Source organism: Heteronotia binoei, chromosome 4 (assembly GCF_032191835.1).
Source record: "Heteronotia binoei isolate CCM8104 ecotype False Entrance Well chromosome 4, APGP_CSIRO_Hbin_v1, whole genome shotgun sequence".
Classification (NCBI taxonomy): Eukaryota; Metazoa; Chordata; class Lepidosauria; order Squamata; family Gekkonidae; genus Heteronotia; species Heteronotia binoei.
Window position 1 is genome coordinate 83059314 of NC_083226.1, and position 72089 is coordinate 83131402.

Below are 72089 nucleotides of genomic sequence, written 5' to 3' on the forward strand. Positions count from 1 at the left end.
AACCATAGAATGTGCAAGTCAGTGGCAAGGCAGCTATCGAAAGCTGAAATTCGATACCGCTGGACTACGACGGGCTCTCTAAAAGTACAACACAAAGGAAGATCCTGGTCTATCAAGAATGTGGACGCCAGCCAGCACCTCCTCCAAGTACTGGACCTGGACATCCCAATGGATATCAGCAAACCGACACAGAAGCGGAAAAGAGACCTCACCACAGAAAGGTCCAAAATCCTGCAAGATCCCAGTACCGAACTCTGTAACCGAGCACTGATTCAAGACTGCAAGTATAATGTGCAAAGTCTGACTTTCATACTATCTGAGATTGAGGTGATTTTTTTCCCCCGTGCTCTGTGCATTTTGTTTTCTTCATTCTTTATCTTGCATCCTAACTCCTACCCATTTGGGAGGGTGACAACTCTCTAGTCCCAGATGTGGGAGAAAGTGCGAGCAGGGAGCCAGGAAGGCTCCCTCCCATTAGAGAAACGGATACTATTTTTTGTTTGTGTGTTTCTTTTCTTTGGTACTCAATATTTTTCCCTATGTAAGTGGAGTTTTCGCATGGTCTCAAGTATTCATTTTTTCAAACTTGAACTGCATACTGTTAGCGTTATTGTGCAATTTAGAAAACTGTTTATGCTATTTATTACTGTTTGGGGGGAGGGAGGGGGAGGTTACTATGGGATGGTTGGTGAGTTTTGTAGCTGGGCTCAGATGTTACTGATTTTGGTAAGACGTTATTGTCAAAACCATTTATTTTATTATATAATTATTAAAAGATTCCTAGTAGATTCCTATTGAATAAGAACAAACTTCTCAAGTTTAACAAGTTGTCAATTTATTTAAAGATAAATATGGGCACATTGGGTAAGCCCCATTGCATTTTGAATTCTGTTTTCATAGTGAATAAACTAGCTATTACATGCTTTGAGTTTTTCTATCCCTTTCTTAGGAATATGTACACCCTGTTACAATATAGGTTTAACATTTACTGCTCTAAGCTATTTCAATATGTTTTTATGAACAGAAACCATCTGTCCTCCCTGCCTTTTCTGACCACTGTGTGGTCTGGCTCTGAAACAATTACTGAAGGGGTGAGACCCACCACAATGGACATTCGTACTTATACTGGCAGAACTTATAGTTACACACTCCTTGGAAGCCAAACTCCCAACAGAGCGGGTGGGGTTGAACCACCTGCCCTGCAGAGCTGCAAAAAGCAGAAGCTGTCATCAGACAATGCACCAAATGTCCACTATCTGGACAGTCATCCAAGTTTGGTCTCAATGGAGACATTACTTGCAGCCACTGCTATGGGTGAATTTGATCGCATTGCAGGAAAGGATACAAGGCTGCCCGCATCCTGAATTCCTCATTGTATTAGAGCCAAGCAGGGCCATTAAACATAGTGTATTCTTTATATATGACGTCCATTTACTGAATCAAGGAAGCACTCAACCAAGGCTGCAACCTTACTATTAAGTCAGCATAAACAAAAAATCTCAGAAGGCAATTAGCCCAAGTCCTATCCACTTTCCATTTTTTAAGCTTCTCTTTATTCTTGTCGTCTAAATCCCCTTGTCCTTTTCTCTAATTCCCAGTAAAGAAGGAGGAAATATCAACATATTTACCCTTACAACCCGGAGAGCCACTTTCAATAGGTACTAGCACAGATCCTGTTCCTGGATCATCAGGAGATGGCTCCACCCCATCAACAGCAGCTCCAGATCCAGCAGATACACCAGCACTACCTCCAGTCAACATGCCATCATGGATAGACAACCTCATTAAAACATCTGCCTGAAACTTGGCCTTAGATGTTTTCATGTTATCTATACTGCCCCCAGCCCCTATCTCAGAAGGCCTACGGGGGAGGGGCAAAACCCAATTCCTGCTCCAAAGCCCTGAGTCAATCTAAAGTAACAGTATTAACAACATCCTCCCCTTCATCCTCAGAAGAGGACAAGGGAGGGGCAGGACACTTTGGAGGAGGCTTAAGTGCAGGACTTTAGAATAGCCAGAACCCTTCTTCTTAGTCATCCCAGTAAATAATAACAATCTTGTAAAAAGGACTATCTAAAAGGTACCTAAAATGGCCACCAAAACACAGCTGTAAAGATCGCTGCCCTAAAGAGGCACCTATGTAAGAATAATTGACAAAAAGAGGCCAAAAATGGCCACCAGAGTAAAGACAGAAGTAGCCAACCTATCTGAGGTGCTATGAAATATTCCCTACTGAAGAACAGAAGAGAAGACTAAAATGGCCACCAAAAAGAAGCCTGTAATGGGAGCCCTGTCAGGGATAATGTAAACAGTTCACTTCCAACAGGGCTCAAACAGTAAAAGTCCACAGAACAAGCCCTGGAACTTCTAAAGGTACAGTGCCCACCCCTTTTAAGGGGGAAAAAGGACTGCCCTCCCATAACCCTTCAGAATGCCTGCTACCAACTAAAAAGGGGGGGGGAGTGGCAATAGGACAATATGGGGGGTGGTGGCAAGAAACAGAAACCTGGAAACAGATGGGAAGGAGTGAGGCACAGACTCTCTATTGAGTGTGTGTATGTATGTATGTATGTGTGTGTGTGTATAATTTATTTTATTTTTTATTTGATTTTATTTATATCCACCCTCCCCATTGAAGCAGGCTCAGGGAGGTTCACAGTATAAAACCACAACAAACAATTGAAATCCATACATATTATAAAATTACACATTCAATAATTAAAACAGTCAGAATAATTTGGTGCTAGTCTCTTTGATGTTGTATAATATCCACACACATGTATATATGTGTATACACACACACACACATATATGGTTGCCCTAAAGAGGCACCTATTTAAGAATAATTGACAAAAAGAGGACAAATATGGCCTCTATTTATTAATAATTGACAAAAAGAGGCCAAATATGGCCTCTTTCATTCAAGTTAAACAGGACTCCCCTGACACGTTCCTCCTCTTGCCTGGACAAGCCATCACCACTGTGATCCTCCTGGCTGTGCAAAATGCTTTCCCCATGCTTCCTTACACAGGAGCAAGGAGAAACCCAACATCTTCATCCTTAGCCAGACCGGGCCTCTGCCAAGCTCAAGGCAGCCTGCACAGCCAAGCTCTGACCCTGCCAATTGCCAGACGAAGACTGGCAAGTGCAGGGAAAGAGCTGGCTGCTTCAAAGCAAGTTCCACCCCACAGGCTGGTCCTGCACTGAGCGTTTAACCTCTCAGGGAGGCAAAGATGGCCCTCAGGCAAAGATGGCCCTCCAGCCACCAGCCAGCAGGACCAAATTACTCAGAAGAATGGTTGGTCTTATGCCTTTTAGATGACTGGAATCTTTAAATTATCAAGTTGCTAGGTATTTCCTAGCCCCAATAGGGATCTGTGGGTGGGTTGTAAATGATCGTGACTACTTTATCTCTATTTTATTTAAGCTTATGACCATGTGGTTTCTAATGTGTGTATTTGTGCTAACTGCCTATGCAATATTTTAGATTGGTTTAGTGTTTGTAAGAAATGCCTAATAAACTTTCTGTGATGTTGTTGTGATGATGATGACTTTTGGCAAGTAAGGATTGATCCTGTGTAACCTATCCAAGAAACTTTTACAAAATTGGAGTAGAGATGGTTCTGCTCTTTTCTCTCCCTCTTTTTGAAGCTGTCAGTATGTCATAGTATATGAGATATGAGTGGACAGGCCAAGCTAATGATTTTTACAGGCTACTAACATTGGTGCACATGATGTGAAGGGCTGGCGATCCAATGACCCCAAAATAGTTCTAGGCAAAAATAACGGTAATCAGAAACCTCCTTGTTTGGTGATGATCTGGGTGAAAAGTGTCATAAATAAATTCTCAGACTTTATAGAGCACTTAGGAATTTACCACTAGTGTGGTGTGGGGGGGGGGCGTTATTTGCTTGAAACTGTGGTGTTTTTGAGATTGACTAAGGGTATTTCAGTTTTTACAGAAACTACAAATTGCTGTTTTGCAGTGATGGTAAGTAACATAAAGGTCTTTGTATGTTTTGTTTATTTGTTCACTTGCTCCTCAGCAAGTGCTGTCAGTCTGCAAAAGGTCAAGGATTCAGTGCTTCAGATCCCCCATACAACTGTCCATCACCATTAATAAAAATCAAATAAATCTATCAAAAATGTTTGGAGTGTAATTGTATTAGAATCGGGGCAGCCTCTACGGCCGTTGCCCTGGGATATCCCTCTTCCTCCATTCAGCACCTTGGCCGTTGGCGGTCGCTGGCTTATAAATCTTATGTTCGCCCTTTGCTCCATTTTTAGCTTTGTTATTGGGAGTTGGGAAGTTATGGTATTTGATTGGATAAAAATATGGAGCAGAGGTCCATCAGTGGCTATTAGCCACAGTGTGTGTGAGTGTATTTTGGCCACTGTGTAATACAGAGTGTAGGACTGGATGGGCCATTGGCCTGATCCAACATGGTTTCTCTTATGTTCTTATGACCCTTTTTAATTGGAGATGCCAGGGATTGAACCTGGGACCTTCTGCTTACTAAGCAGATGCTCTACCATGGAGCCACCATCCCGTTTCTTGTGCTTTTTCGTGATCTTTTATTTTTAATATTGCATTGTCAAATCATACTATTCCCCAACCTTTCCATTTTAAACAAAATATTTCAAGAGTTTTAAAAAGTATGATTGTATTTTAAGATAAAATAATATCTTTAATTGTGTTTATGTCCTTTATAAAGTTTATATCTCTGCTACCTCACATTACATTTTATGACACACATGGCCCATCCCCACAAAGTCCCATTTGTGTCAGATCTGGCCCTCCTAACAAAATAGTTAGACGCCCCTGTACTAGAGCATCTTTATGAATTATAAAGAGTGGCAACAATGTTCGACATAGCAGTGGAACTACATACAGTTCCACAGACAGCCCTACTCTTTGGAATGCCTTTACAAAGTTTCAGTATTTTTTTCAAATAAGCAATGAATTTGGTTCTCTTTAAATATTTATGTTCTGCCTTTCTTTCCAGGGCCAGATCCGGGGAGGGGGGGAGCAGAGGGGGTGCTGGCCCAGGGTGCCAATGGAGGGGGGGGCGCTAAATTGGGTATGGAGTCCATTCTATTCTATAGGCCCATAAGATAGAATGGGCCCTTAAGGGGGCATAATTCTTTAATTTTGCCCTCCCTCAAAAACATGTAGATCTGGTCCAGTTTCTTTCACACCAAAGTGGGACCCAAGTCAGCTAACAACATTGTTTAAAACAATGGTATTAAAAAAAATTAAAGCCAGCAGAGTAAAATTAGATGTCTATAACTAAGAACATAAGAAGAGCCCTGCTGGATCAGACCAGTGGTCCATCTAGTCCAGCATTCTGTCTCACACAGTGGCCAATAAGTTCCTCTGGAAGCCCAGTAATGGACCTAGAGCCCTTCCCCTGATGTTGCCTTCTGGCACTGATATTCAAAGGCTGACTGCCTTTGAATGCAGAGGTTCCTTTTAGTCACCATGGCTAGTATCCACTGATAGTCTTATCCTCCATGAACTAAGTCCCTGAAAGCACAAATGGAGAACAAGATGACAGTGCTCACCAATCACCATTATTGGAGTAGTCCCTGGCAATCTCTGGGCTTTCTAAAACACCAGGAGAAAGGTGGAAAGCACTTTTAGTAGATGATTCTCAGCTCTCCTAGATTCCCAAATCCCCCCTCCCATTCATTTTGGTAGTTTTTTTAATGCACTTTCAGGTCACTTCTGGAGAGTTCCCACCAGAATTGGATCTAAGAACTGTATTTTTCCCCCTATGAAAAAGAACATGAAATTAACTAGGCTGCTGAATGCCTATGGGGATAATAGTATTACTAGACTCCAGCAAAAGACTGTCCATAAATAATGCCTCCTTGACCTTTCTTCCCTAGCTCCCAGGAAGCTACAGAGCAAGAGAGAGAGAGAGAAAACACATAGCATAGCAATACTCCATTCTTATAGATGCTCTGTATGGACTGGAAGTTACAACTTACTATAATAAATGTATATGGGAGTAAAAACTCTAAAATTGGACAGTATGTTCCATAAATGGAATTTCCTCCCTCTCAGGGTTATCCAAGTTTATGCTTATCTTTTCCCAGACAACTCAAGTGCTAAATAAAACATTGGGAGAAACAAAAAGTTGTCAGCATTAAAAATTGATAGGTGGTTATAAAATGAGTATTTTAAAGCATTAGCATATAGCAGAATGCTGAACTTGTAGAGCTAGAAAGAGCCCTAGTGAAAACGCTCACTATGGATTGTTGCAAAATAAAACCCCCAAAAAACATTGTGACCTGTTATTTTGTGAAGCAGATCCTGCAGCTCGTTTATCTTCGGGAGTGCTATTAATAATAATGTGGCAGTAGACAAACCTCACACTGCATGCAGGAGCTGGATTCACAAGACCAATTGAAGTCTGCTTCCATTATCTTGTTATTCAGACTTAAAGGGAATGAAAACAGCATGAAACATTACCATTCTTGTAGCATCTTTTACTGTTTAGACAAGCCCAGACCAGCCCAGTTGCCATACAAGATACTACCCAGCCCAGATTAAATACTTTTAAGATAGAAATCCTACTGATTTCAGAGGGAAGCATATGTTGAACTCAACTAAATAGGACTTTAAAGCAGAACAAAGTAGGAGTCAAGTTTCACCCTTTAAGATCAACAAAGTTTTATTCAGAATGTAAGCTTTCGTGTGCTCTGAGCACACTTCATCAGACAAGGAATCAGGTACAGTGTTGAAGGTAGTTGGACTATGCCATAGTGCAGGGGTGGGGAACGTCCATCCCGAGGGTCACTTGGTCTGGTCCCCAGGGATTGCTGGGTCAAGCTGAGCCACGTGGCAGCCTCCTTGGGGCCTGGCTGGCTGGCAGGGATTGTGGGGCCCAGCTGCACTGCAGCCTCCCTGGGGCAAGCCAGCCAGGATCGCTACGGGATCTGGAAAAGTCACTGTCGCAGTTCAGGTAAGTTTCTCCCCCATTTCTTTATTTCCCTTTCTTTCTATTTATTCCCCACATTTCTTTGCTTCCCTTAATTCCCTCTTCTTCCCCCATTGCTTTATTTCCCTTTCTTCCCCCTTTCTTTATTTTCCTTTATTACCTTTTCTTTCCTCCATTTATTTCCCTTTATTTCCCCCATTTCTTTATTTTCTTTATTACTCTTTCTTCCCATTTCTTCTCCACGTTTCCCTTTATTCTCCTTTCTTCCCCCCATTTCTCTATTTCTTTCTCTCCCTCCCTCCCTTTCACTCTCTTTCTTTCTCTGTGGAGACTGAATGGTGGGCATTGTGAAGGACTGCTGCTGGGGTATGTGGGTGCTCTTAATGGTCTGGGAGCAGCTGCAGTTTTCACATGAAATGAGGGAGGGAGGGGTGGCAGGGGTGCCAGCTGCGACCAGTTCAATTTGCACTTGATTATCCCAGATCGTGTGGCCTGATATGCTAATGAATGTGTGGCCTAATATGCTAATATTAGGGGATGTGGTCTAATATGCTAATGAGTTCCTGCTGTGCTTTTTCTACAAAAAAAAGCCCTGGACCTAAGCATTTGCCTAGGGTGGCAGTCTGTGTGTGCCAAATTTGTCTCTCCCCACATGACTTCAAATAGAAAAACAATTATTTGCATTTGCTGGCCTGAATCCTTCTTCATCAGTGGAGCACTGTTTTTTAAGTGGATAATTTTGTATGGCCTGTGAATGATGTTATATATATCCACATGGCCCCTGGCAGAAACAAGGTTCCCTACCCCTGCCATTGTGTATAGCCACACTGAATGGAACTATGATAGGGTCTCCAGTTCCCCACTAGCCACCAGTGGGGGATGTGGAGGAGGGTTGCCAGATTCAAGTTAGGAAACTCCTGGAGATTTGGAGATGGAGCCTGAGGAGGACAGGGTAACAATGCCATAGATTCCACCCTCCAGAGCATCCATTTCTCTGTGGGGAAATTTCTCTGTAGTTTGGAGATGTGCTGTAATTCCAAGGAATCCCCAGCTCCCACCTGAAGTCCAACATCTCTGCTATGCCCAGTTCAAGAATGTACTTAAAGGTTATTGTTTAAGAATGGCCAGGTTCAAACCTCAGCACTCATGAGCCCATTTTGCAATGAGTGGGATATAAATCAAAGGTAAATAAATAAAAAATAAAATAAAATTTAAATGTACTCAGAACATTTGGGTGGTTTTGTGATGACACAGCAAAGACAAATTTACATTTATTACCAGGAATATAGCCAATGGCAATTCCCTGGTAAGTATAGGTTGGAGCAACATGTGTTTGCAAACCACTACAATTATATCCATACTGCATGGCTTGGATCCAACAAACTGCAGGGGCAATGCTGTTCATAGCTATTTCCCACCCATGCCTTCACTCCTAAGAGGCAGCTACAGACTTTCCTGGAGGACGCTTCCATCCTCGACCCACTTCAGTCCGGCTTCCGCCCAGGTCACGGGACGGAGGCGGTGTTGGTTGCCCTGGTGGATGACCTTCAACGGCATCTGGATCGGGGTGGCTCGGCAGTACTGATGTTGTTGGACCTATCGGCGGCGTTCGATACGGTCGACCATCGGTTGCTGACTTGCCGCCTTGCCGACGCGTGGATTCAGGGGTTGGCCTTGCAGTGGCTTTCCTCCTTCCTTGAAGGTCGGGGACAAAGGGTCGTGATTGGGGGGGAACTGTCCCAGAGGCACTCACTTAACTGTGGGGTGCCCCAGGGAGCGGTTCTCTCCCCGATGTTATTTAACATCTATATGCGACCTCTTGCCCAGATTGCCCGAAGGTATGGGCTGGGGTGTCACCAGTATGCTGATGACACCCAGCTCTATCTACTTATGGACGGCCGACCGGTCTGCGCCCCAGAAAACCTGGATCAGGCACTACAGGCCGTGGCTGAGTGGCTCAGACTGAGTGGACTGACACTGAATCCTGCGAAGACAGAGGTCCTTTGTTTGGGCCATCGGGGACCGGGGGGGGGGAAATCCCCCTGCCAGCTTTTGACGGTGTACCGCTGAGGCCAGCGGACAGGGTCAGGAGCCTGGGGGTGCTATTGGAGCCGTCCCTAAAGATGGAGGCTCAGATAGCGGCCACTGCCAAGTCCGCGTTTTTTCATCTTAGACGGGCAAGGCAGTTGGCCCCCTTCCTGGCCCCCGACGACCTAGCAACAGTGATCCATGCCACGGTCACCTCGAGGTTGGATTACTGCAATGCCCTCTACATGGGGCTGCCCCTGTGCCGGACCCGGAAATTGCAGCTAGTGCAGAATGCTGCGGCCCGGCTGTTACTGGGCCTCCCAAGGTGGGGGCACATCCGGCCGGGCCTTCGGGCTCTGCACTGGCTTCCAATAATATACCGAGTCCAGTACAAGGTGCTGGTCATCACCTTTAAAGCCCTATATGGCCTAGGACCTGCCTACCTGAGGGACCGTCTCTCCCCACACGTTCCCCAGAGAGTACTGAGGTCTGGCACTCAAAATCTGCTCATCATCCCCGGGCCCAAGGAAGTGCGTCTCAAGGCAACTAGAGACAGGGCCTTTTCCACAATGGCCCCTATGTGGTGGAACCAGCTACCGGAAGAGGTGAGGGCCCTGCGGGACCTTGCTCAGTTCCGCAGGGCCTGTAAGACAACCCTCTTCTGGTTAGCCTATGCCTGATTAGATAATGTAGCTACCAGATTTTTGTGATTATACTGTATAGTTTTAATGTTTAATTTTAAGGTTTTTAGGTTTTAATTGTCTGATTTTAGATGTAATAACTTGCTCTGATTTTACTGTTTTATTGTTTTATTGTCGTTGTAAGCCGCCCTGAGCCACTTGTGGGAAGGGCGGGATAGAAGTCACCAAATAAATAAATAAATAAATAAATAAATAAATAAATAAAAATAAGAGACATATCCTCTATAAAGTTGTCTAATCCATTTTTCAAGTCAACTAAGTTAGTGACCCCATGTAATGACTTGGCTTATGACCCAAGACAGTGAGTTCTACAGTTTCTGTGTTTGATAAAGAAATGCCTGTCATAAATCTATTGTCCCATCTTTTTCACTTGATGATTTTGAGTTGTATTATGGAAGAGAAAAGAAAAAATTATCCCTATGCACTTCCTTCAAACTATGCACAATTTTATATATTCTATTATTCCCTACCCTCAAGACATCTCTTTTCAATCCTAAAGGTATTCAAGCACTTCCTTCTTTCCTACTTAGGAAGATGTTCCTCTCTTTTGATTATTTTAACTGAAGCATACATCCACCTATGAATGTGAAGCAAATGGCCCATAGGAATGAATATTTGGGCATCATTTCAATAAATCATAATCTCCTTTTTCTTTTAAAAAAGCTGTTGTACTTTTATTTGCCCTCAAGGAAATTCTTTGATACTGTCAACACTAACACCAGATGTTCATTTGTACTACTTAGATACATACAGTTAAAAGTATTAACTTGCTGAATGAAGGCAGAAAGGAGGAAAATGTAGTATTTGAATATAATATATTCCACAAAATTAAAAGTCAAATATGCTTCTGTTTTCTTCCCTCTGGTGCATGCTGTTTCTCTCTTCAATTTGCCTCCTAATCCAAGAAGCACTCAAGATAAAACATATAAAGATGTCCTGGAACCACTTTGTCCTGGAAAATATTGTCATAATTTTAGCAGCAATACATTCAAGGCCTTTTTTCTTCATCTTGATAGAACATCTAAACACACAGCATGGTTGCAAGAAATTATTCCCAGAGGTGCAGAAGTGTAAAAGAATAAAAGCTATGTTCTGTCTCTCCTCTCCCTTAGCTTATTCTGTTTTTAGGAAAGTAAAACCCTAGGATTTGCTTACCAAAAAAGTTAAAGTAGCAAAAGCCTCTCTGCACTAGAAAGAAAGGTTGGGCTGCTTATTTTAAGAAAAAGCACGCTGCCAGCATACATACCCATGTGTAAAGAATCACATAAAATATTTTCATCTTTTGGAGAAGACCAGCCACTATCTCCCCTTCCCCACACTTCCTTCTCAGCACCACCACCCAGGTAGAATTCATGCCGTCTCTCTGTCATGGGATCACCCAAGACTAGACTAATCTAACAATTATTGGGGAGGGGGGGGCAGGGTAAAGAAAATGTCTGAAAATAGATCTGTAGTGGTACAGCAGAGAACGTAGAGGCTGAGGGAAGGTGTCAGTGTGGGTGGGACCTTGCAGCACATATTCCTGCCAGGCTACCTGATAAAGAACTTGTATTGCACTATTCCCAAAAAGATCAAAGAAAGTTCAGGTTTGTGAAAGAACACATGAAGCTTTTTCATTTATTGAATTAGACCGCTGGTCCATCAAGGCCAGTCTTGTCCACTCCGAATAGCTGTGACTCTCCAGTGTCTCAAGTGGAAGTCTTTCACATCGGCTACTATCTGATGCTACAAATTGAAAGTGGGGCTTCTGCTTGCCGAGCAGATGCATTGTCATTGTGCCATGGCCATACCCTCTAAGAACACAATACAACTAGTTCACACACATTCTCACAACTAAGTGGCTTTAGAGTTGTGTCTGTGGCATATATCAGATGAGGAACAGGAAGAGTCATGCAACTATGTCATTCTGGCTGATGCTACAATCAAAGGCAAGTGTCTGCACCATTAACTATTCTCATTCTGTGATGCAAAACAATTTAACACAAGGTAAAGGTTTTTAAGCTGTAAGATATGCTCCTTAATGAATTAGAGCAAACTCATTATCAGGTGTTGACTTTTCAATGTTCTCTTAGAAAAACAAAGATTTCATTGCAGCACCCATAAAACAGCAAGCAGTGCAATCCCAGCTTTATCTCTGCAGCACAGCATTGCCATTAGTGAAGCAAACTTGCAATAAAGTCAAGGGCTTTAGTTTTATTATGTGTTTTAAGGTTAGCAGAGTGGAGACATCCCAGGCTTTAGCTAATACAGCACAACTTTATATTTTTAATGCCCCCATTAGCCAAACTCCATGGAGTTTTCATACCACTTACTTTCATAACTGCATTATAATACTAAGCCTGATTAGGGTTGAGAGGTCCACAGCCACAAAGACTTGAAGAGTTAGATAAAAACTCTGCCTGATGCATTTTTCCCATTACTACGATGTTCCCTTCCTGAACCAAAGACCATAAAATCAGGGAAGGCTTAGTTACCAAAATCCTTCTCTTCATAGTAAGACTTCCAAGCTTCTGTTGTCCACTGACTCTCTGAATAGCAGTGAGAGGAAAGAACAAAAAAGAAAACACAATGCTGGCAAAGCTGTCATATCACTTCTCTAAAAAAGAGAGAGAAGAGTAACTGTAATGTACCAGTCGCGGAGACGAGCGTAGGGCAACGTAGTTTATTACATGGTACAAAACAAGATGGAAGAGAGCGAACACGCGGGCCGGGCCCCGCATATATACAGCACCGGAACTATTCTTCCTGCTGGCCAGTCCAATGTAGGCCAGCCATATTTCCCGCCACTAGCTGTGATTGGCGGGTGGCAGCGCCCCGCGCGGAGGCACCTGGATGGTCTCAGTTGCCTCCGCTGCTGGGTGGACTAACGCTATTTTGCTGTTGCGTTATTATGAAATGGTTGCGTTCTGCGAACGCCATACATTACACTCCTCCCCCCTTAGTTCGTGACATAATCCTGGAGGTAGGCAGGAGGTCGGCGCTCCCATGTTGAACGCCTTGGGGTTGCTTGTGGTGCCGGGGCGGCTTCGGTTTCCGGGGTCCCTCCGGGGGCCTGAGCGTTGGTGGGCTGCAGGTCTGTTTCTGGGGGTTAAGAACATAAGAACATAAGAACATAAGAGAAGCCATGTTAGATCAGGCCAATGGCCCATCCAGTCCAACATTCTGTGTCACACAGCGGCCAAATATATATATATACACACACACACACACACACACACACACACTGTGGCTAATAGCCACTGATGGACCTCTGCTCCATATTTTTATCTAATCCCTTCTTGAAGGTGGCTATGCTTGTGGATGCCACCACCTCCTGTGGCAGTGAATTCCACATGTTAATCACCCTTTGGGTGAAGAAGTACTTCCTTTTATCCGTTTTAACCTGTCTGCTCAGCAATTTCATCGAATGCCCACAAGTTCTTGTATTGTGAGAAAGGGAGAAAAGTACTTCTTTCTCTACTTTCTCCATCCCATGCATTATCTTGTAAACTTCTATCATGTCACCCCTCATTCGACGTTTCTCCAAGCAAAGAGCCCTAAGCGTTTCAACCTTTCTTCATAGGGAAGGTGTTCCAGCCCTTTAATCATTTTAGTTGCCCTTTTCTGAACTTTCTCCAATGCTAAAATATCCTTTTTGAGGTGCGGCGACCAGAACTGCACACAGTACTCCAAATGAGACCGCACCATCGATTTATACAGAGGAATTATGATACTGGCTGATTTGTTTTCAATTCCCTTCCTAATAATTCCCAGCATGGCGTTGGCCTTTTTTATTGCAAACGCACACTGTCTTGACATTTTCAGTGAATTATCTACCATGACTCCAAGATCTCTCTCTTGGTCAGTCTCTGCCAGTTCACACCCCATCAACTTGTATTTGTAGCTGGGATTCTTGGCCCCAATGTGCATTACTTTGCACTTGGCCACATTGAACCGCATCTGCCACGTTGACGCCCACTCACCCAGCCTCAACAGATCCCTTTGGAGTTCTTCACAATCCTCTCTGGTTCTCACCACCCTGAACAATTTAGTGTCATCCGCAAATTTGGCCACTTCACTGCTCACTCCCAACTCTAAATCATTTATGAACAAGTTAAAGAGCATGGGACCCAGTACCGAGCCCTGCGGCACCCCACTGCTTACCGTCCTCCACTGCGAAGACTGCCCATTTATACTCACTCTCTGCTTCCTATTACTCAGCCAGTTTTTGATCCACAAGAGGACCTGTCCTTTTCCCCTGTCCTGTTCCCCTCTGCTTGCGGGTGTGGGCTTGGTGCTTGCGCAGGGGTTGTTGGTGGCTCCTCGGACCCCGCCACTTCCCTCGTTTCCATGAATACCTCTGGTAGGGTCCGGCGGCGCATCTGGTCGATGTGCCGGCGTAGGATCTGGCCCCCCTCGGTGGATACCTCGTAGTGGCGGGACCCCACGACCCGTAGTACCCGCCCGGCTACCCACTCTGGTCCCGAAGCGTAGTTGCGGGCGAACACTGGGTCCCCCGCGAAGAACCCCCTAGCCGCGTCTTTGACCTCCGGGGATCCTCGCACGTCGGAGGCTCGGTCGGGGTGCAGTCGGTCCAGCCTTGTGGTGAGCTTGCGTCCCATGAGGAGCTCGGCTGGGCTGACCCCGGTGACTGGGTTCGGGATGACCCGGTTGTCGAAGAGGAACGCGGCTAGTCTGTGGTCCCAATCGCCCTGCACTATTCTGCCCAGGGCCTCTTTTGTTATACGAACCATCCGCTCAGCCTGGCCGTTGGTGGCCGGGTGGAAGGGGGCCGACCTGATGTGTCTTATGAGGTACCTTTGGAGGAACGCCTGGAATTCCCCCGAGGTGAATGCTGCCCCGTTGTCTGAGACCACGGTGTCCGGGATGCCGTGGGTGCACAGGACCCTGCGGAGTGCTCTAATTGCCGCTGCAGAAGAGGTGGACCCCACGGGGATGACCTCTAACCATTTTGTGTATGTGTCTACAATGATTATAAAGATCTGCCCCTGGAATGGCCCCGCGAAGTCTATGTGGAGCCGGGACCAAGGTTTCCTTGTCGTCTCCCACCGTGTAGCCGGGGCGCTGGGTGGGTCCGGCCGCGACTCCTGGCACGCGCTGCACCGTTGGACCCATTTTTCTATCTCCCCGTCCATTCCCGGCCACCACACATAGCTCCTGGCTAGGGCCTTCATTCTCACTATGCCCGGGTGTGTTTCATGGAGTGATTCCAGGACCCGTTTCTGTAGAGGGGGGGGGACCACCACCCGGCTCCCCCATAGCAGGCACCCCTTGTGGGCTGCAAGTTCCTCCCGTCTCATTTTGTAGGGCTTGAACTCTTCCCCCATGTCCCCTTCTGGCCACCCCCTCACCACCCAGTCGAGCACCCTTGCCAGAGTTTTGTTTTTCCCGGTGGCCTTGGCCACCTCTGCCGCGTGGAGGGGCTGGTCTGGGAGTGACTCGACTGACATGACTAGGTGTGCTGGGGCAGGATCGGGGCCCGTGTCTGGAAGCGGCAAGCGGCTGAGTGCGTCCGCGTGGCCCATTGCCTTACCCGCCCTGTGTACCAAGGTGTAGGTGTATGAGTTGAGGAATTGGTTCCACCTCAACACCCTTTGGGACAGGATTTGTGGAGTTTGGCGGTCTGGGGCCAGCAGACCCAAGAGCGGCTTATGGTCGGTCGCTATTGTGAACCGGCGCGCGTACAAATAATCATTAAATTTGTGGACCCCCGCTACAATGGCCAGGGCTTCCTTGTCGATTTGAGCGTAATTATGCTCCGCCGATGTCAGTGTGCGCGAATAGTAAGCGACCGGTACCTCCCGGCCGTCCGGTAGTTGGTGTCCCAGGACTGCGCCCACCCCGTACGGCGATGCATCGCATGCCAGGATGACCGGGAGGCACTCGTCGAAGTGGTGCAGCACCGCGTTTGAGACCAGAACGTCCTTCACTGCCTGGAAAGCGGCGGCTTGCCTCTTCCCCCACACCCATGGAGCTTTTTTGTCCAGTAACCGGTGTAGGGGCTCGGCAATGGCCGCCTTGTGGGGTATGAATGTGTGGTAAAAATTGAGAACCCCCAAGAAGCTCTGTAGCTCCGCTTTACATGTGGGGGCTGGGGCTTGGACGATGGCCCTGGTTTTCTCCTCGGTCGGGTGGATTCCCTCCGCGTCCAAGGCGAATCCCAGGAACTCCACCCGTGGCACCCCCAGCAAGCACTTTTCCCTCTTTACTCTTAGGCCAGCAGCTTGGAAACGGCGGAGCACTTCCCTGAGGCGGTTGCTGAACTCCTCAGGGTCCGGGGTGGCGATTAAAACGTCGTCGAAAAACGGCTGGACTCCGGGAATCTCTCTGAGGAGAGCATCCATTATGCTCTGGAAGATCCCCGGAGCTACGCTGACCCCAAACTGTAGCCTGTTCACCCTGAACGCCCCCCTGTGGGTGACAATCGTCTGTGCCTCAGCCGTTTTGGCGTCCACCGGGAGCTGCTGGTAGGCTTGTGCCAAGTCCAACTTCCCGAAAATCTTTGACCCCGCAAGGGCGGCCAGAACGTGGCTGACTACCGGCACTGGGTATGGGTTATCTTGGAGCGCTTTGTTGATTGTGCACTTATAGTCTGCACATATCTGCACTTCCCCATTGGGTTTGACCGGAGTCACTATGGGGGTCTCCCACTTGGCATAGTCGACCGGCTCCAGGACCCCCTGTGCTACTAAGCGGTCCAACTCCGCCTCGATTTTCGGCTTCAGGGCGAAGGGGACCCTCCTTGCCTTGAGCCGGATCGGTCTGACCGTTGGGTCGAGCGGTAGGGAGATGGCCGGGCCCTTGTAACTACCCAGCGACCCATCAAATATGTCTGGGAATTCTCTGCACACCTCCCCGAACCCTCCTGCTGTGGTCGTTTGCGCCACCTCAATGCGGATTCCCAAGGGGCCGAACCATGCAAGACCCAACAGGGTGATAAGCGGTCGCTTGACCACCAGGATGTCTAGCGGGCCCCTGAAGGACCCTCGCTCCACGTGTACCCGTGCCCACCCCGCGATCTGAACCGGGTTTTTCTGGAAGTCCCGCAAGATAAAATTTGCCGGTCGCAGCTGCACCCCCTGGCCGGGGCATAGCTTTCTCAGGGTCTCCTCCGCAATTATGGAAATGGAGGAGCCTGAGTCCACTTCCATGAGGCAGGGGGCTCCTTCTATGAGGACCGCCATCTTGATCTTGTTGGGGGTGGTAAGGGGCAAGTTCAGTACCTGGAGTGTGGTGGAGGCCGTGGAGTGGGACTCGGCAGCCTCGTGGTGCGCGGTTGGCCGCGGGCGGTAGGACTTGGCTTGGCAAGCCCGCACTATGTGGCCAGTCTTCCCACAGCTCCTGCAGTCCCAGGTCCGGTACTGGCAGTCCCGTCGGTCGTGGGGGTTGCCGCAGCTGGCGCATTTGGTCCTTTCGTTGGTGCGCTGATTCGCTGTTCGCTGGCTCGGGGGCACTGTGGAGCTCGGGCGGTTGGTCCTGTGGAGCGGCGCATATGGAAGGCTTCTCCCTCATCCTGGTGCTCAGGTTCCAGCTCCTTGTGGTGGGCGGTCTCGGTCTTGGCCCTGGGGAAGGTCCGGGTGGTCCTCTCGAACGCCACAGCCTCGCTGAAGGCGCTCTGGAGGGTGAGCTCTTCTTTGGCGAAGAGCTTCTGCTGGAGCCTCTCGTCGCAGAGACCCCACATGAATCGGTCAGCCAGGGTGTCTTCCAGCTGGGGGAAGTTGCAGTTCCCGGCGATTTTGCGGAGGGCCGCCAAGTAGTCAGCAGCCGATTCCCCTGCAGCCTGGTCCCTTCTGTGGAACAGGAACCTGCGGGCCACCCGTGAAGGCTGGGGCGAGAAATGGCCGGTGAGGAGCCTGATGATGTCCTCGTAGGACTTCTCCGTTAGGCGGTCGGGAGCCGAGAGACCCTTGGCGATCTCGAACGTGGCCGGGCCGCAGATGCTCAGGAGAACGTCCCTCTTCATGCTAGCGTCAGTGACCTTGTTGGCCCTAAGGTAGAACTCAACCCGTTCTGCGTAGGACTCCCAGCCCTCTGGATTTGCGGGCTCGAAGGTCTCGATGTAGCCGGTGGTTCCGCGCTGGGTTGCCATGGCGGCGGCGGTCGTGACCCGTGGTTGCCCTAGATCTCCGTAGTAGCCAATGAGGCTAGAATCCCACCTTCGTCGCCACTGTAATGTACCAGTCGCGGAGAAGAGCGTAGGGCAACGTAGTTTATTACATGGTACAAAACAAGATGGAAGAGAGCGAACACGTGGGCCGGGCCCCGCATATATACAGCACCGGAACTATTCTTCCTGCTGGCCAGTCCAATGTAGGCCAGCCATATTTCCCACCACTAGCTGTGATTGGCGGGTGGCAGCGCCCCGCGCGGAGGCACCTGGATGGTCTCAGTTGCCTCCGCTGCTGGGCGGACTAACGCTATTTTGCTGTTGCGTTATTATGAAATGGTTGCATTCTGCGAACGCCATACATTACAGTAACATACATAGCTCTAGGAACTTCCAGTTTCTGGCAATTCCTAGAGACACCTATGTAACTTTTACCAGAAGAGATGTGATGCCACAGCCAGCATCACACTGTCCCCATCCCTCCTGCCAGTTGTCAGACACTGACTGGCAACCCTACTTCATAGACAAAAACAGGACAGGCAGAAAAACAGAATAGTTGTTGAGCTGCAGCAAGGAGACAAGGCAGATTCTTAACACAAGTTTTTGTTTTCTGTCCTTACAGGGGGTCTAGTCAGCCCAGCAGCGGGAAGTCTCTTTAATGGACAGACTTCAAAAATCAACACTGACAAGCTACAGCTATTAAAATACAGCAATATTCTCAGATGCTTGTAGCTGTCTGCTAGGATTTTTCAAGCCTCGCCCTGTAAGATTTGGGAGATTCTTGCAGCTGCATCCTAAGGAGACTTACAAGTTTTCCATATGGGGTTTCCCCATTGCTTGTGTGGCTTCTCCATTGCTGCTGAGGCTGCCAAACAGCACAATGGGACTTCCCTGCAGAAACATTTTCTCTGTCCCAGTCCTTCATGGCATATTGACCTCACCAGAAAGCCTTTTCTTTAAAACCATCAACTGCCACATTCAATTATAACAATCTGTCTTTCAGGGTTGGAATCCCCAGGTCCTCTTTTTTAAAAAGTAAATCTGTAATCCCTTAAATGAAAAGAGACATGAATTTTCCTTTATATTAATATGAAAGGAAAAGGAGGGTCCCCTGTGCAAGCACCAGTCGTTTCCGACTCTGGGGTGACATTATTTTCACAACATTTTCATGGCAGATTTTTACAGGGTGGTTTGCCATTGCCAGTCATCTACACTTTCCCCCCAGCAAGCTGGGTACTCATTTTACTGACCTCAGAAGGACTGCAGTACTGCAGCTTTAACACTCTGTGCCACAGGGCTCTTACTTTATATTAATATAGTGCCTTTTTTAAAAGGTGCCAGTTAGGGATACCAGGCAATACCTGGCAACCAGCAGGAAGGTTGTGAAAATGGGGGTGTGTGACATGGGCTTCTGATTTTAAAAACTTCTGATTTTAAAATCACTTCTGATTTTAAAAACCAGAAGTTACATAGAAAGCTCTAGGAATCACCTGAACCATTGTGATTTCTAGAGCTGCTCTATGTCACTTTCAGTTTCTTACCAGAAGTGATGTGGCACCACCCTGCAGGGTTTTTAAAAATTTCTTCTGCCACAATGTGGAGTGGCAACATGTAAGGAAAGTGGGGAGGAATCCTCAACTCCACGGGGGAAATGGGACCCCTATTGTTATATAATATTGCACGAATTCCCCCCCCCCCAATTTTGGAACAGCTTCTCCAAGGTGCTGGTGCTCAGTAGTATACACAAAAGCCCTGCATATCCAAATGACCAATGTACACACTTAAAAGTGTGGGTGGTGTTCTGACAATTTCCCCTCTCCCTGCTGCTTCTGCTTCTTATGGCCCTCAAGAATGTTCTGCAACATTAAGAACATAAGAACATAAGAACATAAGAGAAGCCATGTTGGATCAGGCCAACGGCCCATCAAGTCCAACACTCTGTGTCACACAGTGGCAAAAAATGTTATATACACACATACACTGTGGCTAATAGCCACTGATGGACCTGTGCTCCATACACTGTGGCTAATAGCCACTGATGGACCTGTGCTCCATACACTGTGGCTAATAGCCACTGATGGACCTGTGCTCCATATTTTTATCTAAAACCCTCTTGAAGGTGGCTATACTTGTGGCCGCCACCACCTCCTGTGGCAGTGAATTCCACATGTTAATCACCCTTTGGGTGAAGAAGTACTTCCTTTTATCCGTCTTAACCTGTCTGCTCAGCAATTTCATCGAATGCCCACGAGTTCTTGTATTGTGAGAAAGGGAGAAAAGTACTTCTTTCTCTACTTTCTCCATTCCATGCATTATCTTGTAAACCTCTATCATGTCACCCCGCAGTCGACGTTTCTCCAAGCTAAAGAGTCCCAAGCGTTTCAACCTTTCTTCATAGGGAAAGTGCTCCAGCCCTTTAATCATTCTAGTTGCCCTTCTCTGCACCTTCTCTAAAGCTATAATATCCTTTTTGAGGTGCGGCGACCAGAACTGCACACAGTACTCCAAATGAGACCGCACCATCGATTTATACAGGGGCATTATGATACTGGCTGATTTGTTTTCAATTCCCTTCCTAATAATTCCCAGCATGGCATTGGCCTTTTTTATTGCAAACGCACACTGTCTTGACACTTTCAGTGAGTTATCTATCATGACCCCAAGATCTCTCTCTTGATCAGTCTCTGCCAGTTCACACCCCATCAACTTGTATTTGTAGCTGGGATTCTTAGCCCCAATGTGCATTACTTTGCACTTGGCCACATTGAACCGCATCTGCCACGTTGACGCCCACTCACCCAGCCTCAACAGATCCCTTTGGAGTTCCTCACAATCCTCTCTGGTTCTCACCACCCTGAACAATTTAGTGTCATCCGCAAACTTGGCCACTTCACTGCTCACTCCGAACTCTAAATCATTTATGAACAAGTTAAAAAGCATGGGACCCAGTACCGAGCCCTGCGGCACCCCACTGCTTACCGTCCTCCACTGCGAAGACTGCCCATTTATACTCACTCTCTGCTTCCTATTACTCAGCCAGTTTTTGATCCACAAGAGGACCTGTCCTTTTACTCCATGATTCTCAAGCTTTCTAAGGAGCCTTTGATGAGGAACTTTATCAAAAGCTTTCTGGAAGTCAAGGTAAACAACATCTATCGGGTCTCCTTTGTCCACATGTTTGTTCACCCCCTCAAAGAAATGCAACAGGTTAGTGAGGCAAGATCTTCCCTTGCAGAACCCATGCTGAGTCTTCCTCAATAACCCGTGTTCATCAATGTGCCTACTCATTCTGTCCTTGATAATGGTTTCTACCAACTTTCCCGGTATTGAAGTCAGACTGACTGGCCTGTAGTTTCCCGGATCTCCTCTGGAACCTTTTTTAAAGATGGGGGTGACATTTGCTACCTTCCAGTCCTCAGGAATGGAGGCAGATTTCAATGAAAGATTACAGATTTTTGTTAGAAGATCCACAAGTTCAACTTTGAGTTCCTTCAGAACTCTCGGATGTATGCCATCCGGACCCGGTGACTTATTAGTTTTTAATTTGTCTATCAGTTGTAGGACCTCCTCATTTGTCACCTCAATCTGACTCAGGTCTTTCAACACCCCTTCCAAAATTAGTGGTTCTGGGGCGGGCAAAAAGTTCTCGTCTTCTACAGTGAAGACGGAGGCAAAAAATTCATTTAGCTTTTCAGCCATTTCCCTATCCTCCTTCAGTAATCCTTTTACCCCATGGTCATCCAAGGGCCCCACTGCCTCCCTGGCTGGTTTCCTACTTCTAATATATTTGAAGAAAGTTTTATTGTTGGTCTTTATGTTTTTTGCAATATGCTCCTCATAGTCCCTTTTTGCCTGCCTGATCACAGTCTTGCATTTGATTTGCCACAGCCTGTGTTCCCTTTTACTAATCTCACTTGGACTGGTTTTCCACCGCTTAAAGGAGTCCTTCTTACCTTTTACAGCTTCCATTACTTTATTTGTTAACCACGCAGGCCTTTTCTTATGCCTGTTTGTGCCTTTCCTAACTTGTGGTATGTATTTTATCTGAGCTTCTAGGATTATAGTTTTAAATAGCGTCCAAGCTTTCTCAAGGGTTTTGACCGTATGTACCTTTCCTTTCAGTTTCTTCCTCACATGCCTCCTCATCTCAGTGTATTTACCCCTTTTAAAGTTAAACGTGGTTGTGGTGGTCTTTTTGGACAACTCCCTATTTATACAAACGGTGAAATCAATAACATTATGGTCACTGCTCCCAAGCGGCGCAATCACTTTTACATCTCTCACCAAGTCTTGGGCATTACTTAGGACCAAATCCAGGATCGCCCCACCCCTGGTAGGTTCTGAGACCATCTGCTCCATAGCACAGTCATTGAGAGCATCAAGAAACTCAATCTCTTTCTCTCGACCAGAACACATATTGACCCAATCAATCTGCGGGTAGTTAAAATCACCTATTACAACACAGTTTTTACGTTTAGCCGCTATCTTTAAGCCTTCCATCATATTATAATCGTCCTCTCTCTTTTGATTTGGTGGGCGATAACAAACTCCCATAGTTAAATTTCCTTTTGGGCCCTCTATTTCAACCCAAAGCATTTCTAAAAGTGAATCTAATTCTCTGATCTCAGCCTTACTGGACCGTATATCCTCTCTGACATACAGAGCCACCCCACCTCCAACCCTTCCCTCCCTATCCTTCCGATATAGCTTATATCCAGGAATCACCGTGTCCCACTGATTCTCCTCATTCCACCAAGTTTCTGAAATTCCCACAATGTCTATGTTTTCTCCCAGCACTAAACATTCCAATTCACCAATTTTACTTTGAACACTTCTAGCATTTGCATACAAACATCTATAATTTCCCAGGCGAGCTAGGCCCGCCACCTTCCTCCTGCCGCCTCGAGACACTGGCAGACAGTCCATATTGTTTGTCACCTTCACAGTGGACAACTCCGGTCCGTTACCCGGTAGAAAAATAGCAGCTAACCCTTCATCTCTTTGAGACGAGTCCTCCCGAACCAGAGACATTTCATCTCCTGTCGGCTTTCCCCCAAGATTTAGTTTAAAAACTGCTCTGCCACCTTTTTGATTTTAAGCGCCAGCAGCCTGGTTCCATCCGGGGACAAGTGGAGACCGTCTCTTTTGTACAGCTCCCGCTTGTTCCAGAAAGCATCCCAGTGCCTAACAAACTTAAACCCTTCCTCCTTACACCATCGTCTCATCCACACATTGAGACTTCTAATTTGTGCCTGTCTCTCCTGCCCTGCACGTGGAACAGGTAGCACTTCCGAGAAGGCTACCTTGGAGGTCCTGGCCTTAAGTCTCCCGCCTAGCAGCCTAAATTTTTCCTCCAGGACCTCACGACTGCATTTCCCCACATCGTTGGTGCCAACATGCACCACGACCACAGGCTCCTCCCCAGCACTGTCTATCAGTCTATCTACTACACGCGTAATGTCCGCTACCTTCGCACCAGGCAGGCAAGTCACCATACGGTCAGTACGCGGTTTCGCCACCCGGCTGTCTACTTGCCTAATGATCGAATCACCAACTACCAATACCCCCCCTCTCCCCCTGCTCAGGGATGGTTCCTTGGCGCGAAAGGATTCCCGCTCACCGACCGAAGAAGAGGTCCCTTCTGAGGGCGCATTCCCCTTATCCTCAGCACGGTGCCCTGTTCCCTCTCGACCCTCACGCTCTCTGGCAGCAACGGGGCTGCTACGTTCAGAGCGGGGCTCATCTAATACGCCCCCGAGAGTCTTCCCCAAGTGCCTAACTGACCGTCTCTGCTTCTCCAGGGCAGTCACCTCGGCCTCAAGGGTACGAACTCGTTCCCTGAGGACCAGGAGCTCCTTGCATCGAGCACACACCCAAGACTTCTGTCCTTTGGGCAGATAGTCATACATGTGACACTCAGTGCAAAACACTGGAAAGCCCCCAACCCCCTGCTGGCATTCTATCTTCATTGTATATATATATATATATTAAAATATACAGTCCTCTTTAAATGCTGTTTAAGTGGCTCCCCTTCTGGCGGGTCAACTTACCTAAACTTACCTTATTGGGAACTTACCTTATTTGGAGAACAAGGAAGCCAGGGATCTGGGTTCCTGCTCCTTAGAGAGCCCCTAGGCGAAGAGCCACAGGCCAAGAGCCCTTCGGCTCGCGCCAAAGGCTCGCGCCTTTGGCAAGGCGCAGCTTAAAATGCAAAGAGGTGGAGCAGGGCACTCCTCAGCAATCACTCTCAATCAGCAGCAATCACTCTCAATCTCTTTCACCCTTAAGGCAGTCAACCAAACAAAGAGCAGTCAACCAAACAAAGAGCAGTTCCCCAGCTATCACACCTTAGAATTTTAGGCAGCCCCACAAACCTTAGAATGTAGTCCTTCAAAACTCAGAAATTCTCAGCAATTTCTCCAGCTGTCTCATCTATCAGAGCTGCTCTGCTCTGCTCCTCCCAGACCTCTGTGAGAGCATAAATAAACCTCAAAAACCTCATTCAGAGCATAGACAATCCATTTGGATCACAGACTACATCTCTACATTCAGAGTCAAGATTTAAAGTAAGATGTTTCCAGTTCACACAAAGGTTGCAGAAAACTGTCCTTTTATAAGCATAACCTGTGTTTTTCTTTGCCTTTGCTTTCATACTGCATTTTCAACAACTGAATTTCTTTTCTTTAAGCTTAAAAAAAATCACACAAAGTTCAAAAACAACTTATTTTGGCTTCAGAAAGAGGCCATACTATGAAGAATCCAGCCCTCAGAAGGTGAAAGTTTCAGAAGGCTATGAGCAACCAAATCAAAAAGATTAGAGTAGAAGCTCTTGTGCTCCCTTCTCTAGGAAAGGTCATGCCCCTCATACCTATGTTTACACTGGAAGAAAGAGAGCTACAAAAAAGTTACAGAGCCATAATCCTAATAAAGTGTCATTTATGTTCAGACTAGAAAAGATTTTGAGATTTCTTAGCCTAAATCTGTGAGTATGGGGGGAGTTCAAAAGGCTCCATTTGAAAGCTTTCTGGTCTCATCCCTGATTAGAGCTTCAGAATGAACTTTCAGATTTAAAAAGCTCTCATCTGTGCGGCTAACAGGCAATTCTGCCCTTGTCCTGTCTTGTACCAGTCTACTTACATTCCCTACTGCCTCTCCAAAACTAGATGTCAAACCTCAAGGAGACCTTCATCCATCAATGTCTTCACTCTCCAGGTTTTACAAGCACATGGAGGTTAAAGAAAATATTCCCTGAAGTTACTGGGAATACGTTATCATCAAAGCAAGATCAAAAATGTACCAGCAACAAACTACTGGGTTGGAAAGCGATGTGGGAACATAATATTTTATTCTTTTCAGCAAAACAGGAATATTCTCACTGCTTGATTACATGATTTCTGCCTGGTTAAACTTCCCTAGAATTTCAATCCATTCACACACAAAGATTTTAGATGTTCATAAAGCATTACAATGTAATCACAAAATAAGACTTGGGAATAGTTTTCTATTATTTAAAAGCATTTTATTGCTGTTTCTGTTCTCACACACAGTAGGTAGGTAGGTAAGTAGGCATAAACTCCGTAGAATTTAAAATCCCTCATGTAACACTCAAACTGTACAGCATGTTCACAAGTGGTGCTGTTAGAAAATGATTTATAAAAGTATGGGATACCCTTGTTTCAGATAAACTGGCATCACAAATACTTACATCTGATAGCCCATTGTATAAGTCAAATTCTGAAGAGAAATTTTTCAATATGTAACTTCTCAAAGTAAGTCATATTGTAAATTTCCAAGGAGATATTTGGACTTTTTTTTTATTTGTTATTGATTGTCTGGTGGTTTATCTTAATGGCTAAACTATGCATGTATTATTTTGCAGTCTTGCTCAATGTTGTTTTAGTTTTGCTTTGTAATTTTGAGGTTTATTTTTTAAAAAAAATTTAAAATTTATTTTATTTTTGTATTACTTTAGAGATTTTAATAAACTATCTAAAACTTAAAAAAAAAGTGGTGCCAACTCTTCCCAGCAGGTTGCCAGCTGTGGGTGACAACCCTAAACAGCTGGGAGAGATTATCTATTAATATGGAGCAAAATGACCCCAATACACCAGTGACATGGAAGACAATAGAAGATACTTTATCAGGATCTGGAAGCATTGAAAGACTGGACAAATTTGAACAAACTGAAATTTAATCCAGATGAATATGGAATTATATGAGAATTGGTGTTCCATTCCCCTTGAAGGAGCAAGTGTGCATCTGGGGATACTCCTAGGTGCCTCTGTTCTTAAAGAAGAGGTGGCAAAAAATGTCAAGGTTCATCAGCTGAAATCATTATTGGAAAACCTGACCAGAGTAACCATGATCATGTGTCCCTTGGTAGCATCAAGACTGGATTACTGTATTAATTGTATTGAAGAATGCGGCTCCCATCCAGAGGCAGGCTGCACAGCCTTGCATCTGGGGGCCATTTTGCCTCCTCGCAAGAAGAAGGAGTGGGCAGAGCATCATCAGAGGTGGGGGCGGAGCAGGCATGCCCTAAAGGCAGGCTCCAATCCCTCCTCTCATTCTTCGCCTCATGCTCGGGGAAGGCAGAGTGCAGCTTGTGTGCTCTTTCCCTGCATGAGGCCTGTTGCCAGTCACCGCAACTTTTCGGGCCACAGTGGTTGGCGCATCGGACTCAAGCCATGGTGGTCTTCAGGAGGAGTCTCATCACGTCAGGAGCATCTTCGGGAGCATCTTTGACACGGCGGTTTGTCTCTGGCCACAGCGTTTTCGCGCGGCCGGCGTTTTGTGCTTCCCCTTTTTGTTTTAGGGTATCTTGCAGTGCCTCTCCCCTTTTGAGGGTGCTGTTCAGCCCCCCCTTTTTTCCCTCTCCCTCCCCCCTTGATCATCTCTGTTAAGCCGGCTGGGGAACCAACTCCCCCCACACACCCTCGTTTATATAATCTTCTGGGGGAGTGCATAGCTCCTTCACAGTGTGTGGGGCTGTTCTTCCAGACAGTGCAATTTGGAAGGAGGCCTTAGCTAATCATGGGTTTAATTGGGTAGCCATTTTATTGGAGTTGTTCGATTCTTGCTCCCTGTTGCTGGGCAGAAGAGTGGCCATTTTGTGGATAGCTCGGGGCAGCCATTTAAAGGACAGCCATTTTATTCTTCCTCCCTGTTGCTGGGGAGAAGAGCGACCATTTTGTGGATAGCTTGAGGCAGCCATTTCGAGGACAGCCTTTTTATTGGGATTCTTCCTCCCTGTTGCCAAGGAAAAGCATGGCCATTTTGTGGATAGCTTGGGGCGGCCATTTTGAGGATAGCTTTAACGTTCATCACCTGCCTCCAGTAGGGCAGGGGCCACTTCAGTGAGGGCAGTAGACGGGCTTGTCATTGTTATTGGGCACATTATCATGCCTAAGGGACAGGGCAAATCCAAGGGCAAGTGCCCTGCACCAAGACCACAGCGGCCTGTTCCTAAGAGGTCAGCACCTTTGTCTTCATCATCTAATGAGGAGGGTGGCACTTTTGAGCAGTCTGTGTTAGCCAGAATAGCCGCTTTGGAGGGGTTGAGTAGTAGGCAGCTGGTTTTATTGGGTGTAACGGACCTGGCTTCCAAGGCAGACAAGTGGGCTGCTAAGAAGCGCTTCCAGGTGGAAATCCTTAATCATTTGCCTTCCCTTGAAAGCAGGTCATCTACGGACAAAACAGAGGGTGTGTCACCTCTTTCAGCAGAGGTGCCCGATGCGGATGCTTCACAGAGTTTGCAGTTAGGTAGGGGTGAGTTTGCACAACACACTACCACAGCTTGGCCTTCGGGGCTGTGGGGGCAGTCTGCCACCTTTGGACCAGTTGCCAATAACCAGCCTGCAGCTTTTAATAATTCCCAGCCTTGGTCTTGGAGCTTTTACCTGCCTAACCCTTGGGGTCCTTGGGGAGGCCTGCCCAGCCAGTTCCCGGGAGCGTCTGTGGCACCCTATGGTGGCTGGGGTGTTTCTTATACTTGGGGTCCATCATACTCTGCTGTGCCAGCTAAGGCTTTACCTTTTGGTGATCTAGCCTTACCTCTTGGGGATCACTTGTTGCTGGCCACCAAGAATAAGATACTGAAAGGGGAATTTGTGGACCTATTCTCTCTGCTCTATAGGGAGCTGGAGAAAAAGGATAAAGAGGATTTGGATGATAGGGAAAAGGAGAAAATCAAGAAGCATAAAGTTGACAGGACATGGGCGAACTGGGTGCCCGGGTTCATTATTTACGCCGGAATTATTGCCAGGTCACAGCCATGGAGGGCCACGTCCCTTTTTCAGTATTTTGACATCATTTACAAAAGCTATACTAGCTTTACCAGCCCAGCCTGGCTTCAAAATGATAAGGAGTTCAGAATGAGGGCGGCTTTGAACCTTCAAAGGGATCCCTTCAATGGGATCAGATTCAGCCACAGCTGTGACTCAAGCAGGGCCCGGGCGGCGCAGATAAGCCATTTGGTTAAGTGTCCCAGCCCAATAAGGGCAACAGTGCTTGAGGCATGGCTCCGTGATTATCCAAGGGATGAAGATCAGCTTTATTTGTTAAATGGTTTTAAGTTTGGTTTTAGAATTCCTTTTCAGAGCCCCAGAAAGCTGTTTATGGCCAATAATTTGAAGTCGGTTGTAGGGATGGAGCACATAGTTTATCAGAAGACTGGGAAGGAATTAGCCAAGGGTAGGGTGATTGGCTCATTTTCTGCACTCCCTGTGAGTACCTTGAGGGTCTCCCTATTGGGCCTGGTGCCTAAAAAGGCCACAGGTGAGTTCAGATTGATTCATCATTTATCTTACCCCCATGGGGAATCGGTGAATGATGTCATACCAAAACATTTGTGTACTGTGCGGTATGCATCTTTTGACCAAGCGGTGCAGATGGTAAGGCATTGTGGGGTAAAGGCTGAGTTGGCAAAGTGTGACATAAAGTCCGCCTTTCACCTCCTACCAGTTCCCCCATTGGATTTTGAATTGCTGGGTTTTCATTTTGAAGGGCGGTTTTATATGGACAGAGCCCTGCCCATTGGGTGCTCCGTTTCTTGTGTGGCCTTCAAGTGCTATAGCTCCTTTTTAGAATGGGCGATGTGCCGCCGGGCTCATTTGAGCAATGTGGTGCATTATTTGGATGAATTTCTGTTTGTGGGCCCCTTGGGCTCTGGCCAGTGCGCCCATTTGATGGCGGCCTTTGCAGCGCAGTTGGCGGAGCTGGGTGTTCCTGTAACCCATGAGAAGACAGAGGGCCCTACCCAGCTATTGATGTTCTGCTCCATATTTTTATCTAACCCCCTCTTGAAGCTGGCTATGCTTGTAGCTGCTACCACCTCCTGTGGCAGTGAATTCCACATGTTAATCACCCTTTGGGTGCAGAAGTACCTCCTTTAATTCGTTCTAACCCGACTGCTCAGCAATTTCATTGAATGCCCATGAGTTCTTGTATTGTAAAAAAGGGAGAAAAGTATTTCTTTCTCTACCTTCTCCATCCCATGCATAATCTTGTAAACCTCTATCATGTCACCCCACAGTCAATGTTTCTCCAAGCTAAAGAGCCCCAAGCGTTTTAACCTTTCTTCATAGGGAAAGTGTTCCAAACCTTTAATCATTCTAGTTGCCCTTTTCTGCACTTTTTCCAATGCTATAATATTCTTTTTGAGGTGCGGTGACCAGAATTGCACACAGTATTCCAAATGAGACCGCACCATTGATTTATACATTGTTTCTTCTTTTCTCAGATGCTGTGGTCTGTGGAGAGAGATGACGCATCCTCATATGCGGACACAGCTTTGTGTTTTGGGCTGCCCATCGGGCCAGGAGGACTTTGACTGGGTCACACCTGGGGCTCAGCAAGTGGGCCACCATTGAATGGCATGGACGGCGGGGTGTCCATTGGTCAGGCCTGTTGCCCCTCTTGTTCAAAGATGTGTATGTGTTGCTGCCACATGTTATGGTGATACATCTGAGCGGTAATGATTTAGGCCTGCTCAAGGGAAAAGCCCTTGTGTTGCAGGCCAAAGATGACTTTAGAGTCATCAAGAGTTGTTGGCCACAGGCTTTAATCATGTGGTCGGCCATGATCCCACGCCGGGTATGTCATATGGCTTGGGACCCACAGGTGATTGAGAAAGCTCGCCGCAAAGCCAATTTAGAACTTAAAAGAGTCCTCGAGGGGGGGTTGGGCCACTTTCTTCCTCACCCTAGGATCCTGGCTGATTGCACGGATTTATACAGGAGCAATGGCATACATCTTTCAGAAAAGGGTAATGACGCCTTTTTAGAGGACTTGAAACTTGGGCTTAAGGAAGTGTTGGGCGTTTAGTGGGCACACCTTCCTAAGCAGAGGCTTGGCCTCGTGGTGTCTGGGTTTTGGCCTAAACTTTCATTATGTAGCTCAGTGAGCACCTGTAGAACCCCAGTTTTGGGGCACGGGGTCTCGCTAAATCATTCCTGGACCGTGCGGGACAGTTGAGTGACGAAGCAGACTGCCTTGGGTCTGCATGGATTGATTCGCCCATTAGCCTTGCGGCTGGGAGTTGGAACTCCGGGGCATAATCTTCGCTAGGCTGCCTGGGTACGAGTCATGTATTTTGGCTATACTTAGGGGCAGGGTGGCTCGGCCATCATGCGGCAGGGGAGGGGTATTTCGTCCCCTGGCCCTGCCGTGCTGCCTGTTATGTTACAGCCCTTGTGTTAATGTAATAAATAAAGAAAGTGGCCCTTTAGTTACCCAAACCCTTGTGTCCATCTCTTCCTTCTGTCTGGAGGGGCAATGTGGCTCCCATCCAGAGGCAGGCTGGGGGTTGGAACTCCAGGACATAACCTTTGCTAGGCCACCTGGGTACAAGTCATGTATTTTGGCTATACCTAGGGGCAGGGTGGCTCGCCCGTCATGCGGCATGGGAGGGGTATTTCGTCCCCTGGCCCTGCCATGCTGCCTGTTATGTTATAGCCCTTATGTTAATGTAATAAAGAAAGAAAGTGGCCCTTTAGTTACCCAAACCCTTGTGTGCGTCTCTTCCTTTCATCTGGGGGGGGGCAATATTATGGAAGACTCAAATACTACAATGTCAACATCTAGAGTCCTGATGGGAGCCTATTGTAAAGAACATGTAAAACCAGTGTTTTGCAAACTACACTGGCTTCTGGTTTGCTTTAGGAATGTGTACAAACTGGCTCAAGAAATATAATCTCTGACAGCCAGTCAGGGGACAGAGTGAAGATATGCCTTCCAAATGGCAAAGCTAAGCTCTGCATTTCCTTACCCTCCTTTTAAACCTCTAGCAGGCTATTTAATTTACAGCTGGGAAGGTGGAAAGGGAGTTTACTGGTCCTGTTGAAGGAGGCTGCTGTGATTGGCATTGCACTGGTACTTCTAGACCAATGTGGTAGAGGGAAAGGGGAGAGGTGAGGTTAGTGGTGGGACAAGCCATGCAGACATCTTCCCTACATGCTGTAATACCACTCTCTGCTACAGCAAGGGGGATGGATTATCATACACATCCCATGTGGAAACAACTGATAAGATTGGTGTTTAAAAAAAACAACAACAACTCACCCCTTCTACCATGCCAGGATGACCCACTCTTTTTACTATGTAGGAAGTTTCTACTTCAACACCTATAGATATTGGGCCTGACAAAAGTTTTTCAAATGGCTCTCTGCCAAATTCAACCCACATCTCCCACCTTCTATTTAACAGTCCCCATTGTCCCATCACTGCACTGATGAGCGAATAGACCCTTCTTTTTTTATCTCTGCATTGTTGCTACTATGCCTAAGAATAATTTGAACTGAAATAGCTGTCTTTTCTCCTACAGGATTAAATCAGAGTCATTTGTGTACAAATACTTTTAGCTGCACGGGCCCATATTTGAGATTAAGTGAGATGAAAACTGATGGATGAGAGACAGAATTGCAGCAGCTTACTTAAAAGCATTCAAGTTTTTGTTTTCCACAACAGTGTTTCTTAATGACTCTGTTTAATTATTTTCCGTTGTTATGCATAATTTACAGTAATACTGACAGTCATAGAGCTAAGAAATATGGCTGCAAATTTAAATCTAAAAATAAAGTGCAGATGTTTGCAATTAACTTGCTAACAAAACAGGCATCTTGTTACTATTTCCAGAGGATAATTTTAGCTTCTCTCATGACTGCTGTATTTCAGATTTAGCACCAGTCACATTCCCCCTATCCCATTCTTGGATACAAAGAAATCCATTTGCTGTTTGTTGAGCAATGTATTTAAGTTGTATTGATAACAAAGAAGTAAAGGGGGAGCTTTTGATGCTACTGAAAGACCAGCAAGCAGTAGTTGGGTTAATTTCAACTGGGACTCATGACAACAACCCTGGAATTTGTTTAATAATGCCAGAATTCAACACCAGAACATGTGATTTAATAATAAGATCAGAGCATTGCTGGTGTGTAGTATAAAATAAGGGGAAGTACGGTAGCTTGGTGAAAGCATCTGTTTTGCATGCAAAAGATTCCGTCCACTCCCGGTATAAAAACAGCATAAAACAACATTAGCAGTCTAAAATATTATTCATGGAACAGGTTGAAAGCAGAGCATAAAAAGAGCTTTTAAAGACAGAATCTTCATTTAAAGCTGTGATTTGAACTACTGAACTAGATGGCCTAGGAGTCTGGCATGGAAGTGTAGCAGGAAAAAAGCTCATATGTTACCAATTTCAGCTGGATCAATAACGGAGGCAGCACGAGGTGAAAACAGGAAAACAGCTCTTTATTTAACGTGCACATGGGCCCTGTACATGGGCTTCAGACCCGAGAGTCTGAGCAAAGACCCCAAAGGCTCGCAGGCCTTATATACCCTTTGCCCAATCATTGTACATACAGATTTCCTGTTTTAACAAGTATTACATATCTCCATCCTGTCAGGGCAATAAACATACCGTACTGCTCTTTACCTGTCTCTACTGCTGCCCTTCACCCGTCTCTAGTGCTGCCCTTCACCCATCTCTCATCTTCCGTTCTCCTGGCCTGTTGGGTCGCTAAGCAACCCTGACCGCACTCTGCTATACCTTACTTCTGCTTTTCCTGGTTCCTTGCTATGGACTGGGTGCCCCCACTTTTGCGCTTCCGCTGTTCTCCGGTTTACTTGCATCTGTTTCTTTCAGTTCCTTTTTTTTTCTTTAACAAGCTTCTTAGTTTTCTGATCTAATCTACTTCAGTAAAGCAAGCTGTAAAGCGAGCTGATACATGTTCCAATAACTCTATAGCTTATTGATCTGATGTTCTGACGTATTCTTTCCCTTTATCCATTATTCCTTATTGCTCTGCCATCACAGAAGCTTCTATTTTACAGCCCTGGTCTCTGTAGTTAAGGCTTCCAAAAAGATTTCAGCTGAAGTATTTCTCATTTTAGAAGCACAGAGCATTACCAGTTTCTCTAAGGCAGCTGCATTATCAATTATAACTGCTTTGTTTGTGTTCAAGGAGCAAATTATTTTGCATGGGAAATTTGTGGGTCAATGGAATGTTCTTTTTTGAGCCTTTGGAAGACATTTAAAAAGAAACACAAAAGGTAATTGGAAAAGAGGTCTGAAAAGCCAACAATTCTATACAGAAATATGCTCAGAACTTTTAAAGACATACCGTGCCATTCTTACCAACATAGTAGGTAAGTAGATAGATAGATAGATAGATAGATAGATAGATAGATAGATAGATAGATAGATAGATAGATAGATAGATAGATAGATAGATAGATAGATAGATAGATAGATAGATAGATAGATAGAATCAGAGGGATTTTTGTAGCAAGAACTCCTTTGCTTCTGTTAGGCTTCACCCTCATGATGTAGCCCCATGCAGTAGGCCTTGTAAGCTCTTGGAGGATTGGCTACATTAGGGGGGTGTAGCCTAATATGCGAAGGAGTTCCTCCAGAAAGTCCTTAGCAGGATATGAAGCCTTGTCTCACTGTTTCCTCCTGCAACTTGTACTCAGGGGCTCACTGACAATAATTATTGATGTGTCCTTAGTCATCATAGCCATAGAACTACTATCCATGGATTTGTCTAATTACTTTTTAATGCCATCAGATCTAGTAGCCATTACTACAAGAAGACATGCAGAAGTGTTAGGAGTGCCTTGCAGTTCCTTAAAGAACATTTTTCCAAATTGCAGTTATAGGAGATAACTGAATGCAACCCATGGTGCTGGAATTTTGTTGCTGCATCTGAAGTTATTGCTCTGCAAACACTGGACATTAATCTCACCTGGAGCATGAGGGGTCCATATGAGCCACTTGATGAGTCTTTGATTAGGGTGTGGAAAGCTTTCCCATGCGAAGAAAGCTGCTTCATCAACAGATGCAATTAGTTTCATCATCTTGATCAGGATTCACTGGTTTTGTACAAGATGGAAAATCTTTGCACTTCTTACTGGCAGAGTTCAGGAAATCCAGTTTGGAGTTTTCTCCCCTCCAATGAGCTTACTGCAACAGGATTTTGCAAAAAGACAATAACTGACTGTGGGCCACTAATGCAACAGAGACTACAAGTTCTAACACACAGGGCACAAGCACTAACACATAGGGCTTTTTTTCTGGGGGAACACAACAAAACAGAGTTCTAGAACCTCTTCATGGAAACAAATTCTCAAAAAATGTTTAAAAGTTCGTGAGGGGGCCCTTGTGTTTCTACCCTTTCCTTTGAGAGTTACACCACTTCTTTTTCCAGAAAAAAGCTCTGCTAACCAGTGCTTTAAAAAAAAGCGCCCAGCAGGAGCTCATTTGCATATTAGGCCACACCACCTGGCCTTGGAGCACTTGGCTGCCGCATGGTGGGTTGGACCAACCGGAGCCCTGGCCAGCCCAGGTGGAGAGAATAACAAGAGATAGGCTGAACTTCAAGAAAAAACATTCAATCAACCCTAAATACTAGAGATTGCTCTACAGCTCCTCCTAGGATACAAGTGGACTACTCTTTCAGCAATAGTTACAATAATTAGATTCTAAGCAGGCTGTCACTTCTCCAACAAGACATTGAGATCTAGAGACCCTCCATGGGTCACAGCTCCTGGCATAGTTGCACATTTTATATGAGTTTAGATTTTTTAAAAAAATGTAACTTTTAAGAGCAATTTTTAAGAGCAGCCCTGTGGCACAGAGTGGTAAAGTAGCAGTACTACAGTACTGTGGTCTGAACTCTCTGCTCACGACCTGAGTTTGATTCCGGCGGAAGCTGGATTCAGGTAGTTGGCCCAAGGTTGACTCAGCCTTCCATCCTTGCAAGGTCGGTAAAATGAGTACCAAGTTTGCTGGGGGGGGAAGTGTAAAAGACTGGGGAAGGCAATGGCAAACCACCCTGTAAAAAAAGTCTGCTGTGAAAACATTGTGAAAGCAATGTCACCTTAGAGAGTCGGAAACAACTGGTGCTTGCACAGGGACCTTTCCGTTCCATATTCTATACTTGCTCCAAGTGTTTAGGATTCAGTCAGCTATTCTGGTATGATGCTGGTATGAACAACTAGGTTCCAGTTATCAAGGCTACAGTTGGATGCCTACTAATACTTGCATGAGTTACACTGAAACAAATGAGAACGTGCATAAGTGGCTGTAAAACCATGGCCTTGTCATTTTTCTGCAAGATCTTCCTGTTGATCTATATCACTACAAGTTGCATGAACATGCTGTTTATTCTTTGAGCAGCCCCTTAACATTCACAGTCACATATATCAGGGGTGGCCAATGGTAGCTCTCCAGATGTTTTTTGCCTACAACTCCCATCAGCCCCAACCATCAGCCGTTGGCCACGCCTGATATATATAATGTCCACAAAAAGTGGTTAGAAACATTCTCTGAAGCTGAAGGAAGTACCCCATGTATCTCCATAAAGCAGCAACTGCACAATAGCAATACTGCTTTTGCTCTTCTTGCATTTTATTATTATTTATTATTTATTTATTTATTGTACTTATATCCCGCCCTCCCCACCGAAGCAGACTCAGGGCTGCTAACAACATTTTAACATCAAATGTTTTGTTAATGGCAGTTTTTTGCCCCACATCACAGGACACTTTTTAATTTTAGGAAAGGTATAAAGGCCACTGAAAGTCCTACTGGTTTAGCACAACTCCTTTTGCTGACCACATGGCCTTGCTCAACTGTAGGAATGCAAACTATGCAGTATATGCAGTATATGAACAGAAAGACTGCCTGCATGCTGCAGAATGTATGTATAAACTTTAGAACTGGTTTACATATGCAAGTTGGATGTTTGTTTTCTCCTCACACTCTTCAATGTATACATGGGGAATCCTCAGTGTGAATCAGGTTGTGCCCAGACAGACTCCTCAGCAGCCATTTCCATTGTCATACCAGATGGGAATTACAGAAACTGCCACTATACATCTCAATAGAATACAATCCGAGAGAAGTCACTATAATGGATAACACAACAAAAAATACAAGCTAGTGACCAATTTACTAAGAAATATTTAGAAACCGGTTCAAATGTCCAAAACATGTACATTCAAGTCCCAAAGTAGTGTGGTGACAAGCCAATCGATTAAGTACTTGGTTTTTTTCCAGTCTTCATCAGACCTAGGCCAATATTGATTCAATTATATAGTTTCTTTACATAATTTTTTTTAAAAGGGGACACAGAGCATCTCCAACAGCAATTTCACATCGGCTACAGCTCAGTAGCAAGAAGCCTCATACTGAAGGGAATTGGCAGGAAGGAGGCAGGGTGGGTGAGCGGAGGCCAAGAAGAGGCAAGCAAGGAGAAGGGGAATGGGTGGATGGGCAGAGGAAGAGGTAAACTAGTGTTTTGTCTATGGCATGTGAAGGGCCAAATTCGGCACTCCCACCCTGCCGGCGCCCTAGGCAACCACCTAGTTTGCCTAGTGGAAGGGCCAGCCATGGCTATACTCATTTCAATCAAACTTCAGAATCACCTTTGCCAGGAAAGAGATGGGAAATGCAGCCCAGTTGATTTTCTTGGACCTCTAAATGAGTTTTGACACCATTGATTATGCTGTCCTTCTGGACTGAATAGTCAATGGCATTGTGTTCTGTAATTCAGGTCCTAACTAGTCAACTGGTACCCAAAAGATGATACTGAAAGCCTTCTACTTGACTGTGTAGTGTGGTATCACACAGGTTCTATTATATGTGCCTTGATGCTCAGTATCCACACAAAATTACATAATTTTTTCATCATAAGATTTGACATACCATCAGTATCAGGGTTTCTGAGTAGTCTGAAGACATAGTAGATATTTTGAAAAGGTGTCTAGGAGGTGGTAATGGGCTGAATTAAAGACATCCAGGTGGTTGTATAAGGTGGATCTCAACCCATACAAAACTGAGATGCTACTGGTCAACAATACTGCTAACCAAACAATCAGGATGGGGTTTCACTCCCCGTGAAAGATCATGTATGCAGCTTGGGGAAATCGTTGCTCTTTACCCTGTAGCTTTGTTTTCATCTGAGATTCATGATAATGCAGAATCAGCTTCCAGTCCATTATCAGGCTTCAGCTTTAGGGCCTGCTACTGGCCTGAGACTGTTTGACAATGTGGATTCCAGCACCTTTTTAGTTTTCTTTAGGGATGTAGTACATCCACTAGTTCAGCTCACCAACTTTTTGCTGAATGGGAACACAAACAGCAGCCCAAGAATCAGTTTGCTGTTTGTGAACAGTTTACGCTGGCTTGTCAGCTTACTTTTTCAAGTATTCAAACAGCACAATACTTCACAATTGTTTCATGCATGCACATTCCAATAGCCTGATGCCAGTCACACACATACTTCCTTCATCCCACACAACCTACTGTAGCGAAATGTCTCTCAGTAGCCAATGGTATAAATAAACAGTGAGCAAATCACTCCACCTGTGATTATAAACACTCAATTTAAATAAAAAGTATTATTTAATGTTTAAGTTTATGTTATTGGTTTTTTTATACAATCATATTTTTCACTCAGTCTTATGAGAGGCATATTTTCCCTGAATGTCAGTTTCCCCTGCATAAAACATTTTCCGTTCCCTTATTTTTTTATCAGTAGAATTAGGATTAACAAAAGGTATTCATGGCATCTCACAAAATGTTGCAGAAATTTAGTTTCCTGTCCACAGACTGCAACATAATCCACATGCAATGTATGGGCTGTGATCACACACACACAAAATAATGCAGTTTCAATGCACTTTCTGACTGGATTTTACTGTTTGAACTGGTAAAATCCAGTTGGAAAGTGCACTGAAAGTGGATTGAATGTCCATTATTTAGTGTTTGTGATCACAGCCAGGGCTTTTTTTTGAGCAGGAACATACAGGAACGCAGTTCCGGCTGGCCTGGTGTCAGGGGTGTGGCCTAATATGCAAATGAGTTCCTGCTAGGCTTTTTGTAGAAAAAAGCCCTGTGCAAAGCAATGGTGACATCAGAGAGTATGGCCTAATATGTAAATGAGTTCCTGATACAAAACAAGCCCTGATCATAGCCATGAAGTTATATTATTCATAGACCTGATAGAACTCAATACATTTTTACCTACATGGATTCACTAATAAGTCTGCTATGAGATTGTTTCTATTTTATTTCACCAACAACAACTCCAGTCTTAGGGAAAAGCTGCGCATCTCCCCATGGACAAGTAAACAGATCGCTGGCTATTACCAAGCCAAAATGCCATGAGTGGAAGAGGACAGCATCTAGTCCAGTTATACTCTTGTGCAGAATACACAAGGAGAAGTCTAACCATGGTCAGTGTCTGGCCCTTTAATAATTAATCTAGAACCTAATAATCAATTATTATGCTTTTAGCCACCAAGAGAACCTTTCATTATAGTATTTCCATTGAATGGAGTCTTTGTACCTTTACAGTGGAGTAATTTTGGTACTGGGATACCTGGAACGACTGTAAGCTTAGTGGGTCTTCTAGTATTGATTGCGTGTGTATGTAAAGCTACATACCGTTAAGTTGCCACTGTCTTATAGTGAGCCCAGGCAACTGAGAAGCAGAGGTCCTATTTCCCTTAAATAATTTTTTTTCTTGTTTTTACCCTCTCCATATCTCAATGTCCTCGTAACAGTACCTCCCAACTTAGGCAACTGGTCTCATATCACTGGGCTGTAGTTTACTCTCAACTGTTGCAACTGTTTCTTTAGGCTTGGAGTAAGAGATATCAGAAAGAAGAAAACTTTCTTAGGCTGAGGCTATTTTAGAGTGAGTTTGGGCTTGAATTGGAAAGAGGACCACATTCACACTGCTACCTGTCTAGGATGCAAATGTCTTCTCATTACAAGCAATAATGAATTATCCTAAAATAAAAGTAGACAACTGAAATGCCTTGTTCTTATATCTACTTGGATATTACTGACAATCCTGGTAGAAGTATAGATTATCCATCTCACTCATAAATCCTTCCATCTTAATCATTTTGGTTTTAAGAAAAGCATGTAGATGCTGTCCAATGGACGAAAAAATGTATCTTAGTCTGAATTTGAAAAGGAACCCCACAGAATTGTAGAAATTAGCTTGAAAATATGGTGATAATGTGTCTAAATGTTTTAGAAATCAAAAAAGAATCAGAGTTCAACCTTTCTAAGTCTATTAAAGTCAGTGAGCTTAGAAGGGTATATAACTCTGTGTAGAATTGCCCTGTTAATAAACTAACATTTTGGCCAACTTTAAAGGTACATTTTAATTGATTGTATTTAGAGGCCAGACCATGTAAGTAATATTGCTTCTGGCAAATTTCTGTAATAGGAAATGTAAAAGTAAATATTAAATATGACCTTTAAACATACTTTGTTTATTAAATTGTAAAGGTTCACATTTTTCCAGTATTTCACTATTGAGGCTTTTATATTTTGTATTTAAATATTTTTATTAAATTGCTTGAAAGATACACTATTAACAAACTAATAAATATTTAATTAGTTGATAGGTCTTGCTTTAATGGAACCAGAGTTAGGTTGTTACCTCATATCTGAAAAACTATCACAGTTTCAAGCATAGGTAGGTAGCTGCAAGTGACCTAGGTGGCTAGATGACACAGAACAGAAATTATCATATATTAAAATATTTTAAAGAAATTATATACAAAACAGTATCAGAGAGACAAATGTTTGCATGGTATCAGATGGGAAAGACACACCCATCAATCATGTGTGGGAGTCATATATGTGACAAAACTCTTATGGCAATAAGATCAATTGTCCACTGTTTATGTAACTTGAGACCTCTTGAACAAATAAATTAGCACCAACTTCAGTTATTTGTTTACACTAAACATAGGCAAAAGCCAAAAATGAATCACAGTTTGAGCATGAACCAGGCTGGTTTGTTTTGAACTAGCTCATTTGATTGCACCATGCCCAAACCAGAAAACAAACTGCCTATTTTCCTTGGTGTTCCGTTTGGTTCATTTTTGCGGTTCATTTGCCAGACAGCCTGATGCGATTCAATCACTTCCTAGGCAATGCTGGGGGTGAACTTCTGAGTGCCCTAGAAACATCCATAACAGTTGTCCTTAGCTTGATTGGCAGCTCTGGGAACCAATCACAGAGCTCTCATTCTGCTCTATAGGAGCAGACACCCTGTCTCAACTGGTTTAACTTTGTAACACAAAGAGAGAAGAATTAGTTGCTGTGATGCTAGCTGGGCTTTCCAGGGGCACCTGCTTTTGGGGGGGGGGGCTATAACTTGCTCATTCGAAATCCAATCTTCACCAAACTTGGAGGCTGGAAGGAGGAGAGCCTGCTGAAGACTCCCACTGAGTTTTGAATCTCTAACTCATGAGGGGACTGTTTTACTGCCTCCTGGACTAAACAAACCATGAACCGGTTTGGGAAAATGGTGGTCCATATTGGTTCCTGGTTTGTTTGCTTCATGTGATCAAATGAACCAAGAACCAACACAAACCACTATTTTTCCAGTTTATGCCCATGTCTAGTTCACACCTATAATCCACATAGGCAACCTATACAAACTGAAATTAGAATGAAAAACAGACACTGCTCTTACAACAATCTGGATTCAACAATCTGATTGCTCTCATGGTGGATCAGCTCTCAGCAGTGTTCTTACTACGTGACAGAATAACACCTACATTGTGAGTGAGTGGCTTCCTTAAAGGGAGGGTGTGAAATAATAAATGGAAAAAAATGAATAGGAAACTTATATCTAAAATATTGCTACCTTGTGTTGTTTCTCACTTTCCTCTGTTTACTTTCTCACTATAACCTCCCCTTTCCAGATGTTTTCATTGCACTCAACAGCTTAAAAGAAATGTTTAAAAATCTGCTGTAAAGAGCTGATAATGGCTGTGCTGTGGTACTTGAACAAATTGTAACTTGGGTAATTCCTCCAGGAATGGAACCATTAATAGGAGAAAGAAATAAAATCGACTGCCAAGAGCAACCAGCAAATGGAATCCTGAACACTTGATGAAACCATAGGGGACCAAATTCCTAGCACACAGTTCAAAGCATACTGAGTGTACAACAAGGACATATAGATTGACAGTGATTTAGAAGTCTCTTATTAAACTGCAAGAAGGAATTGGAAGCTGTAAAACAGACTAATATGCATAACTTGTTATGTACTTGTTTTGATGTAATGAGTCAGCCACGGCATTGTGCTCCCCTATGCACAAAGGCAATGAATTAGTTGACTCTGTAAGAACCTGCTTTCTATCTTACACTGTCTTCAGTTGCTTGTTTGCCTTGTATATCCTGAGGGTTCCTAATTGACTGTGGCAAAGTCACAAGTGGTGGCATAGCAGTTTGGGGAATAGAAACCTATTTGGACAATAATTTAGCCAAGAGGAAGGAACTTTGTTTATGCTGCACTTTTACAGCATTCCTTAAGTGGCACATAATGATGTAGTCCAGACTATAACACAGTATTCCACAAATAAGACTCATCACATTGCCAATCTTAATGAAGTGTCAGCAATTCCTAAAGTGCCCTTTTTAAAATACAAAAAATAATTAATTGGAACTTAAATCAAGAAAAGTATACATGTAGTCAGTGGACTGATGTCCAGAATGGCTTTAACTCAATCCTTCATATTTTATGAAAAATCTGTAATTCGCACATAGATGTTTTAATTTGTTGCTTTGACATTGTCATACACTAACAAGGACACTTAGATAGACCTGGAAAAGATGGGGGGAGGGGGAGAGAAAGTCACATCTCATCATTTATATATGATTCCCATCACATACTTTCCTCCAGTCTGCACAGCAATGTTCTCCCAAGTACAGAGTTGTCTTAGAGGGCAATTAAGAGTAACACAAAATGAAGATAAATCCAATTATTTCCTTAGATAATGGTGACAAAACAATCAGCACATTTTGTAAGCACAAATTTAAAAGGCTAAGAAATGTTTTTGTTGCATACTGTAAAATTATACAGAAATGAAACCAGCTTTCTAGAATTTAGCATGCTTTAAGTACCATTTTTTCTTCAAGAAGCTGTTATTTCATCATTTAATAGAAAAGCATGCCCTAATGCACAGGTTGCAGTAATGTAACATCCACATGAACATGAAGGAAAAAGGATCTCAAGTATATGTGTAACTTCAGCTTGTGGTAAGATTGCAATCCCCAGCTGGGGGCTGGGAATCCCCTAGCCTGATACTTCTCCTCTCAAACCTCCCCCCAAATTTCAAAAAGATTGGATCAGGGGGTCCAATTCTACGAGCCCCAAAACAAGATGCTTCCATCCTCCATTATTTCCAATGGAGAGAAGACATTTAAAAGGAGTGTGGTTCCTTTAAATGTGATGGCCAGCACTTCCTTTTGAGTTCAATCATACTTGTCACAACCTTGATCCTGGCTCCACCCCCAAAGTCCCTAGATATTTCTGAAGTTGGACCTGGCAACTCCAGCTTGTGGCTTCTGTGAGGCAGAACATGGAATAAAACTTAAAGGAAATAAAACATTTTTACTTTTCACTTAACATATCATGTAACAAAAATATAGTTCTTATTAATAAAATAGATATTTTGAAGTCTAAATTAACTTCTCCCTCCTTGCCGCCCCCAAAGTCCACCTCTTTCCTCTTGTTGATGGCCCAGGAAACCTCCAGCGGAACACCAGCTTCAAAGATGAGGGTCTTAAAATGACAATCTCCATTAGATAACACAGCCCTGAAACAGTAATTCTATTTAGAACAAAAGTCTCCCTCCCATTCCATCCAGTTTCCATCTATAAATCATAGTTATCTTTAAAAAAGTGTTAAGTGCCTATATTTAAGGGACCGCCCTGCTTCCTTTCTCTGCTTTCCACACATTCTGCACCCCCTTCTGCATCTAGAAGCTCCACTCCTTCTTTGTTATTTCTGTTCTTAGCCTGGGGTTATATTTGCACAACAAAAAGAATTAGAGATGCCTACTTCATTTGAGCCTGATTGTTAATGACATTTGAAAGGTATTTTCTTCTTTTGGCATGGAATAACTCAACTTTTTGACTCATGCAATCCATTCATCATACTAACATTTCAACATCACCAGGGCACCACCAAATTGCAAACATAAAGTTAGTTTAAATATAAAATTAATCCAACCACTGACCAAGATCCAATATCAGGAGAATATAGGCCAAGATGAAAATAGAGACCAATCACTTCCTTGCTTTTGCATATTGTTAAAATAATCTGTGAATGGGTGAGAAACAGCAAGTAAGATAGGGTTTTGGGAACACATTCCATTTAGCTATGCATTTAGCAGCCTTGGCCACCACGTTGCAGAATTCAATTCCACCTAGAACTATGAAAATTATCAGATAATCTTATATTTATTTATTTGATTTATATCCTGCCCTCCCCACCGAGGCGGGCTCAGGGCAGCTTACAACATAAAAGCATAGAACAATAACGTTAATAAATAATAAAATACATATTCAATAATTTACAGTAGTTAAAACAATTAAGACAGTTAAGACAAAGGAACAGAAACAGTCTATTAATTTGGTGTTAATCTGATGGTGACAGGCTTCCTCCGAAGTTCTTAAATGCCAGTCATTTGTATGCTAACTGGAAGAGGAAAGTCTTGCAGGCCTTGCGGAACTGTCCAAGGTTCCGCAAGGCCCTCACTTCATCCAGTAACTGGTTCCACCAGCAGGGGGCTGTAATTGAAAAGGCCCTATCTCTGGTCGATTTCAGTCAGGCCTCCTTCAGCCCGGGGATTACTAACAGATTTTGTGATCCAGATCTAAGTACTCTCTGGGGAACATGTGAGGAGAGATGGTCCCTAAGGTAGATAGGTCCTAGACCGTATAGGGCTTTAAAGGTAATAACCAGCACCTTGTAACGAACCTGGTATACTATTGGCAGCCAGTGCAGTTCCCGCAGTCCCGGCTGAATGTGCTCCTGCCTGGGCAGCCCTAATAACAGCCGGGCCGCAGCATTCTGCACTAGCTGCAACTTCCGGGTTCGGCACAGGGGCAGCCCCATGTAGAGGGCATTACAGTAGTCCAGCCTCGAGGTGACCATTGTGTGGATTGTTTACTTGTTCAATTAATTAATACAATTTGTGTGCTTCCATTCCAGAGCCCATCTGCAGGAAGGGCAGGCTATAAATTAAATAAATCAATCATCAATCCCTGGTTGTATGCTTTCTTTCCTGAGCCCATCCAGGGGGAAGGCAGTTTATAATTCAAATAAATCAATCATCAATCCCTAGTTGAGGTTAGCCTGAACTACTGAAGTACTTTGTGCTCCAGGCAAAGACTAAGATCACTTAGGACCCCAAGTAGTATTTTGTTTTGGTCTTCTGAACCTCCTGACATCTGAACTGTAGTTCCCCTCCCTCTTAGAAGAGCTAAATCAATAAGCTTAATACATGTTCTCCAAAACCATCTTTTGATTTTAGGACAGAAACCTAAGAAAGTATATATTTTTCCACAGAGCTGTGAAAATGCTGCTTTCTGAGGGAATAGTTCATATTTTATTATGAACTTTTATATCTTTTTTTGACAAGTCATTTGGGCCATACATTTAGATTTCTATGTGTTGCATCAGTAATATTTACTTATATTGACTTCCGGGGAGGAAAATGGCGAGCTGAGTTGTCTCTCACATCGGGAGCAAGCTGAAGATCTTGTTCGGGGTAGTGGAGGGCAATCCAAGCCCACTGCCTGCCTTTCTCAGTGAGAGAAAGGACCAAGACATGCACTTAAAACTTTGGAAGAGATTTACCTTGGCTGAAAAGGAACCCTGAAGGGGGTTCCTTTGAGGCTTTGAGGGGTCTCAGAAGTTTGCATAGTTATCGTCTGCAAGATCTTTCAGAGTTATTGATTTGGCATAAGCCCGTCAGGATCCTAACCTTCTGGGACAATTCTAAACAACTAAAGTTTTGGAAGACCAGTGGAACTTGGATAAGTGAAGAAAAAAAGGTACAGAAGCTCTCCTTTCACTCCGGAGCTATTTACAGATTAAAGGGATATTTTAAAGGTGGGAAGAAGGGGAAAAATATAAAGCTTGCAATTAGAAGAAAGAAGTTGAGAAGTTGGGACTGTTTTAATACAAAAGACAGTGTTAAAAACTGCTAAAATTTGAAAAGAGAATTTAGTTGTGTCTACTTGCGGTTTGCGGTTTCCTGAAATGTAAATAGCCACGTTGCATTGGGATATACTGGAATAGCTCTTCAACCCTTCTGAGCAAGACAGGAAGTGCGTCAAGTATCGTGAGATTTCCATGAGAGTTGAAGCTGATAGAAACAGGAAGCAGTAAAGAAAAAAGCCTACTCTACATCATAGAGAAACATCGGCAGCCATTGCTGGGAGGTCCGATTTAAAATATTGTTTTAAAAAGAACTGGGACTTTAAAAATTGACAGAATCGACGGGAAAGAGGGTAAGAGGACAAGATCTATTGACTACATTACTGGTGGGCTCCTGGGGGGACTTTAAAAGGGAAAAAAAAAATTTTTAAAGGGGAAAAATCGCGGCCGCCATTTTGGAATTTTTGAAGGCTTTTTTGACAAATATCTTGGCTTTGGAGGCTCAGAAACCAGCGAAAATAGGCTTGCTGGAAAGGGCAAGCTCTGCTCTATTGAACCTGACTGTCAAATTTCAAATTGGTGAAGCTAAAAATTTCGTCATTTTTTAAAGGGGAAAATTTTTTTAAAAAATATATATCTGGGCTTGGGAAGCTCAGAAAAGAACAGAACAAAGACTAAGTAAGAGAGAAAATTTAGACCTTTTGAACTTGGTAGCCAAATTTGTAAATTGTGAGACGGAAATTTTTGGTATTTTTATTTTATTTCCCTGCTTCTTGCTTAAATGTCAGAGCCCAAGCAGCACCGAACAAGAGCCCTCTCATTAGAAAAAATGCAGGACCAAATGGAGGCTATGGAAGCCAGGATTATGAAAGGAGTTAATAAAATGATGCAAGAAATGAAGGAAGAACTTATTACAGTAATTAAAAAAGAAGTGGATGACCTTAAAGGCCAAATTGGGAAAATAGACAAGAAAGTACAGGAAGTAGAGGAGAAAGTTAAAGTACATGATACCACCTTGCTGAAAGTCCAAGAAAAAGTGACGATCCACGAATGCAAATTAATGGAAAATCAGATACGCTTGAGAGGAGTACCTGAGGAAGAGAATGATGATCTGAAAGGATATATAATAAACATAATTGCAGAATTCTTAGAAGAAGACCCTGACAAGACTAAGAATATGTATGATCATATGTATAGAGTCAATTCGTTATATGCCAAAAAAAACAACTTACCAAGAGATGTTGTTGTGAGATTTATGACAAAGGAAATGGTGGGAAGGATTATTAAGAAAAACTTTGAACAGTCATTGATAATAAGAGGTAGCAGAGTGAGTATAATGAAGGAGCTACCCAAAGAAGTGATAAATGACAGGAGAACATATAAAAAGTTGACAGAAAAACTGAAAGACAATGGCACAAGGTACAGATGGATAATCCCTGAGGGTTTGAGCTTTGAACTTCAGGGGAAGAGAGTAACAATCACAAATGCTAGAGAGCTGAGGAGATTTTTTGAAGAAAATAAAGAATTTGCACCATGATGAATTACAAATTACTGTCTTGGAATGTTAATGGACTAAATTCACCACAAAAAAGAAGGGCAACTTTTCATTGGATTAAGAAGCAAAATTGTAATATAATTTGTCTGCAAGAAGTCCACATCAAACAAAAGGATTATAAATTTTTATGGAATAAACAATTGGGAAGGGAATTTTTTTCATTAGCCAAACAGAAAAAAAGGGGAGTAGTTATTTATGTTAAACAGGACTTGGAGCCAAAACTGGTGTTTAAAGATAAAGATGGAAGATTTGTAGCAGTGGAAATAACGTCAAATGGGAAAAAAATGCTGTTATTGGGACTATATGCACCTAATGGTGCAAAAGATGTTTTTTTTAAAGACATTATACAACAACTAGATGAGTTGACCTACGATCAAATACTCTTAATGGGAGATTTTAATGGAACAGTTGAGAACTCATTGGATAGATCCGGAGGGAAAAAAAACAGTGGGAAAGAAGGGAAATTGCCAAAGTCTTTCTTTGAGTTAGTTAAACAGGAAAACTTGGAAGATATATGGAGAAAGTTTAATCCTGAAGTGCGGGACTATACTTTTTTTTCTGCAAGACATAAGACCTTTTCTAGAATTGACATGCTGTGGGGAACTAGAGACTTAGGCCTTATAACAAAGAAGATAGATATTTTGCCTAAAATCGGTGCCGACCATAACCCAATAATGTGGATTACAAAACTGTCCAAAAGACTGAGAAGATGGAGACTGAATGAAGATTTGCTACAGAACAAAGAAACAGTGACTTTCCTAGGAAAAGAGACTAAGGAATTTTTCCAAATGAATGATAAAGAAGACATTGATTTCCAGACGGTCTGGGATACTTATAAAGCAGTAATGAGAGGGTTGTTGATTACTTTGAACAACAAAGATAAAAGGGAAAAAGAAAAACAATTATTGGACATTCAAAATGAAATAAAGAAAAAAGAAGGTGAGTTGAGGAAAAGACCAGGGAAAAAGAAGATTCTAAGGGAAATATCAATATTACAAACTCAACTAAGACATTTACTAAACAAAGAAGTGGAATGGAACTTGAAAAGGCTTCAGCAGAAATCGTTTGAAGGAGCAAATAAGACGGGGAAATACTTGGCGTGGCAGCTGAAAAAAAAGAGGGAAAACAAAACAATTAGTAGAATTGTAATAGATGGAAGAGATGTAGTTACCCAAGAGGGAATAAAAAGAGAATTTTTTAAGTACTATGCCAAGTTGTTTAAAGGTGTTGAAGTAAAGAGAAAAAAGATAGATGAATATTTACAGAAAATAAAAATTGAGCCTTTAACTGAAAATATGAGAAAAACTTTGAATGACCCAATTGAAAAAATAGAAATTGAAGTAGCAATTAATGTGATGAAGAATGATAAAGCCCCCGGGCCAGACGGTTATACAGCCAAGTACTTTAAAACTTTTAAAGATGAATTAATACCAAAATTACAGAAGCTGATGAATGTAATAAGAGCTAAAGGGAAGGTACCAAATACATGGAAAGAAGCGGTTATTTCTTTGATACCTAAAGAAGAAAAAGACGTTACAAATGTGAAAAATTATAGACCAATCTCACTTTTGAACAATGATTATAAAATATTTACAAGAATTCTGGCGGAATGACTTAAGCAATATCTGATAAATTTTATAAAGGAGGATCAAGCTGGTTTTCTTCCCAAAAGACAAATAAGAGACAATATTAGAACTGTCGTAAACATTGTAGAATATTATGAAAGACATCCAGAGAAGGAAGCAGCACTATTCTTTGCGGATGCAGAAAAAGCATTTGATAATTTAAATTGGGACTTCATGTTTGCAGTGATGGAAAAAATGGAGCTTGGAGAGAGTTTTATAAGGATGATAAAAGCAATATATTCTGAACAAAGGGCAAGGTTGTGCATCAACGCAGATCTTACAGATGAAATGAAAATCAGTAAAGGTACTAGGCAAGGCTGCCCGCTTTCGCCATTGTTATTTATAATGACTCGTGAAATTTTACTGATGCAGATTCAAGAAGAAAAAGTTCTAGAAGGATTACAAATAAAAGGATATACCTATAAATATAGAGCATTTGCGGATGATATAATGTTTATAAATGAAAATCCCTTACAAGCTACACCGTTGTTGTTAATGAGAATACAAGAGTTTGGGGAGTTGGCGGGACTTTACATAAATAAAGAAAAATCAAAAATTTTATGTAAGAATATGCAGAAAAATAGACAGCAAGAACTACAAAGATTAACGGGTTGTGAAGTTACCTCTAAGGTAAAATACCTAGGGGTAGAGATAACAATGAAAAATATTGATCTGTTTAGGAACAATTATGAAAAACTCTGGCGCAAAATAGAAGAAGATATGCTAAAGTGGAACAAGCTCAATTTGTCATTGTTGGGCAGAATAGCTGCAGTAAAAATGAATATCTTACCAAGGGTTATGTATTTGTTCCAAACCATCCCCATTGTGAAAGATGTTAAGCAATTCGATAAATGGAGAAGAAAAATCTCGGAATTTGTGTGGGCCGGAAGGAAACCCAGAATTAAAATGAAAGTCCTGATAGATGCAAAAGAGAGAGGTGGATTTCAATTACCAGATTTGAAACTGTATCATGAAGCAATTTGTTTAGTATGGTTGAAAGAATGGATAACGTTATTAAATAAAAAACTTCTAGTGCTAGAAGGCCATGGGAAAAAATTCGGCTGGCATGCCTATTTGTATTATGGGAAAAAGAAGATGGACGGTCTTTTCTCTCACCATTATATAAGGAGTAGCTTACTAAATGTGTGGATAAAGTATAAGAAATATGGCGATGAGAGAAGACCTTTGTGGATAGTGCCGGCGGAAGTGATAAAATTAACGGCCAAAACAGTTAAGGAAAAACAACTATCATACAACCAACTACTAAAAATACAAAGTGGGAAAATAGAAATGAAAACTGCAGAAGAATTGAACTATAAATATGATTGGTTTCAAATGCAACAAATAAAAAGTTTGATGGAGAATGATGTCAAAGCAGAAGGAATAAGGAAAGAGCAAACAGAAATGGAAAGAGTTCTGCTTGGAGATAATGAAAAATTAATTTCAAAAGTGTACAAATTACTTTTACAATGGACTACAGAAGATGAAGTAGTGAAATCTCAAATGATAAAATGGGCAATTAATGTAAATAAAGAAATAAAGATGGAATCTTGGGAATATTTGTGGAAAAACTCTATGAAACTCGCAACATGTCATAGTATTAAAGAGAACTGTTTTAAGATGATGTATAGATGGTATATGACTCCAAAAAAATTAGCAAAGATGAACAATAAGATGCCAGATAGGTGTTGGAAATGTAAAAAACATGAAGGCTCTTTCTACCATATGTGGTGGACTTGTGAAAGAGCTAAAATGTTTTGGCAGATGATTCAACAAGAGATATCTAAGATCCTAGGATATGAATTTAAAAAAGAAGCAGAGACACTTCTGCTGGGATTACAAATGGAGAATTTTCCAAAAGAAGATAGAACTTTAATATGGTACTTGCTCTCAGCTGCTAGGACATTGTATGCGCAGTTGTGGAAGCAAGAAAAAATACCAGAAAAATGGGACTGGACTTTAAAAGTTATGTCATGGAGTGAAATGGATAAGCTAACAAGAAAATTAAGAGACTGCGATTTAGAACTCTTTAATCGGGAGTGGAAGAAATTCAGAAGATATGTAGAAAAAGAGTGGAAAATAAAAGGACACTGGACAATTTTTGAAGATTAAGACCTTTAAGACAAGAATATAACTTTTGAAGGGTTTTTTTTTTCTTTCTTAATCAATTTTTGTTTTTTCTTGATAGTTAAAGGTACCTTTAATATCTGTTTTCTAAAAAATAACACTGGCGGGGGTCAATTACTGGGGGTGGGGTGGGAGGAAAGTAAGATGTGGGGTAGAATGATGCTTTCATCTTAAGGTTTTTATAAGCTGTAGAAACAGTTCTACTACCATATGTTACCAATAAAAAAATTGTTTATAAAAAAAAAAAGTAATATTTACTTATATTATCTCATTGGATTTTATGCACAATTTAGCCTTTGGGTTACAGTTCTGTTTTAAAAGGTAATAAGAGGTCATAGGTTAGGTGAACTATTGCTGTCTATAAAGCTAACTGTGGGCATGTCATCCTGTCTTTTGCTTGAGAACATTGGATCGTATGCATCTATCTCAATTTTAATATCAAAGAGAAGCATTTCCTAGGTACATTGAAAGATGAAAAAGCTTGCCTCTTGTTTCCAAGTTTGAACTAAGAATTAGTTACACTGTCTTATCACAGATTGATAGAAGAAGAACTGACGGACCTCTCTCTACAAGAGAACTCAGGCAGGTAACAGAAAGCAACAGGATGAACATCAACAGGACCTTTGGGCCCTGGATTACTTATTTATATGAAAAACTAAAGAGTGTGTGGTAGAATTAACAACTTTTTAAAAATTCTTCAGTGATTTTGATTTCTCTGTATGTATATTAAATAAGAGCTTCTTTTAAGGTACACAGTTGGATTTGTGCCCTCATGACACTGTTGAACTCTTAAAGATGTATGTATGTAGGGGGAGTAGAGACTGGAAGGGTTCTCTGATGGAAACAGAATGCCTCTCAGGTCTGTAGAACATTGTGTACCCCCTAGGCACACAGAAAAGAATAATACCTTCCTTCAACCTTAGAGATGAGTATCTCTCTGTGAGAACTCATGTCATATACATTGGCCTCATTATGTACTTATGATAGTGACATTTTTCCTTCTAACAAAAGATCACAGTACAATACTACATCACCCTGCAATAAGCTTGATAAACTATGAATCCTGATGAAATTATCATCTTCTTGATACCTGTTCTGACTACATTCAAAACCCTTCTGCAGGTTTAATTTTTTGATTGACTCTACTTTCATCTATACTGGATCAAAATGCTTACAAAATGTGGCGCACATTTACGGTACTTTAAATAATTAATAGTAGGGTTCTCTCCAGCTCTGTTAACACAAAGTGGTATGAAACAAATAAAAGAAACTGCATCCATTTGGAAATGTTCTATAATGAGATGGAGCATCTTCAAAAGGTTTTCACACAAGGTATTATCTAATAATTGACATTAAATATATGATCTCACATGGGTGGCCATCAATTTTTAGGCCCGCAGCGGTGACTATATAGGAGAATATAGGAATCACTTTTTTAAAAAAAATGGATATACACCAAGAGTAATACATGGTCCTAGCACCTGGGTGTGACCACATTGGAGAATGCACATGTGGAAAACCCAAGAATCCATTAAGGGAACAACATGGAGTCTAAGTTGGGACAGTCCATGGATTAAGCAATTACAACATGAGTATAGTGACATAACACAAGATATAGATCAGTCCTCAAAGAACTACGTCAGCATTAGAGACTGCAAGGGCAAATGCCAAATGGTAAATGGGAGCTTGCTCACATAGGTCCTATGTGTAGTAGGAAGCAGGATCCTCCTTCCAATTCAAGAAATAAGCTTGTTCCATATCAAGTGGGAAGATATAGTATATGCCTCCCATAGTCAGTTCTGGAGAGCCATAGGATGGGAGCGCACTTTTTAAAAATCTTAGCCCTATGCAGAGAAATCACCCCAGGTTTTAGAATTGAATGGGATAAAAGTGAAAACATCTGGGAAGAACTGGCTAAACACCTGAACATTGATGCTTTCTGCTTGCAACTTCACACAATGTATTTACTTCCTGTACATGGTGGGTACCTACTGATTGGAATATTTGTAAAATGTTACTCTCCTTCGAGAGTTCAATGCCACAGTTGCTTTTAGTTCTTTGTATGTATGGGGTGAACCCACCAGGGAGTAGATAGTAGAACCATTAGAATTAAAATCGCTAACACTTCAAGGGCAGAAGTTTGAGTAACCTTTGTGGGATGTAAGGGTGGCTGTTTCAATGTTACAAACTGAGACATGTCTTGTAATAAAACCTATATTAGCTCTCATGCTTGGGCCCACACCCTTCTGCCCCTGGGATGTTTTCTCATTTGTGGAAAAGCCGCACATTCCAATATTCCAGCAAATACAACTGGAGGCCCATGTGAAATACGAAGAATAACAGCTGTTTTACCATATTGGAAACAACTTGCCTCATATATCAGACACAGGAATAGCCTTCTGCACTCTCCCCCAAATTGCAATCCCTTTGTGGCCACTTTTCATAGAAGGGAGATAATTGCCTTAGTGGAGTCTACTGGAAGCATATCAGGTTTAGCTGTACAAAATCCATATAATATAAATTCCTTAGCTTGCTTATTGGTGAGAAGCATCAATGAAACATCACAAGCTTTACAGGACTTATTATGGGATCTAGGGGCAACCAGACAAGTAGCATTACAGAATTGGGAAGCTATTGATTATTTGCTCCTAAGGGCAAATAATTGCTGTGAAGAAGTTGAAGGTATGTGTTGTCTTAACCTAAATGATCCTTCAACCTTAATTGATAGTCACATCAAGATAACAAAGGAAGAATGATGGGGTGATTTATTCCTCTTGTGGTTGTCAAGATTATCTGGAAGTCTGAAGTCTTTCATTGTTATTTTATGTATGTGAGTTTTTTGGAGTTTTGCTTTCCTTAGGAATCCAATGTTTTCTAATGCTAAGGTGCTATGACACTGGGACAGAGGTTCCCCCAACAGTAGAAAGAAGAGTTATGATGCAAAGAATCTGTGCAAGATATAGTGTTTATGAATATGAGGAGCCAGAAGTTCCATGGAATCATTTAAAAATTTATTCCAGAAACAAACTGTGGGCCATGCTATTGATGTTTGCTGGATTTTATCGAACCTTGCTCAAAAGACCTGAGACCCAAGACAGAAAAACAGGCCAAGAAGAAGCAGTTATGAATTTGTCTGCCAAAACACAACAGCAGGACATATTGACCTTGTCTGCTAATCAAGCTTATGCTTTTTGGGAACATCTGCAGTTAGCTAGCAGGGACATTTATAGTAAACTTGTGATAAGTGGCTTCTTGTAACAGCTGACACTTTGGCAAGAACAGGAAAGAAGGGGAATATGAGTGAAAAACAACACAACACAACAACAAAAGCCTTTATTGGCAAAACACAGAATGGCATAACATATAGCTATGCTTTGCAGTTGCCCTAGGTCAGGGGTGGGGAACAGTGGCTCTCCAGATGTTTTTTGCCTACAATTCCCATCAGCCCCAGCCAGCATGGCCAATGGCTGGGGCTGATGGGAGTTGTAGGCAAAAACATCTGGAGAGCCACTGTTCCCCACCCCTGCCCTAGGAAAACATAAGGAAGGTGCCTTATATGGGGGCTAAGGGAAATAGGATATAAGAAATCAAAGTAGCGATTAACTTATATGCAAAGTGATGTATTCATGCTTAAGTAGTTGATAGAAATGTGATATCTATATATGGAATATAAGGAAAAGTATAAAATGTAGTGCACACAATAAACATTGGAAACCTTGCTATTTTTACCTTCTTCCCCTTTTACATAATAAAAATATACCTTTCTCTGACCAATCCTGCCTGTGCAAGTTATTGGCCACACCACACACAATGACCCCTGGCTGGAGGGTAACACCATCTCCACTGACAAATCAAATCTACATTATTGCAACCATTAAAATGGGATGTATTTGTAAAGTGGAACATTCTAATTATCCTAAAGGATCACCAGCTCTTATAAGGATAATGAGCCAAAATGATTTGGAGCAGACCCTGCTCCAGTGACAGTGTATCAGCTCCAGTGACAATGTGTCTGGAACATGGAATAAACAGGTGAGCTTAGCAGAAGTATGAGGAAAGGGTAAGAAGCTTTTAAAATATATTTTAAATGTATGTTTTAATATAAAATTATATCAATATAGGCAAGGGGGAAGGGTTAAAATAGTAAGTTGGTCAAATAGTTAAAAATATCTTTAGATACCAACAATACCTTTAGATACACCAGCAAGGCTGGTGAGGGAGCTGAGGCAGTAATGTGTAAAATCTGTGATATGTTTTTATTCTTACCTGAGGGTTACAGCAATTACACTTTCAGCAAGTGTAAGTTGGCAGCCCTACTGGAGGAGAAGATACAGAGACTTGAGGCCCACTTGTCCACAATCAATTTTATAAGGGAAGGTGAAGATTTCATGAACAGGATGCATGATGCATTCCTGAGAAGGCAACATGGGGAGGAGGGAAAGGTATCTCAGTGAATGGAGGAACACCCAGCACAGAAGGAGGGCACATGGAAGAATGTAACCCACGGGAGCAGGAAAATCAGGAGACATTCTGAGCTTTTGTTGCTAAGCAATCGGTTCCAAAGCCAATCCCCATAGGCATTGATTCTGAGCCACTGAAACAAGGGCTACTTCCCCAACCTCCACAAAACTTGAACGAAATTTGTAATGCGGATTAGAAAATTTGAGCTTCTCCTCCCCAATATAGGAGAAGGCATGTACTGGAAAATGGGGATTCCCAAGTTTATTATGTGACTCTCCTCTGTATAAATTCTCTTAGTGCTTAAAAGCGGAATTTTTAATCTCCAAGTTTTATATATGTATCTCCCTGTATGATTAAGGCAGTGTGCACAAGATTATTGTGTTTTCTGGGATTTGCTGAGTTCTTTATTGTTCTGAATTTTACTTTTATATATTTATTCTACTGGTGTTATGAGGAAATATATTTATAGGGAGCTAGCTTTATCTAGAGAGGGAAGTGGGAGGGGAGGAGGTAAAAGGGAAGGGATCTGTTGTCTTCATTGTTGTAGCTGTTCTTTCTTTTGTTAGTTTTACTTTAGCAATCTGGGTTAGGTACGGATATTAGGGTTGATAAATTTTGGTTAGTTAAGGTAAGTGTCAGGGGTTAAATTTTATTTGATATTATTGTTAGTGCTCTATCAGTTATTAAGTCCTTTACAGTGCTAGATTTAATATGCCCAACGGTTACCAAATTCTTTCATTAAATAATGGTATCAAACATCGTAGAATACTTTCCCACATTTTAAAATTCAAGCTGCATATTTTTCCAGGAAACTCATATCAAATCTAATGTTACTCCAGTTTTGAAATCCTCATGGTTTAGAGATCAGTTCCATGCTGCTGACTCCTCAAAATCTAGTGGTACAACAGTACCTCTTGCAAAATTGATTTTGAATTTAAGGATTCACAAATTGACCCTCAAAGGTGTTTTATTTTGGTTAAAGGGCATCTTGACGGTCATTTCGTAACACTAGGGTCAATTTATGCACCCAGTACACTCCAAATTAAATTCCAGATACACACTTTTAAAATTCTGCAAGACTTCAAAGAAGGAGAAGTTATTCTGGGTGGGGATTTATATTGCTGATAAATTCTTAGATAGATCAGGCCCTAGAAAACTAATAAATTCCTCTCAATCTTCACAAACGTTATTACATTCTCTATTTCAACAACATTCACTATGTGATATTTGGAGATTTAAAAAGCCTTTATTGAGAGATTACTCATTCTATTCACTGAGATTTCAGTCATAATCCCAAATAGACTTCATTCTAATCTCACAAACACTAATAGATAAAATTTCTCAGGCAGATATTGAAATTAAGGCCTGGTCTGACCACTCTCCATTATCTTGTTTTCTAAACTCTTTCATGCAGCAATCTAAAGAAAACAGATGGCTCTTAAATTTAGGTATTTTTAGGCAAGATAAAATTAGGCAGGATATCACCAGTGATATTGTAAATTTCTTCAAAGAGAATTCCCCAAATGACACCTTGCATTCGGTTAGATGGGAAGCATTTAAGGCAACTTTCAGAGGCCAGCTAATTTCAGTTAACTCTTATCTAAAAAGAGAAAAACAAAATGCAGTTAAACAGTTAATGACTAATATTAAATATTTAGCAGCTCAACATAAAATTACAGGAAGTAAAGTGATTTACCAAAAATTATTGGCTGAATGAAAGCTTCTAGAAACCTTGGGAAATGATCACATTAAAAAAAAAAATCTTATTTATACTAAGCAAAGATATTGGATCAGATCTCATAAATCTTCAAAATTTCTTGCATGGAAATCTAAAGAACAAAAGAAGGCCAGGCACATCTACTAAATTAAAGACATGAAAGGTGAGGGTCATACTTCATCAAAATCAATTATCCAAAGCTTTTTTACTTACTATTCCAAACTTTATTCTTCTTCTCTTCCAGACATAGGGAAAATAGAGGGGTACTTATAGAAACTTAACATCATAAAAAAAAAAATATCTCATGAGCATAGAAATATCATGGAATCAGAGATTTCCACAAAAGAAATAGAGATTGTTATTTCACACCTTAAAAATCAGGCAATGATGGCTTCCCTCCTGAATTTTTAAAATTATTTTAAGAGGGAGCTAATTGAACCATTAAGAGAGTTGTGTAATTTTATTCTAAAAACAGGTGTAATGCCAGCAACATGGTCCCAAGCTAATATTATAGTTATCCCCAGGGCTTTTTTTGAGCAAGGACACACAGGAACGCAGTTCTGGCTGGCTTGGTGCCAGGGGATGTGACCTAATATGTAAATGAGGTCCTGCTGAGCTTTTTCTACAAAAAGCCATATGTGAAAAAATGGTGGTGTCAGAGGGTGTGGCCAAATATGCAAATGAATTCCTGCTGGGCTTTTTCTACAAAGAAAGCCCTGGTTATCCCTAAACCAAATAAAGATCTGTTATTTCCCTGTTCTTATCGTCTAATTTCTCTCTTGAACTCAGACAATAAAATTTTCACTAAAATTCTTGCTAATAGGTTAAAATAATTTCTCCCTTTGTATGTTAACGTGGATCAGACTGGTTTTCTTCCAAATCGAAATATCACTGATACTATTCGTAAAACCATTGATATTATCCAATATGGCAAATCACAAAAAGTAGAATCACTAATTTTATTGCTAGATGCAGAGAAAGCTTTCAACAGTGTCAAAATCCCTTACCTTCCCTCAATCATAAATGGCCCCAATTTCAAAAATGCTATAGAACAGGGGTGGCCAACAGTAGCTCTCCAGATGTTTTTTGCCTACAATTCCCATCAGCCCCAGCCAGCATGGTCAATGGCTGGGGCTGACGGGAGTTGTAGGCAAAAAACATCTGGAGAGCTACCATTGGCCACCCCTGCTACAGAAGCTTTGTACAGGAATCCCACAGCCACATTAAAAATCAATGGTATCTCGAAGGAGCTTCCGGTATGATGGCGTGGTGAGGCAGAGCATTTTCCCGAGCTCTGGGAGAACTCTGTTTTGGAAGGCATTTGAGGGGGCTTTCCGTTCGGGAAGTACCCCTTAAGGTAGTGTCTGGGGACACTCCAAAGCTTGGGGAGCTTTTCTGGGAACGGGAGTGGAGCGGAGGCTCTGCATTCATCCCCAGATATCCCCGTGGCCGGTGCTTTTCAACACTTTGGTGCCATAACTGGGCCACCGGTGAAAGGAGGTGGAGGGAGAGCATTTTCAAACTCCTCAAAAGAACTCCCTAATCGGACTTTGGTGGTGTAGAAGGGACCTGTGTCCTCATTAAACACCCCGGCTCTGGTTCTGAAGACGAGGATTGTTGCAAGGCGAGCGGAGCCGAGGAAGAGCGGTTTTGAGATCGGAGAGGAATGGACAGCGGACATTGGCAGTGATGGCGGCAGCGGACAGAGAGACCCCGGCTTGGTGAGTGAACGAAGCGAATGAAAGTGGTGTAAAGAAGGCGAAAGGAAAGTGAGAGGCAGCAGGAAGACAGTAAGAAGTTTATAAGCTATTGTATTTAATAGCGAGACTGAGCTTTGAGAAGGAAATGAAGGAGGGAAGAGTGTAAGCTTTTTGAAAGAGTGTGAGAGAAGGTGACGAGGAAAGACGGAGAACGGGCTGGTGTGGCGGTAATGGCGGACGAGCGAACGACAGGCTGAGAGAAGCGGGGTGTTGAAACTGTGGTGATAGCAGGAGACCAGCGGAGCACTTTCATACCTTCCTTTTCTGAGTTGCAAAGATATTGGAACTCGATAGAACTTTATAGAACCCTTTGCGCCAGTCTCACAGCTGAGACGGGAAACAGAGAAGGGAAAAGGGTGAAGTGGCGGTTCTTAGTGGCGAAAGCCGCGGCTGCTCCTCACTGAAGATTTTTGGGCTGATGTATGCAGGAGGTTTGAACTGAGCTATTAGACCGACAGGACAGGTGTTGGATTACAGTAAAATTCGCTTTATTAACTTGAGGGAACAATAATTGGGAAAGACAGAAGGGGAAACAATAAGAAGAAAGAAGAAGGAAGAAAGAAGAAAGAAGATTAGAGGGGACTAAGTAAATTTATTTATAAGAATAACAAATTATAGAAGGGCTTGAACATAAAGTATATAGAAATTGTAGTTAATGGACTGCATGAACTGTATGAATTGTACCTAATGAATTGTACCTATTGCTTTAGATGAACTTAATAGCTGAAGGGTTGAATTGCTGAATTTAGGAACTGGGAATTGTTCAAAGTATAAATAATTAAGTGTAGTGCAGAAGGGAGTTTTTTATTTTAAAAAAAACTATATTAATTGGCTTGGTAATTCTATAACTCTATAATGTTGTAATTTAATGATTTGAAGATTCTTGAATCAGTGTTTTGTATGATGAATTAATTGGTGAACTAAAGGCAAAGTTGATTGATTTTGAAAACAAAGTGATTGTGAGTGGGGACACTTTCACGTAATATACTTGGAATCAGATATATAGTACATATTGTACATATTAGTATTTACTGTATACAAGTTATTAACCACCAAGCATGACGGAAGCCAAGGCCAAAAAGTTTGGGCAAGGGACTCCCCCAGCAAGTGGAAGTAAGGCTGTGCCAGTGGCAGTTAATCAGGATGCATTGGAGAAGTTGCAAGCTACAGTGATGGCAGGCTTCAAACAAAATCAGGAAGCCTTGGAGAGTTTGAAAATGGACTTAATGGGAGAGGTTAAAAAGACCAATGAGCAGTTGATAGAGTTTCAAAAGCAACTGTTGGCTAATACTCAGCAAGTTCATAATTTATCGGCTAAAGTGGAAAAGTTAGAAGTTTCTGAGAAGCTTACAGCTAGTACAATGGCGGAATATAAAACTAATTTGAATGAGCTAGAAGAAAGAGTTATAAGAATGGAGATGGAAAAAGCAGCCTCAGTCTTACGTTTCCAAAATATTCCTGAAGAAAGAGATGAAAATATAATTAACAAAATTATGGATATTTTAGTAATAGATGAGGAAGAACTGCTAGAAGAGGGTCAAAGAGATATTCTTTGGGTTAAGAGAGTCTCATCCAATTACACAAGGAAATTTAACCTTCCAAGAGAAGTTCAAGTAAAGTTTGTTCGAGTGGAAACGTCTGAAAAGATCTTAAGCAAAGCAAGAGAATGTGAATTGAATTGGAAAGGGGCTAAAATCAAAGTCTTAAAAGAAATACCGTGGAGTGTGCGCCAACGAAGATTTAAATTCAAAAAACTGTCAACTTGGTTAGTCAAACACTCCATTCAGTTCAAGTGGCTTATTCTGCAGGGGATTTTTTTCACCTTTCAGTCCAAAAAATACAATATAACCACAGAGGAAAAGATGGAGGAGTTTTGTGATACATACATGGAACCAAATGAATCTGGCTCGGGAGAAGATCATGAAGAAGAAGAAGGAATTAGTAAAAAATTCAGCGGGGACGAGTCAACAAAAAAGAAACAGGGGAAAGTAAAAACAAGACTGCAAAGCAGGAAAAAACAAACCAAAATACCCGATAGTATTGATTCTTCAAAATGAATCGTAAAGGGGAGTTTAAAATACTCTCGTTGAATGTCAATGGTCTGAATGAACCAGGGAAGAGAAAGAGATTTTTTCAACAGTTGAAAAAAACAAATTCACAAATTATTTGCTTGCAGGAAACCCATATCAGAAAGGATAATGAGAAGTACTTAGAAAACAAGAAACTGGGGGAATTGTATTGTGCATGTGACTCCAAAAAGAAAAAGAGGGGAGTAGCCATATATGTATCCAAACATATAAAATCGAATTACTTATATTCAGACAACCAAGGAAGAATTATTATTGTCGAACTGGAAATCAACGATACAAAAATAATTTTGGGAAATATTTACGCCCCAAACGAAAATCAGGAGAGTTTTTACAAAATGTTACATCTTAAACTTAGGGAATTCGATTCGGAAAATTATTGCATAATTGGAGATTACAACGCAATATTGGATATAGAAATGGACAAAAAAATTGAAGATCCTCAAAAAAAGAAAATACGAGGTTTACTACCAAAATCCTTCCTAAGTATGGCGGAAGAATTAAATTTAGTGGACGTCTGGAGAATCAAGAACCCACATACCAAGGATTTTACTCATTATTCGCATGCTCACAAGTCTTGGTCGAGAATAGATATGTGTTGGTTATCTACATGTCTAATATTGTCCATTAACCAAGCAGAGATCTTACCCCAGACTTTTGCAGATCATAGCCCAATCCAATTATCTATACAGGGAACATCAAGGAATCCTCGTTGGTCTATAAATCTACAAATATTAAAAGAAGACATTTTTTTGGAAATAGCTAAAAAAGAAATTAAGGACTTTTTTGTACATAATTTGGAAGAGGACACAAGAATGCCCGTGATATGGGACGCTTTTAAGCCGTTTTTCAGAGGTGTTGCTATTAGATACTCAATAAAGAGAAAGAAAGAACAAATGAAATCGTATAATGAACTGGTGACTAAATTGAAAACTTATGAGAAACAGCAAAAGAATACAAACGTAAAAGAGATAAAGACTAAAATCATTGCTATTCAACATCAGATAAACCTTCTTCTTACAGAAGAAATGGAAAGAAAATTGAAATGGGTGAAGCAAAATCACTTTGAAAATGCAAATAAAGTGAGCAGATGGTTAGCATACAGAATAAAGAAGGAAAAGGAGAGAAAGATCATAAAAACTCTGAAAAATAACGAGAAAGAAGAGGTCTTCCAAAACTCCCAAATGAGGGAGATCATTCAAAATTTCTATCGGAATCTGTATAAGAGTCAAGAAATCTCTAACCAAAAGCAAGAAAATTATATTGAGAATGTCAAATTAAAACAAATAACGCACGACCAACAAGCCATGCTGGAGAATCCCATCACAATCCAGGAAATTGTGGATGTGATAAAGAATCAAAAACGTAACAAGACTCCAGGTCCGGATGGTTTACCGATTGAATTCTTTAGAGCGTTCGAAGACATCCTGTTGATGCCATTCAAAAAAGTCCTAGAAAGTACACAACAAACTGGAGAGATCCCAAACTCTTGGAAAGAGGCCCTGATTACTTTAATCCATAAAGAAGGAACGGATCCATCGGAAATAAAAAACTATAGACCTATTTCGCTTCTAAATAGTGATTATAAGATCTATGCTGCAATCCTTGCAGGTCGACTAAAGAGAGTGATTGCTAATATAATCCACGAAGATCAAACGGGCTTTGTCCCGGGAAGACTTATGAATCAGAATGTCAGAATATTATTGAACATTATTGAATACTATAAAGAACACCCTGACAAGCAGTTCGCAGGAGTCATGGTTGATGTGGAGAAGGCTTTTGATAATGTAAATTGGAGTTTCATTATAAAAATGCTAGCAGCAGTGGGATGCGGGAAAAACTTCTGTTAAATGGTGGCAGCTATTTATTCCAAACAAACAGCAAGAGTCAGTTTTAATGGAATTATGACCGATTCAATTGAAATTGCACAAGGTACCAGGCAGGGATGTCCTCTGTCACCACTGCTTTTCATTTTGACGCTAGAATCCTTGATCCAAAAAATTCGAGAAGATACTGCAATCCAAGGAGCCAAAATGAAAAATGAAGAATTTAAAACATTGGCTTTTGCAGACGATCTAGTATTCATTTTGGAATATCCAACCTCGTCAATAATACCCTTAAAACAAAGTTTGAAAGAATATGGAGAAATCTCAGGATTTAAACTTAATGTGTCAAAAACCAAAATTTTATGAATAGAGAGCAAATCGAACAATTAGAAGATATTTCTGGTTTCAAACATGGAAAGAAAACAAGATACCTAGGTATCTATTTGACAACTGATTTGAAGAACTTGTATAAAGATAACTATGAGAAAGTATTGAAAGAAATTCGAAGTGATTTAACTAAATGGAAGGATCTCCAAATTTCACTTTTAGGTAGGGTTGCCACAATTAAAATGAACATTCTTCCGAGAGTTCTATTTCTTTTTCAAACAATTCCAATCATTCTTCCCAAATCGTTTTTTCAGCAATTAAATGAAATGACTAAGACCTTTATTTGGCAGGGTAAAAAAGTCAGAATAAAATCTAAAGTGCTACATGACTCTAAATTAAGTGGGGGACTTGCACTCCCAGAATGGAACCTGTATCACAAAGCGTGTTCTATCGCATGGTTAAGAGAATGGTGTGTTTTGGAAAATAGGAGACTTTTAGTCCTAGAGGGTGCAGGTCTAGCGGAAGGTTGGCATAACTACTTGTGGTACCGAACTCCTGCCAAATCGAGTTTGTTCTTTAGGCATGAAATAAGAAGAGCTTTATTTAGAGTTTGGCAGGAAATCAAGGTGTACTACCCTCAGATTCCTCAGTGGTTATCTCCAATAGAGGCCCTGATGCACCCAAATCTATATGACTGGGAAAACCAGCATAACTATGGAAGTTTATTAGATAACAAAAATGTATTAATTGAAGAAGAGCTCTGCAAACTGGATTGGTGGCTACAATGTCAGCTAAAATCAAGATTCCAAAAAGACAAGGAGAAAGGGGTTTTGAAAAAACCAAATGAGTTAGACTTACTTATTTTGAACAAACAGAAGATTATCTCCAAAGCTTATGAATGGTTGCTCCAAGTTAAGATGCAAGAAGAGACTGTGAAAGAAAGTTGGATCCGATGGCTAAAGGACTTTGGGTTTAATATTGAATTAGCAGAATGGGATAAATTATGGAAACAGAATTTGAAACTAATAAGATCTGCGGAGCATAAGGAAAATCTATATAAAATGGTATACAGATGGTACCTCACACCAGACAGACTGGCCAAAATTTATCCCAATTATTCCAACAAATGCTGGAAATGCAGGAAAATCAAAGGTTCTTTGTTCCATATATGGTGGCAGTGCGAACGAGCCAAAAAATTTTGGACACAAATTAATATTTGGTTACAAAAAATCTTAAAAACAGAAATTATTCATACGCCCGAGTTATACCTTCTAAATATTTGCAGACAAAATATCCCCAAAACAAAGCTGAAGATATTGCTGTATATAGTCACTGTAGCGAGAATTTTATATGCTAAGCACTGGAAAACTGATAAGGTACCGGGTAGAGAGGAATTTATATCCAAACTGCTAGAAGCAGCCGAATCAGATTTATTGTCCACAAAGTTGAGAGATGGTAATGCTCAAAAATGTCGGGAGGAATGGGACCCAGTTTATAGTTGGGTTAAAAGCAAAGGTTTTGATATGGAGTAACAGAATCTTAACTGATCCTCTTCACTTCTTGGGTGAATGGTGATTGTTTTTGTTCTAACTGTCTTGGATATTTGTATGTAGGTTTGATTGTTGTTGTTATGTCTATTTCTATGTTAATAAAACTTAAATATTTCTGGAAAAAAAATCAATGGTATCTCTTCTCAACCTTTACATATGGAAAAAGGAACTAGGCAGGGTTGTCCCTTGTCTCCCCTTCTCTTCATTATGGCACTGGAGCCATTAGCAGAAGCTAGATGTCAAGATGCTGAAATTGCTGGAATCAAGATGGGTGGCAAACAGTATAAAACTGCTATTTATGCAGATGACAACAGTTTTTTTAGCTGATCCAGTACATTCTTTACCTTCCTTAAAAGAACTGCCTACTACTTTTTCCACTATATTTGGTATTTCATTCAATAGAGATAAATCTGAATTATACACAATTTGAATTCCTCAACAAACTTATGCTCTTAAGTCTCTGGGTTTTTTTAAATGGACAACCACTTTTTGGAGACTTCTAGGAGTCCAGATTCCTCTTGATCTTTCTAACTTGATTCATTATAATTTTGATAAATTATTTGACTCAATAAGCATTCAACTGAAAAGATGAAATAAAAATAATTTTTCATGGTCTGATAGGTATTTTTTAATTAAAATTTTATTCTCCCTAAATTTTTGTTTCTTTTTCAATCTCTTCCTATTCTTATTCCTACTTCTTCTATTAGAAAATTGCAAAACACTTTGAACAAATTTTTATGGTCTAATTAAAAAAGCTAGAATATCTCATAAAACACTGTTTCCCATTTGCAGGGTCAGGACCCGGTAACGGGCCACAGAAGCCTCACTACCGGGTCACAAGAAAAGCCAAAACTAGCCCCAGAAAAGCATGACCACTGCTCTGCTTCCTTCCTTCACCCATCTCTGTGTTGTGCAGAGAAAAGCTACCCTTGAAGACTGACACAGGCTGCAAAGCCTGAGCTCCATTTGGCTTCCTTCCTTCCCCTGTGTCTGTGTTGTGCAAAGAATAGCTAGCCTTGAAGACTGACACAGGCTGCAAAGCCTGAGCTCTGTTTGGCTTCCTTCCTTCCCCCATCTCTGTGTGACACCACAAGAAATGATATAATTTCTGTCTCCTGGCTCCACCCCCAAAGTCTCCTGGCTCCACCCCCGAATTTTAGTGGGCCACGAAGGAGAAATGTAAAAATAATCGGGCCATGAGAAAGAAACATTTGGGAAACCCTGTCATAAAACATTGATCCAGCAGTCAGTCGGAGGTGGTATGAACTTTCCAGACTTACAAACTTATTATGATGCTACTATCCTAACACAAGCTGTTGTTATTATACTTTATAGAGACAGCTTAGATTGGGAACAGATAAAATCATCTTACTTAACTCCATATGGTAAAGTAGATTTGCTATGGAATGCTAAACTCAAAGTACAGATTAAGTTAACTGATAATTTGTTTCTAAGGTCTTTTTTTTGGCAATCTGGCAGAGATATAAAATAAGTTAGTGTTGGATATGTCTTTATATACCTCATTTTTAAATCAAGATTGGTTCCCATTAGGCCAAGATCACAATTTCATTAAATATTGGAGAGTTTCAGAATGTAATCATCCTATTGATTTGTTACACAAATATGAGTTTTTAGACAAACTATCTTTACAGAAAAAGATAGGTTTTGAAATGCACTGGTTTTACTATCTGAAAATTAGACACATGTTTTATTCCCCTCTAATTCAAGTTATACATACTCATCCCCTAACAGTTTTTGAAGCTTTGCTCAGAGACCTGAAGGATAATTCTAAAGGTTTGCTATCCAAATTATACAAGGTTCTCCTTAATACATCTGAAAATAAACCTCTAAACTATCAGGCTAGATGTTTTGTTTTGTCATTTCTTCCTGTCAAAAGCTGTGGCTTAGGAAGGGAAAGAACACTGAAAATAAATGACTGGCTACATAGATGGTGTCTTCTGGAAAGGTTTAGATTTTTTGAGAATGGCTTATGCTTTCAAGATTAAGTGCTTCTATATGGAAGTGGTTTGCACCTCATGAAGACTTCTCTTGTAAGGGAAACAATGCTCAACATGGCAAAAATGGAAGACATGATGAGGGAAGGGAGTAGGATCAGCATTGGGATAGTACATAAACACTGAGTTTCTTTCAATGAAACAGTCCTTGGGGCCAGATGAACTGCATCCTAGGGTACTAAAAGAACTCATGGATGTAAATTTCTGCACCTCTGCCCCTTATTTTTGTCCCCATTTTCAAGAAAGGGGAAAGGAGGATCCGAGTAACTACTGACTTCTCAGCTTCACATCTATACCTGGAAAGGTTTCCGAACAAATCATCAGTCAGTTCTTGATCATCTAGAAAAGATGTCTGTGGCTTCCAGGTTACATTAGCTTCAGGGTCAGAAGTAGGTTGCTGAGTACCTCCCGGCAGCTCTTCTGAACTGCGTGAATGGAAGGGCCCCTTCAAGGGGGGCTCTACTGGAGACCCAGTAAGGATCTCTGGAACCAAGAAGTGCAATGGTGGCACAGATTTCCGACAGGTGTGGGATTTGTAGCACCTTTTTTGCCTATGGCTCCATCGTGCAGTTGCCATTTTTGCAATGGCACTAGAAGTGAACCACTCGTTAGTCCAAGAGCAATGAAGATTAAATAGCGATTAAATTAAATTTAAAGAAGATTAAATACACTGAATGAAACATCTACAAGTAAGTCACTGAAGTATTTCTCTTTTTGCAAGAAAGAAAACTCCATTAGCTGTTTTGAATCGGGGAAAAAGTCAAGAAAAGGCAGACAGGAGTGATGTCATTAGTCCCCCTCAGCCCCCCCCCCTTCTCGGTGTTAAAAGATTTAAAAATCTAAAACGAGGCTTGAGATTGAAGAAAAATAAAAATCCTTTTTGGTTACTGGAGGAAAAATAAAGTGGAACATTGGATTTTGATTGGAGAATATACAGTGGACTGGTTTAAAGACTTAAACTGAAATGAAAGTGAAAAGTGGAAATATTGTAAAAGAGAAAAATTGGCAGAAGGTTCTTGGATTGGCACAAACTTTCACAGCTCCCTTTCTTTATTGAATGGATGTGAAGGGTTTGAAGGTAGAATCAGATTGGGATATAATTATAGCTCTAGAAATTCTTCGGGACAATTTCATGAATGGGATGCAAGCTCTGCAAAAGTTTTTGCATGAATGCCTCAATATGATACATGACCTGACAGCTAACAATTCTACTGAGAGTATAAATGAGTCACAGGATGTAACAAACCAGATAATATCAGAAGACCAGAAGACAGAGATTATGGTAAAAGAAGAAGAAGCCCAGCAACTTGAGAATTATTTTAAAATTGGAGTTGATTGTGAAGGAGAAAGGAGGTGACGGAGAAAGAACACCTTATCAGAGGAGAGGAGGAGCGTCCCTCAAAGATCCAAAAAGAGAAAGAGAAGAGGCTCAGATTAAAATTGTAGGGTTAAGAAATAAATGTTGGATTGAAATCTTGGTGCAAAAATTACAAAATTTAAATATGGAGGAAGTTTAAATTTATTGGGAGATAGGTATGTAACAGATTATTTGATATATATTTGAGATATTTCTGGGGTGATTTTTAGAATGTGCATAGCTTGATGAAGATATATATATTAAATAGTTTAAAGTGAGAAATATATTGAATAAATAAGATCAAGATAAGAATATGATTTATTAGACTTAAAGAAAAGAAGTAATATTTTATTATTGAATTATTTTTAAGGACAAGTATGCCTAGATTTTATAATATAAAGTCTATAACAGAAACAAAACGTATATTGATTGAAAAAATGTTTGAGGTCCAGAAAAGATATTAGAACTTGAGATAGAGATGTTTTACTAAATATTGAAAATGTATAAAAAATTAATAATGAAAAAAATTAATAATGTTTAAGACTTACTGGTGATGATTTTAAGAGAAAAGATAATTATATGTAGAACTTATAATGCTCTTGTCCTATCCTGTATCCCACAACCCTTTCTCTTACTGTGTGTAGTATGTAGAAAAAATTAATAAAACTTGTTATTTCGATAGAAAAGATGGCTGTGATTACTGAGCCAGCATAGATTTCTTAAGAACAAGCGATGTCAGACTAACCTTATCTCATTTTTAGAGAAAGTGACTGCCTTGCTGGATCAGGAGATATAATTTATTTTTATTTCAGTAAGGCTGAAATTGGGATCAGGCAGCAATTTTTCTCAGTAAAGTATGGCCAGTTCTGGGGGTTTTTTTGCCATCTTCTAGGCATGGAACAGGGGTCACTGGTGTGTGTGTTGGGGGGGGGGAAGGTATCTGTAAATTTCCTGCATTGTATGGGGGTTGGAGTAGATTACCTTGGATGTCCCTTATAACTCTATGATACTGTGAATAGGGCTAGTAATACCTGGTAAAGAAAAAGATGACACAATGTCCTTCCATTTGGTGTCCACTACAACCGGCAAACATCTAGCAATAAATTGTCATAGAATAATGAAACACTGAATGGAATGTTCATTACTTTTATAGAATATTTCCAGAGAGATGCAAATTAGCAGCAGCTGTGTGTCTCCCATAACCAACAGTTGAACCCTAACTGCATAATTTTGCCACCTGTTCTAATTTTTTGTGCAGTAGAAAGTAACAATCTCTAGATGAGAAGTATGAAAACTAGAGATTAGGTCAATAAAGGGTTACTGTGAAGGCTGTGACTATTCAGCAGGAAGAAGGAGGAGTGGATAAAAGGAGGAGGAGAGTAGACAGAAAGGGTAGTGGCATCTAAAGGGGAAGAGTGGAGATGGTTTGTTCTGGGAGGCATTCAAAATAATGTCCGTTGAAGCCCCACTTGGTGCTGAAATGAGGCAGCTAGGGTTACATGCCATGTGAAATAGGAGAAAGAGTGAAGTCAGAAAGAAAACAGTAAGATATAGTGCAGTACATTGGAAACTGAGGCTGTAGAACAGATCAATGGAGGCTAAGGGTGTGGTAGAATTGTACCCAGTTTGTTTGGAAGCCTAAGTCACTGGCAAAATTCTTGGAGAGAAAATGTGGATGGTTATTAGAGTAATGCTGTTTGGAATTTGCTGGCTCCTCAAAAGTGGGAAATAGAATTGCCAACTCCAGCCTAAAAAAATTATAAGATTTGGGGGAAGTGCCTAGGGAGATTAAAATTTGAAGAGGGGAGGGAATTCAATGGAGATGTGGTGCCATTGACCCTGTCCTCCAAAGTTGTCATTTCCTTCAGGGCCACTGATCTTAATAGCCTGGAAGCTTTGTTCTGGGAGAAATCCAGGCCCTGAGGTTGTTAACCTTCATTGGAAAGCCAGGTAAAAACCTCCCTGTTGTGATCTGTGTTTAGGGGGAGGAACCCCCTGGAGAGAAGCTGAAAAGATCACACACTAATTTTCTGTCCCAGCCCGAAAAAAGCATGCATTTTGATAGATAAGTGACACAGCACAGCTTTTTGAAAAACAATTATTTTGCAACACCCAATTTTAAAAAGATTGATAATAACTGAGAATTATTTATTTATTTATTTATTTATTTATTTATTCATTCATTCATTCATTCATTCATTCATTCATTCAGATTTATATCCCACCCTCCCCTGATGGGCTCAGGATGGCTAACAACAGTTAAAAACATTAATAATGAACAAACATAGAATATTAAAATAAAATATATAATAAAACATTTCCATACACATCAACTGAATGTTGATATGTATCCATACATTTGAACTGAGATTCAAGGAACAGCTGTTTTGGCACCTCAGGTGTGATTCTGCAGTTTCTGGGCACAACTGCTGAGTAACAGCCTGCACCTCAGATCACCTGTTGAAATGTCAGATTGTTTCATTTATTTCTGATCCACCTTCCAACAGGTACAGATAACAAAATCTATTTTTGTAACATTTGGGAGAAGGTATTAAAGTTGTTTACAAAGGACTTAATTCTAGACTTTTTATCAAATCTGTGTAAGCTGAATGAAATGCAGTTTGTTGTTATGAATTCTGTACATCCTAGTCATAAGAGCGAATGGCTCCCAACCTTTTTGGCACCAGGGACCGATTTTGTGGAAGACAATTTTTCCAAGAACCAGTGGGAAGGGGGCACTGGGGTTTTTGCCACCCCAGGCTGCCCCCCTGCTGTGCTCCAACCCTGCCCCTGATGGGGGGTCTTTAATGGGGGGACACTGGAGCTGTTTCTGCTGCCTCCCTGCTAGGCAGTCAGGCAGCAGAAGTGGCCTGCCAAGGGGGGCAACTCTGAAGCAAGGTCACCCTGCCTCTGTTGTCCACCTGGCTCCTGGGTGGGCAAAAGGTGTGGTGTAGTGCCTCTGCCTCACTCCATGGCCCAGTTGCTAACAGGCCATGGATTGGTAGTGGTCTGTGGCCTGGGAGTTGGGGATCCCTGTTTTGTGCCATCTGATTCAGAATCTTATTTCTCACAGTGACCAAGCCTCCAGGAAAACAGGGCAAGAATTTAACAGCTGCCACCTTTTTTCCATGCTCCCCCCCATAAATGGTATCTAGGGAGATGCTGACTTTGGTAATTTATTTAGTTGTCATGGCTAACAACACTTGATAAGAATCATCCTCTACACTAACGATGGGTATGAACCGGCTGACAAACTAAAGTTTGTTATGAATTTTGGCCATTCGTGGTTTGCAAATTGAAGTTTGTGAAGTGAAAAGCCACTGTGAACTTCCACAAATTTTGATGCAGTTTGTGGTGGTTCATGAAGATCAGAAAGCAGGGATTTAAATGTTTCTTCAATCAAACAGCTGCTTTTGATGGGGAGCCATTTAACATTTTGCTTTTTGCTCACCGCCAAAAGTGGTGGAGAACAGAAAGCAGGGGATGAAACACCTCCCAGCCATTTCACCCCTTGCTTTTTGTTTGCCATTAAAAGCTGTCTTAGATTAGTGATACTCTTTAAAGGTATATTTGGCCCATTTGGATATTTCTATGAAATATCCTGACCTCTACAGAGGGTATGGGGTGCATCTCTAAGAAAAGGGTAATATGCTTTTCCTGAGGGATCTTCAGCAAGGGCTGGGATTGGCTTAGGGTCTTCCGATGGGTGCTAAGCCCTAAATAGAGACTTGGCCTTAGTTGTGGCAGGTTTTACTGGGTTTATGGTTCCATGCAGCTTGTGGAGGACTGGTAAACCTCCCCCTTTTGGGGAATTAGGGGTCTGGCAGGATCAACCTTTGGGTAGTTGTGACCTGAGGTGTGTGAATGCAGACTGTCCTGGAGACTCGATTGGAGGGTGCCTTTCACTGAGACGTGCGTCTGGTGTCTGGGCCCTCTGGTGTGTGCCTCCCTTCTGGACCTGCCTGACGGGAGCTGTGACACACAGCTCTGGCTGGGGGGCCGGGTCTCTCGCCCGCTAAAGGCAGGTGAGCGGTCTATTGAGACCCCAGGCCCTGACCTGGCCGCAGTTCGGGTTGCCCTTGCCATTGCTGTATTTAATAAAGCGGCCCATAGTTTTACCAACTCATTTGTGTCCGCCTCTTTATTCTGACTTGGGGGGCAATTTTATAGCTTAGATTTCCAAATGTTTAGGCATCCTGCAACAGCAAAATGATGTATATACATCAAAAGGAACCAGAAGAGAGAGAGATCAGTCCTGAATTACAAGGTAAAGAATTGGGTGAGAAGGTTCATGAGGCAAGCTTTCCTTCGTTACCACTGAAAGGTTTTGCTGCTAGTGTATTTGTTTTTGGAATGCTTTCTTGCTTTAGGTTTTGACTTTTGCCTGGTAGTACATCCTTCCTCCATG